Raw genomic sequence first — 72,089 nt, forward strand, 5'->3', positions numbered from 1 at the left:
GATGGATGAAGCCACTGCCCCAGCTTCTGAAAGCCCAACCCTCCCTAATTCATACCCTCATCGTTGCCCCAGGGTCTCCCCACCCAGGCAGAGCCAGCCAGCTTAGTTCGCCGCTCAAGTCCACCTGCGAATACACCCTCGCCACCTTCCCAGCTTTATATCTTACTGTTCCATATATCAATCATGCATACATCATAAGCTCCTGTCAAACTAGTTTCTTGCCTTCCCTGGAAGGAGGCATAGTACACAGTATTAGTCAGGGACAGCTGTCAGCCGTCTCCACCTGATGCGTGGGGATTCTCCACTTGGCAAGCCTTCCCCCCATTCCTACTTGGCAAAGTTCTGCACGTTCCATAGGGCTCAACACAAGGACTGCATTCTCTATCATTTTCCCCAACAGAAGGAAGTCTTTTCCATATTGGAAGTCCCATTAGACATGGTAACTCCCTCATCTCTTACATCCCTTCACTATGGTTTTTATTTATGTATCTTATATATCCTGTTTCCCCCATGTCTTATGCCATAGCACAGGTACAGCATAGCACACTCCATGAAAAAATGTTAAATAAATATTTCACTTCCCTTTAATCCATCTATTCATCCATCCATCCGATCATCTGATATTTATTACGTGCCTGGCTACTATGTGCCGGGCACACGTAGCTGGCAAAGTAAGTCTGAAGCTTCTATGTGGCTTTCAGCGATCTATGCCATTCTCTGGCCTCATGGGGAAAGATTTGTTCTTATCATGTGGGGGTATTTCTTCTTGTCAGTACCAACATTTTCATTATTTTCCATTATTATTATTTTTCAAGTTGCCCCTTCATTGAGAAATTTAGCAACACATCTCAAGATTGTGCATTTGTGCACTGAACACACTTCTAGCTTTGTCTTATCCTATTTCTGTCTTTATTTACCCAAGCTCCTCACTTATTTTTACATTATATGGATTTTAATAGCCACTTTGAAATCCTTGTGAAAGGAAGCAAAAGTACCGATAAATAGAATACAATTACAAAACAATCAAGTAATTGGCTCCACACCACTAATTCACACGATGAAACCTCCCTGGAGGAGCTCTTGCAGGAGAGAAGAATTCAATAAAATGTAGGTCTTCCTTGGACTCCATTCAAGAAGGCTACGTTTCTGCGGTAATTATAGGTGATCTTACTTTTAATGTGATTCCACCAATGCGGTCTTGAGGAAATTGCTAGGAAACACTAATATGATCATTCTAGTAAATGATGGTATTTGAGACTGCATTGTGAAATCTGGGACCATTTCCCAGAGGCTGGGACACGTGAACAACAACATGTCAATTTACCTTACAAGATCTTTTTCTATCATACTGATTTTTTTTTTTTTTAAACCAAGACTGCTACGGAGATGACTAACGACAGAGAAAGAAAGAGACCAAGATCATAAAAAGAAGGAGATAAGACTTGGGAGAAATGCCTCCAGTAAAAAAAGAGCCATTCATTGGGTCTTCACGAAACTAATACCAGCGGTGTTTACTATGTGTCCTCTCTCCCCATGCTCCAGAAATTTCATACATCTGCCACCAAACTATTGTTACCTTAATACTTAACCCTTGCTAATAAAAGGGGGTTCTTTCATCCACCTTAAGACTGTGTTAGTTTACATCCATATTTCTTTTTGACCATTTTTAATGCATATAGCCTCGCCCCATCTACCTGGATATCTCAGTCTTAACGCCTCATATTTAGTTTAGGCAGATTTGTTGAGTCTTGAAACTAGATCAAAACTTTGTATTCACAAAAAACTACTGATAATTAGTCTACAGTTCATCCCCAGGGATATATTTCACAGGCCAGGCACTGTATCCTTAGGGCTAAGTTTAGAGAGGAGAAAACACGGCTTTGCCATGCATCACGTTAAAATGACAAAATGGCCCCAGGAAACCAGAATTCTAAACAATTAATACAGAGGAATGAAAAAGAAGCTCTAGAAAATAGAAGTTCCTTGAATTTACTGGCATTCATTGGCCATGGGTGTGATACGCAATTTGCTTCAAAGCATGTTTAAAAAATATTAGCTTCAATTGACCTTTTATTTTACTCTATGTTAAAAGCCCAGTGCATCAACCAGGAGGACTTGTCAGTCTTGGTTGTTTTATACTCATTTGTCAGGCTCTAGTGCTTCCCATTCCCTGAACTGGGAGCCCCCGAGAGCAGAACGTTACACTTTTTTTCTATTTCCAGTGCTTAGCACTTGGTTCAATCTCAATCAGTGTTCACGGAGTGAAAAAAATGGACTTTTGTCTCTTTTCCATAATCCTAAAGGCTGCCAAGATGGCATGACCTCAACCTTTAAGAAAGAATACACTTCACAGTAGTTGATGTATTTTGGAAAACTTTTGGCATAATGCTAGGTCCGGGAGAGAGAGGGCAAGAAATTTGCTATTTTGCCCCCCTTTCAGGAAACTCCCACAAAGATTGTAGCTTGATTGAAACTGTGCCTGCTGGTTCACAGGGCACATCTCAGCGCAGCCCAGGAATCCCTGGGACCCAAGAGTAGAATTTATGGGCCATGTGTTTTTTTCCTGCTGTGCTTTCTCTCATCTAGGTCATTTCTGAGAAAATTCCTTTAAGAGCCCCTCTTCTGGCCCGATTGAGACCTTACCAGGTAGGTATTTCTTTGGGCTTTGGGAAATAACAGACAAAATGCAGGTCGAAGAGCAGAGCCAGCTACTCAAGGTTCAGAAGTGAAACGTGATCTCTTGGAATGCGATTACCTAAGTAGTTGAGCTTCAGCATTTTTGTTTTCTGAGGAGCCCCCACCAATCAGGGGCCGGCAAATCTCAAAAAAAAAAAAAAAAACTACACAATTTATAATTTTGGAAATTTAAAATAGAATTTGCAATGTGATCTCAGTGGCGGGGTCACTTCACCTTGTAAAGATTTTTATCCGATTATAAAACAAACGGCCTACTTCTTCAAGGCATATCAATGCCATGAAATCATGCTCCAACTTTGCCCCCTTTCATTATATCAGCAGGAGCTGAAAAGCTGGCAAAAGGAAAGGTGTGGCAGAGAGTTAAGTCCTGCCAATGCCCTTCTGGCCTTCACTGCAAGAGGTGAAGAATTAATTTTTTTTTTCTGGGCATTTAAGGAGCGCTTTGATGGTGCTTCTTACCATATCGTTTGGGTCCGCAAGACTGCTTTATGGTAAGTCCGAAACCTCTGGGGAAATGGTCTCAGCATCCCTAACTTTTGCTGGGTCCTAAAGCTAGAGTTTGGAGACTGTGACAGGCTTGGTGAATGGAAAGAAGCGTGTGTCTGCTCCATGAGTTCGTCTTTGTGAGGTTTCAGGACAAAGTGTTGCTTGCTGAGGAAGCGCCAAGGCCCACCTGCCCTCGACCTCTGGGAGCAGCTCCCAGCGGGGTGTGCCTGGAAGATCTTTGCCCTTGTCATCCTGGGGGCTGAGATGCGGCCTTGTGCCCACACCCACCTGCTTTGGCACATCTCCAGGAGGAGCTGTAGCCTCAGTGTGGCCCAAGAAGTTAGCCCCTTGCTTCTGGGGTCTCAGTAAGAAGCAAAAAGGTTCAACCAGCAAAGCAAAGGCCTGGGAAACATTTGCCGCTATCAGCTCTGATGGTTGCACCTAAGAGAGAATTTCTTTGTAGCCTCTTGTTTAGTTTTGTTTTTTGTTTTTTTTTTTTTTTAAATAAGGGGATCAGTGATGGAACCCAGGTTAAACCCTTCGACGGAACTATCCAGAAGGGCAAAAGTAGCAAATGACAGGCTATGGCCAGGGACTGACTCTGGGGGAAGGCTGGACTTTTGAAATGAGAGCCAAAAATGTTTTCACCCTCTAGCCCACAGGTTAAGTTACTGAAAAGAAACCACCACCGTTTCTACACGTTTCTTGTGTGGTTACTCCTACTCTGGAGAGTAATCTAACTCATCATTTGCAATCAGGGCCTCCGAGTTCTGTTTGTGTTTGCTTTTGCTCTTCGCTTTGCTACTCGTCCGGGTGTTTGCCTTAGCATCTGACATCTGTTGGTAATAGAAGCCTTTGTCTTCGGCCGGCCCGCCCCAGTTCTCCTGGCTCTCGCCTTCGGTGGCGTAGGAGAAACCCTCCTCCACCGAGAAGGGGTCATCCACGTCGTAGCGCTGGTACGTGCTCTGGTGCAGGGCCTCTTCGCGGGCGCTGATTTCCAGGGTGCTGTTCCAGATGCCATACCCAAAATAAATGAGCATACCTGCAGGGAGGGAAAGGCACGGGCGAGTGAGCTTTGGGATCCATGGGGCTAGTGGGGAGATACTCAGTGGTGCAAGCAGAGCTGGCCGTGGATGTGTTTTCTTTTGTCTAAAGAGTGTCTTGAAGAGACTCGAATTAGATGTCATTTAAGAATTGGGATACCTTGCATTAAGCAACCCATATCTACAGCCTCCCCTCCAGAAGCCGGGCGGTCTGACATCACTACTCCCACATTCCTACGTGACGGGTGTGGCTAGAGGTGAGCACTAGCTGCCTCCTTAGACAGATCGGGGGCTCTCTGGTCACCTCTGTCCTCACCCCCCTGTTCACTACTGTTGTGTAGGTGCCAACTGGGAATTTGCATTTTCCACCCTGGCTTAAGTTTTTGTGAGTCACCCATAGTAGGTTCCTACCCTTCTTACAGTATTTTATTTTTATTTTATTTTTTTTTCTTACAGTATTTTATTATCTCTCACCTCCAGTTAGGGACTCCATCTTTCGTTTCACCACTGAGCGGTGTGCGTATAATGCCCTATGGTTTACTTTGCCTTTTTTCATTCACCAAAGGAGTATCATATGTACTGCGGCCACTCAGAGCTGTTCACTTTCTTCTGTGGGCTCTTGGGGTGTCTGGTGCCTGCCACTAAGGCCCTTAGAACATCTGTGTGATTATCTGCACAAGGAGGTTCCATTTCATAGACTCTGCAGAAGACTGGCACTTAATGAATGCTTGTTGGGTGAATGAATGAGAACTCCTGAGGAGCATGACATTTCCAGTGCAACCTCCTTATTTGATGACATTGCAAGCAGGAGGAAGAAACTTGCTTGCCTAGTTAATATGTAGTATTAAATAAGGGCTAATGTTTCATTTCTATTATAATTTTTTTTGAAATTACATATAAGAATAACTTGAGGGGTGCTTGGGTGGTGCAGTCGGTTAAACATCTGACGCTTGGTTTCGGCTCAGGTGGTGATCTCAGGGTCCTGAGGTTGAGCCCTGCAATCAGGCTCTGTGCTCAATGAGGAGTCTGCTTGGGATTCTTTTTTTTTTTTTTTTTTTTTAGATTTTTAAAATTTTAATCATGAGATACACAGAGAGGGAGGCAGAGACACAGGCAGAGGGAGAAGCAGGCTCCATGCAGGGAGCCTGATGTGGGACTCGATCCCAGGACCCCAAGATCACAACCCGAGCTAAAGGCAAACGCTCAACTGCTGAGCCACCCAGGTGTTCCTGCTTGAATTCTCTCTGCCTCTGCCCCTCTTGCTCATGCTCCCTCTCTCTCTGAAAAATAAATACATAAATAAGTAAATCTTAAAAAATAGCTTGAGAAATCCCATTTTCTTTATTTTTAAGGTTTTATTTATTCATGGGAGAGAGGCAGAGACACAGGCAGAGGGAGAAGCAGGCTCCCTATGGGGAGCCTGATGTAGGACTCGATCCCAGGACCCTGGGATCACAACCTGAGCCGAAGGCAGACTCTGAACCACTGAGCCACCCAGGTGGCCCAAGAAACCCCATTTTCTATCTTGAAAAGCTCATGAAAGCTCAGGGCTTGGAATAGCTGGGAACCATAGCCTTGGGGGGTAATAGGACATGGTGATGAAGAGTGTGAGCCCTGGATTCAAATCTTGCCCCCATCACTGTTAGCTGGCTTACCCTGGACCAGTCACTTCACCTCTTTGTGTCTCCGTTTTCTCTTCGTGATAGAAAGACCGTACCTATAATCTGAGATTGCCATTAGGCTGAAATGAGATCAGAGTGGTTTTCAACCCTGGCTCCGCCAGAGGGTCACCTGGGGAGGTTTTGAAGTGCCCTCTCGCCCAAGCCCCAGCCCTGGAGATTCTGATTTAATCGGTCTGTAGTGTGATCAAAGCATAGGTATGTTTTAAAGCTTCGCAGGTGAGTCCAATGGTCAGCCAAGACTGGGAACCCCTTAGATCAAGACCATAAAGCTCCTGAGGCCTGTACTCCGTTGTGAACACCGGCCATATTAGGGCTCGGCCACTGGATGCCACTCGATTATGCAACCCCCTTCCAGACCCCAGGCACCCTCTTTGGAGTGGCACTAGTCCGTTTCACTTTGCTAACCCTGCAGGCATCTACAGCTGTTTGCTTAGAACCGCAAGGTCAAGTTCTGCTTTCCTCTTTGGTGCTTGAGAAACCTTGCTCCTTTTGAATTTGAAGTGTGTCTTTTTAAGCTTGGATTTCTCCCTCGTTGTCTCAAATGACTTTCTCCTCACCCCCTACCCCAACCCCCAGTGAAATCAACTTTCCAGGAGCCAAAGTAAGCAGAGATTTATAGTCCTAATTGGTAATAAATCCCAGAGTTAATCATTTGCAGATGGAGCTACTCTCAAATAGTGACTTCATTTTTCTGAAAACGGCTCTTTACTCCTTCTTGTTGGGGGGTGGGGAGTAGCCGTGGGGGATAGTTATTACCCTTGTGGAGGACAAGGCATCAAGTTAAGACCCCTTCTAAAAGGGCCAGTATGCTGCTTCTTGGAGAATGCCTCCATGGGAAGCATGCTTGAGACTTGAGAATAAATTTCAGGAGACCGATTGGAGTCAAACATACCTCTTTTTGCTCATTTTTGCCTTTTTGCTCTCTTTTTCTCTTAGACGTCAAAGCAGGTGTCAAATCTTGCCTCCTATTCCTGCTTGAAATCTATTATATCAATTCTTTCCATCTGATCCCCTTCTCCGACCCTCTCTAAGGAAGTCATTGCCCGACTGAACTTAATACCATTTCTTTTCCTTTTCCCTTTGCCCCTAAGTTCTCTGCTCTGACATCACACAGGTCATCATCATTCAAGTACCGGTTTGACATGTGTTCTGACGGACCTTTCCCTGCCCCAACCAGGTGGGGTGGGGTCAGCTAGACTGATTTATGGGAATTCTTGAAAAGCCTCATAGAATACTAGATATTTAGAGCTGGAAAGAGTCTATGGATCTGTTTGGGCACCTTTATTTTACAGAAAAAGGAAACAGGCTGGGAGACAGGCCAAGACAGCATTCCACATGGATAGAGAGAAGACTCTTGAATATCCGGACCTTCACACCTGCCCTCTGCAGGCTGGTTTATAGACCATTCTTATCACAGTATATACTAAGAGGTTATGTCTACATTTGTTCTTTGGGAATGGCTGTGTCTGAAGGAACCTGTGTGCACACGAATGCATTGACTATGATTACTTTGAGAAAGCAACTCATGGAAATCTGCCCTGTAAATGTTTATGGGCCTTTTGATGTTTGCTCCGAACCCCCTGTCATTTTGATGGTGTGTTATTTTGTCTTCAAAAATATATTTTGGGTTGCCTGGGTGGCACAGTCGGTTGAGTGTCTGACTCGTGGTTTCAGCTCAGGTTGTGATCTCAAGGTTGTGTGACGGGGCCCCATGCCAGGCTTGGGGCTCAGCAGAGTCTGCTTGAGAGTCTCTATCTCTTTCTCTTGATCTGCCCCTCCCTGCCATGCTCTTTCTCTTTCTCTCTCTCAAATAAATTAATAAAATATTTCAAATATGAGTGCTCTCAACCAACAAGTGACCATGGGCAGGCAGCCTGATAGAATGAATGGTCAGCCTGGACAAAGGTCTGGCCCTTGTTGCTGGCACTTGAGTAAGCTCAAGAAAAGTGGTCTAAGGCACCAGGGATTGGAGAAAAGGCAAAATAGAGGGGGACAAAGAAACAGAGGGGAACAAATGAAGTGAGGGAGGGAGGGTAGAAGGGAGGTAGAGAGAGAGAAGAGGAGCATGTACTACCATCTGTCACGCATAAACAAAGGCTTTGTGTCGGAGGAGTAAACAGAGCTGCTAAAAGCCTCCTGTGTAGAAGCAGGGTGTTTTGTTTCTGCTCCTTTTTTCAGTTGGCTTAGAAAACTAAGCATGAGGTAGTTTCTGAAAAGTCTGCTGGGATTCTGGGAATTCTGAATCATCTAAACTGAACTTCACACAACACTTCTGGGTGCTGAGGTCCTCATGATGCATTATTTATGTTGTACCTTTCTCCCAGGGGGTTCAAATGTTATACATATGTTATCTTGTTTAGATTCCTTCTAGTCTGTTTGGGAATGTCTGTGAGTGTGAGTGTGAGTGTGAGTGTGAGTGAGAGAGTGTATGTGGCTGGGGGGGGGCAGCGGGTGGTAGGGAATGGGAAGGTTATGATTATGTGCATCTCACAGACAGGATACTGGGGCATAGGACAAAATAAGAGATTTTCCACAGCAACACTGTTAGTGGTCAGACTGTGAATCCTTCAGGGGCTCTCCGTGTCCTGACCCAGAGTGCCTCTATCTGTTATTTCTCTTACCTACCAAGGGTTGGCCATGGGGAATAGACTGATTGAAACACTTTTTGCTTAGCTTTTTAGTTTGAAGAATTGCAAATATATACCAAAACAGAGAGAATAGTATAAAGAACCTCATGTACTTGGCACTGACACCCACCTCCTTGTGCCCTTCTCTTCAGATTATTTTGAGACAAATCCCTTCCTTCCTATGCTTCACCTGTAAATGATTAACTATGTGTCTTTAAAACAGACTTCTTGAAAAAACCTGGTATCATAATCAATCACATCTAAAAACTAATAATAATTCCTTAATATCATCTGATATTCAGAAGTATTAAAATCTCCCTGAGTTACTAAGCTGGTTGGGAAAAACTCTTCACCTTATGAGGCTAAAGACTCCGATGGTGCTATTACTGCTTGATATAGTTTTTGGGCACTGTTACTTGTCATTGGGACTGCTGTCCTATTCTTTGTAAATCTTTACAGATGGCAAAGTTTTATCTTTTGAGAGAGGATTTGCTTTCGGCATAAGCTGGAAGTCATTTGGAACCAAGCCTCAAGAATGAGATCTCATCTCATCAAGAATGAGATGGCTAATGGATGCTTGCGATTTAATCCTGCTATTCTTTAAAAACTTAGATCCATTGCTTTGTAGTTACACATTTTCTATTTTTAATAAATGAAAGGCAGGTGTGATGTTAAAACTCAGAAGGGAATTATCTTCTTTTGTTGCATCAGGGTCTTGGAGACCCTCCTGCTGGGCTGGAGTTATTTCTTTTCCATTGACAGATCTTTGAGAGGGGAGACACTTAGGGCAGCGGCTGGTGAGCAGCAGGCACAGAAGTGTATCAGTGTTTTAAAAACAGACATGGCTGTACCTGGGCACACGGGCTGGATGCCAGCCCTGCTCGAAGGTAATGGCAATGCGTCCTGCGAAAGGCCGTTTACAGCCAAGGGAAATATTTGAAAGGAGACACTGGCTCTTCTTCCAGACATAAATTTCCTGGTGGAGAATGTGCCCAAGAGAGGTTGAGGCTAGACAAGATGAAGAATTATGTCTTGGGCAATTTAATGGACCTTCTCTTTGTGGTAGGACACTTCGTGATCGTAAAACCCTTGTAAAAAAGTCCTTTCTCGTCCATCATCCCAGAGAGGTTAGGAGCTGTTTAATAAATCAGTGATTAAAATGGCCCTGGAAGAGTTCACGAAACTAAAAGACAACCTACAGAATGGGAGGAGATATTTGCAAATGACCTATCAGATAAAGGGCCGGTATCCAAGATCTATAAAGACCTTATTAAACTCAACACCCAAGAAACAAACAATCCAATCATGAAATGGGCAGAAGACATGAAGAGACATTTCTCCAATGAAGACCTACACATGGCCAACAAGCACATGAGAAAATGCTCCGCATCACTTGTCATCAGGGAAATACAAATCAAAACCACAGTGAGATCCCACCTCACACCAGTGAGAATGGGGAAAATTTACAAGACAGGAAATGACAAATGTTGGAGAGGATGTGGAGAAAGGGGAACCCTCCTGCACTGTTGGTGGGAATGTGAACTGGTGCAGCCACTCTGGAAAACTGTGTGGAGGTTCCTCAAAGAGGTAAAAATAGACCTGCCCTACGGCCCAGCAATTGCACTGCTGGGGATTTACCCCAAAGATTCAGATGCAGTGAAACGCCGGGACACCTGCACCCCGATGTTTATACCCACAATTTCCACAATAGCCAGACTGTGGAAAGAGCCATGAGTCTTTCGACAGAGGAATGGATAAAGAAGCTGTGGTCTATGTATACAATGGAATATCATTCAGCCATCAGAAAAGACAAATACCCACCATTTGGTTCTATGTGGATGGAACTGGAGGGTATTATGCTGAGTGAAATAAGTTAATCGGAGAAGGACAATCATCAAGTGGTTTCACTCATATGCGGAATATAAGAAATAATGAAAGGGATTATAGGGTAAAGGAGGGGAAGTGAGTGGGGAAAAATTAGAGAGGCAGACAGATCATGAGAGACTCCTAACTCTGGGAAACACACAAAGGGCTGAGGAAGGGGAGGGGGGTTGGGGGATGGGGTAATTTGGTGACAGGCATCCAACGGGATGAGCACTGGTGTTATACTATATGTTGGCAAATCGAACGTCAATAAAAATAAAACAAAACCGAAAAAGAAATGGCCCTGGAATTTATATCTATTGAGTCTAAACTGATGGCTGTTTCCATCCCACTCAGGCACCTCCTGGGGAGGTTGAGAAATGCCAGGCTTGCTTTCAGATGCTGGGACACCTGAGCATCAGTGGCCAAAACACCAATTTACTCTCCTTGTGTTGATCCATCTGTGCAAATTAAGTAAATGATCCCAAACCTACAGGTGAGAGAGGTGGCAGGAGGGGGCAGGGGTCTCTGGAGCATATGAGAGAAAAACCTCAAACAAAAACTCAACTCTGAGAAGAGCCTGGGTGACCTGGAGATGGTAACAGCAGATTTCTAACCCCACTAGCACGAACTCTGGCTAAGGGGCTGCTGCTGGATCTCTAGAGTCCCCTGGGAGCCTCCTGTCCTCTGTGGGCAGTACCAGGCTCAGGGCCAGAGGAGGTGGGCCACCTGACCTCAGGCTGGGTGGAGCTACCTCTTCCTGGGGCTCACTTTCCAGCAGGAAGCCCTGCCTGCCGCAGATAACTGAGGCACTTTGTTATGCCCAGAGGCTTTTTTATTTTTACTACCCTAGGATCAACTTTCCAAAACAGACATTTGCCAACGCAGAGAGGAAGGCTGGATGGTAATGAGAAAGTGTCCTCCCCACCCACTTCAATCCCTACCAACTCCCACTTTGCTGGTTAGTTTTTAAAATACCACCGAAAGCCCTGTTGATTATAACGACAATAAGGTTTGTTTAATATGGTGTGGCCAGGAAGAGCAGGGTCAGGTAGAGTGGGGCGGTTGGGCGGCTGGTGGAGATTCTCTCCCTGGCTCTGCAACTAATCAAACATAAAGTCACATTACCCTATACCTCAGTTTCCCATCTGCAAAATGGAACCGGGAGCCCTTATTTTATTTGAAGAGTATAATGGCCATGAGCCAGAAGGCAATCTTGTAAAGGAATATTTTTTTAAAAATGCAATAATCCAAGCCAGCAGTTCCACTTCTAACTCAACAGAAACCCCAGGGAAATGTGTCCATGTGTCCACCAAACAACATGTGCAGGAATGTTCATAGCAGCTCTATTTGTAATGGCTCCAGATTGGAAGCCATCAAATAGTCTGTGAGCACTAGAATGGATACAGGCCCGTGGGCACCAGGATGGGTACAGGCCCGTGGGCACCAGAATGGATACAGGCCTGTGGGCCCCAGGATGGATACTGGTCCATGGGAACTAGAGTGGATGCAGGCCCGTGGGCACCGGGATGGATACAGGCCCATGGGCACCGGAATGGATACTGGTCCATGGGCACCAGGATGGATACTGGTCCATGGGCACTAGAGTGGATGCAGGCCCGTGGGCACTGGGATGGATACAGGCCCATGGGCACCAGAATGGATACAGGCCAGTGGGCACCAGGATGGATACTGGTCCATGGGCACTAGAGTGGATACAGGCCCGTGGGCACCGGGAAGGATACAGGCCCATGGGCACCAGAATGGATACGGGCCTGTGGGCACCAGGATGGATACAGGTCCATGGGCACTAGGGTGGATGCAGGCCCGTGGGTACCAGAACCGCATATTATTATCACAGCGGAAGACTGGCTGGCCAAGGAAAATGAACAAACTAAAACCATGAGCAACAACACGGATGAATCTTACAAATGTAGTGTTGGGGGAAAGCCGCCCAGGGCTCACTGTGTTATGACCCTAAGTGGGTTCTAGGTGCACTGTGGGCACCTACTCCAGGGCCTTTCATCCCTGCCATGCCCCACCCCCCCACCATCCCTTCCTTCTGTGGTCTCAAAGGAGAGCCAACACTGCAGCTGCTGCCCGCGTAGACGTATAGACCGGGGGATCAATCCCAGGCCCTCTTCGCCACACATACCCCGTCCAGGACCGCCCCTCTGCCGGCAGGCAGCCTCGACTGTCAGCGGGATCCGCTCCACACTCCCTCCTTGGAATCGCACTGGCCCAGCTGCCATCCTCATCCTGGCCTTCATGATTTTTTTTTTTTGCCCATTTTAGCATGATTTAGTTCATGAAGTTACCAATTGTTTTCTCCTCTGTCTACAAGGAGAGTTTCAAGCTTGTTTATGGGCCGTATGCTCAGGAATTGATTTATCTTGATGCCCTCGCTGCCTCCAGTTCATGGCCCCCTTCCTCCTCTCCTCTCCCCTTCATGACAAGAGCTGCTTTGAGTCCATTCCCCAAAGGATTTTCAAATAATGGCTCAGGTAAAGACCATAGGTGTGTCTTCTCTTTGTAAGTTTTGTTTTAGTACAGGGTTTATGGAGTTTGTGGCCACATCACTGTCTGTTCTAAGTCTTTAGATAAGAATGTGTTTTCTCAGAGGGGCTGAAAAGATTCCAGGTGAGAACTTGGCAGTTCTTGGGGGGCGGGGGCCCACAAGCTGGTTGACCAGATGACTACCTTATAATGAAGTCCCACAACAGTCCTGAAGTCCACAACAGTAGACCTGGAGAGTGCCACCGAATAGCGTCATCCTGGTCACTGCTAGTTTCAGGCTCCCTGAGACTCTGTCCAACCCCCTGATGTGTTCTTTTACAAACTTACCTCATCTAAGAGAAAAGGGAAAAACCAAGGCTGCTCTGTGCTCATTTTGTTCGGATTATCAAACGTTTGCTATGTGTGTTATTTCTCTGAAGGAAAAGAAACAGGCGCTGAGTAATCTTGTTGGGACTTGTGCCTTATTTTACTCCATGAGTCGTGCTCATCTGAAGGTCAAAAGCTTAGCAAAAACATTGTTAGAAAAATGCTGTAATTAAGATTCATTTCGAGAAGCCTGGGTAAAAAGAAGTGCCTAAGAAGATTATCGAGTTATGACTCAGCCTAACCACGTAAATCTTCTTTTTAAAAAGTAGCTGATGTTTCATAAGAAGCTTCATTTAAAAATATCTCTACTGCTCTCCCCAGGAAAGTTATACTATGAATAGAGAAATTAAGAAGAAAAATCTGACATTTTGGAGACTCAGAAGGTTAGAGGTGGGATATTCTATTAGATCTTTGAAAATTTTATAGGCCAATTTGGGGTTGTGGGATAGATGTATTTTACACACGTAAAAATTTGTTTTTGAGAAACAGGGAGTTTTTGTAATTAAATTATCTGCCCTGCTTACTAATGATCTTCTTATTTTTCTCTCTAGGTCCGTGGTTCTCACATTTTAGCATGCATCAGAATAATCTGTAGGGTTTGCTAAAACCCAAATTGCTCTCAGAGATTCTGACTTGCAAGGTTTGGGGTAGAAAATCCCATTTCTAACTAGCTCCCATGTAATATTGATGCTGCCGGCCTGGGACCACTCTTTGAGAACCCCTGTTCTAGATCATTGTAAACCTGACCGCACATTAAAATTACCTGGAGAGGTCTAAAAAGATACCCAGTTTTTGGCCACACCAGGCCAACTTAATAAAGAAATCTCTGAGGAGGGGATCCTGGGCCTAGGATAGTTCAGTGGCAGTCGGGTGATTCTGCAGTCAAGGTTGAGAATCTTTGTTCTAGGCAAAGCCCCTCAGGTGCCAGGCTTCAAAGACCATGATGCTAGAGCAGTTAGTGGCTAGCAGCTGGGTGCTTGCTGAGCTGCAAGCTCCTGTGCTCTCTGTCTGGCCAGCCCCAGGCTGCAGGGTGACATCCTCCCATGTCGGGGAGTATCCGTTTCTGGAACGAGTTTGAAGTTTATGCTATCAGCAAGATTACAAAAGGCTCCCTGGGAGTTTTCTTCTGCTTGATAACTGGGAGGGCAGCCTGAGTCAGAACAGGTTCATGCTGTGCTATGCTTTGGCATGTGATAGCTAGTCTCGGGGCCAATGAATCATTTTTGATTTGAAAAAGAAAGCCAGGAAAGAAATAATTCATATTACTTTCCCCAATATTTTCTTTTAAAATTCTTACAGATTTCCTTATATTTTAGAGAGAAAGAGAAAGGGGAGGGGCAGAGAGAGAAGGGGAGAGGGGGGGATCCCAAGCAGGCTCCATGCTTAGCGCAGAGCCTGATGTGGGGCTCGACCTCACCACCCTGAGATCACGACCTGAGCCGAAATCGAGAGTCTGACGCTTAACAGGCTGAGCCACCCAGGTGCCCCTTTTCTTGTTTAAGCCCCAAACAGCACCAGATCAAGACTAGTAGAGTCATCTGCATTTTCACAGGCGAGTGGATTGAGACCCAAAGTTGCTAAGTGAACTGCTCAAGGTCCTAAGACACAGGAGTGACAGACCTGTGATTTGCACCTGGGCAGTTTGACCCCAAAGGCAAGGGTCCCTGCCACCTTCCCACTCTCGCAAAAATGCCTCTGGTGCTCCAGAAATCATAGACAAGATGCAGAGTGCTGATGTAATTTGTGGGCCCCGGTACAAAATGAAACCATAGGGCCTCTTGTTAAAAAGTTGTTAAGAAAAAAATGTTGTTAAGAATTCAAGGAAGCAGCAGCCGAGTATTGGACCCCTGCAGGGCCCTGTGTGACTGCAGAGCTTGTGCCCTGTGAACCCAGCCCCGATGGTAGGCGTTAATCTGCACAAACCACAGATCCAACATTTGGATCCAGTAGGAAGGATGCTCAGGGGTGCCCTGGTGGGGAGATGCGGGCTGCGGATCTGCGTGTGGAGAACGCTGGATTTTAATAGTAGCTCTGTGAGGAGCTTCCAGTTATTCCTGTTGACCTTGAGCATGTTATTTGACCTTTCAGAGGTTCAGGTTCATCATCTGTGAAGCTCACAGAGGGAGAAGTGGGGAGGGGTACAAGATGTTGGGGTTTCTCCAGCTTAAGTTATTTCTATACCGCATATTTACTGTGGTGGCTTCACAGGGTCATGACCCCTGGGCCCACACTACCTAATTTTAGTTCTACCAAACTCTAGCTGTGTGACTTCGGTGAAGTGCCTCAGTTTCCTCATCTGTAAGATGAAGGTCGTCGTGAGGATTACGTACGTCAGCGTGAGGAAAGCCCTCGCATGATGGCTGATATGTGGTAAGGGCAATATTAAGTGTTAATTATTACTATGAATCATGGCACCTGTCCTAGGACTCATGTTTTTTTCTTTAATTTGATTCACTTTTTAAATTTAAAAAATAACCATCAGATCCATGTGAGTCTATCTATCATCTATCTATCTATCTATCTATCTATCTATCTATTTTCTGGTGTATGTGAAAATATATATAATAACTATGTAATATTTTAAATTTTTTAAAAAGATTTTATTTATTTACTGGAGAGAGAGAGAGCAAGCACAGAGGGAGAGGGAGAAGCAGCATCCTTGCTGAGCAGGGAGCCCAACACGGAGCTTGATCCCAGGACTCTGAGATCATGACTTGAGTCAAAGGCAGATGCTTAACCGACTGAGCCACCCAGGCAGCCCACTATGTAAATTTTTTAAAAGCTCAAAAAATATTCATTCATATACTGTCTAAAATCAGCCCAAATATTACTGATGGAATGGTCACCACACTGTGGGTAACATTGTGCTAGATATTGAAGGTCACTTCCAGCTTTAAGACTATAGGATGGGGATGCCTGGGTGGCTCAGTGGTTGAGCGTCTGCCTTCAGCTCAGGGTGTGATCCCGGGGTCCTGGGATCGAGTCCCGCATCAGGCTCCCTGCATGGGGCCTGCTTCTCCCTGTGCCTGTGTCTCTGCCTCTCTCTCTGTGTCTCTCATGAATAAATAAATCTTAAAAAAAAGATTCTAAAAAAAAAAAAAGATTCTAGGAATGAATGAATAATTGCCTGTCTTCATGTCTATGTCTTCAATTATTTAGCAAATACATGACTGAAATATTTCTACCTTCTTCAGTCGCTTCTACCCACAGTAGAACCTTTCCATCGGTTAGCTATATGTTCCAGTGGAAAAATACTTAAATGGAGGAGAGGTTCTGAATAAATCATGTAAGTAGTAAAACCTTGATGAATTAGTGGGGTTCTCTCAAGAACTCCCCTGAACGTCTAACAAAGGGTGAGACTTAGAATTGTGAAAAATTGGGACAGGATGTTTACAGGAAGACCCAGGCTGGCCCTTTCGTGGGGAAGAATCTGCTGGAAGACTTAGGCACTTTCTTTTGAGCACTGTTTTTACTCCACTTTCCCCTATGTAAGTCTTATCTGATAGGCTTACGGTTTTTTGTTTTTATTTTTTAAGGTTTCATTTATTTATTTGGGAGAGAGTAAGAACGAGAGCGATAACAGAGGGAGAGGGTGAAGCAGGCTCCCCACTGAGCAGCGAGCCCAACTCGGGGCTCGATCCCAGGACCCTGAGATCATGAACTTAGTCAAAGGCAGATGCTTAACTGACTAAGCCGCCCAGGCGCCCCTAGGCTTACAGTTTAAATTCTACCTCCTGGAGTTCCTTTCCGGCTATTTCTTTTTTCTCATATGAACATTAGTCATAGAGAAGTATTTATTAAGCATAGAGAAGTATTTATTATTTATTAAGTAATAATCAAGTATTATTAAGTATTTATTAAGTATTATTAATAAATTTATTATAAATTTATTAATTCATAAATTAAGAAGTATTTATTAAGTATTTATTAAGTATTTATGTTCCAGGCACCGAGGACACAGTGCTAAACACCCATATTCCTGACCTCAGGGCTACTGATTTGTCAAGATAGTGTCTAAGGAACTTTAAAATTCGTTTTCATTTAAACACCCCTCTCACGTTATCCTGAGCACTAATCCCTAGCCATCTCATGAACATCAGCGCTTATTGGGTATGAGAAACATGTAGTGTGAATATAATATAAATTGATCACAAAGGGAAATTAAAAATCTTGGGAAAGGTGCAGGACTCTTCAAAAGTGATAAAAGTGGATTTAGAAAGAGCATCTTCTGATTTACACCTGCAACTGTGAACAGTTGGGAAGCTGGCAGAGTCATATCAGTTATCAATAGAGGAAGAGAAAATCGGTAAGATGGATGGCATGATGGGTGCTTCGCAAGAGAATGATTGGAGTATCGAAGGATGAATCTTGGGAAAAAAGGAAAAGGTCTTGAATATTTTATAAAAGTCAATATGAAGTGGGGATGTTAAATGGTATAATTTATTTAGTAAGAAAAATTATGCCAAAAAATCCACACTTAATTCACACTTTGCTCATTTAAAAAATTAGGGCATGATTGGTATTTTAATTTTATTTTGTCAAATGTAAGAAAAATTGTGTTTTTTTCCCATAACTTTTAGTTTCTAAGCCAGAATTCCAGTGAAAGTTTTCTACTCTCACTTTTACTGTGCTATTTTCATCCCTTTATTATGTGGATTCATTTTAAGTGGACTTTTTATGGAATTCATTATCCATAAAAAGAATGTCCAGTAATAATATTCAATGAAGTGATGGATTGATCGGCATCATTCTTCAGAACCAGTGACCAAGACTGTAACAGGCAGAAACTGGCTTTCTTGACTCTAATGCACAAAGCAAAGGTCCATAGACCCAGCCAGATTTCTCTTGCAATGGAGATGCCTAGTCCAGCTAGGAGGCAATTTTGGGATAAGCCGGTTCAAGGCCTTGAGAGGGAACTCTCAAGGCTCCAAAGGAAGTTGCTTACCCACAAAGCACCAGACTGCAAACCGGATCCATGTGATGGTGGAGAGCTTTAGCATGAGATAGATGTTCACCAGCATGGCAAAGGCAGGCACGAAGGGGAGGCAGGGGGCCATATAGGGCAGCTTTTTGGGGTTCTCTGGCTGCTGCAGGATCACAAACACCAGGGCGCTGATCAGCAGCACCATCAGAACAACCAGGAGGATGGCCCACCAGCTCTGCTCTGAGATGTAGTCGGAACCAAAGATGATGAAGGAGCAGAAGATGAACATGAGGATGAAGAGCAGGAGCACGCAGATGGTCACCGTGTGCCCCGTAGCTGCCGTGGGCCGGTCCATTTTGCCTGGAAGGCCCAGCCGGATCCTCATGGTATAGTAACGGGGCCCAATCAGCTTCTTTAACTTGATGAGATAAATGTTCTCAGATTCATCAGCTTCTATGCCTGTGGTCATGTCCACGGTGCCGTAGTTGGGATGGTTCACGTTGTAGGTTGACTTGTCTGATTTGCCTATGAGCATCTCGTTGTCTCCCAGAGATGGTAGGTTTTTGGCTCCACATGTGTTGGTGGCTGGGCCAGAAAACTCTTCTCCTTCACTCACAGGAGAACAAACTTCCTTCTCACAGTCAGCCAGGACGCCCTCCTTCTTCTTTGTGTGCTCCTGGGACAAGAACTTAACAAAACCATCAATGTCACTCTCCGGTTGGTATCGAAGGAGCAAGACACAGACAGAAACCAAGGTGTAGGCAAGAAGTGTGCCGATGGACATCATCTCTATCAGGTCTCTCAGGCTGACTAGTAGAGAGAGCAGAGCTGCCAGGAACCCTGACACAATGCAGGCCACCACCGGCGTCTCCGTGTAGGAGCTCACGTGGGCCAGGAACCTGGAAGGAGGGGCAAGCAGAGGGTTAGCAGGGAGCTACAGATGGTGATGGATTCTCCCCTGGCTGAACTCCTCCTGGTCCTGCTCCTCCAATTTACTTCTGGGTTCCCTGCTTTCACTACTGTGGCTATTCCTACTGCAGGATTTGGTTCCTGGAATATAATTTTAAAAGAATTTACTTTAATGCCTTAGTTTTGAGGCAAACTTCTTTATTAAAGTTCCTACTTCATTATGTGATGTGAAGGGTTGATTGAATCTAGGAAGGATGTCAGAAACCTGAGTTGAAGTGCAAGCTTTGCGAGGAAGAAGTGATAGGTGGAGAATTCATATACCTGCTTGGGGTTCCCTAGACCCGTGTTACCCAAAGTGTGGTCAATCTATGGATCAGCAGCATCAGTATCACCTAGGAGCTTATTAGAAATATGTATTTTCAGGTTTCACCAGAGACCTATTATATCAGAATCTCTGGGCATGGGGCCTAGCCAATTATGCTTTAGAAAACCTCCAGTGGATTTTGATTTATGCCAAGCTTGAGGAACACTGCTCTACAACGAAAGTGCAGGGGTTTTGGTTGGCAAAATAGCACAATAATTCAGAACACGTGCTCATAGATTCAGGCTAAATCCAGCCTGAATCCAATTACCCACTGGAGAAGACCAACAGAGGTGAATGAATGGCAGATGCTTCTTAGCAGTTCCTGTGGGCCTTAAGTCAGTTCCTGCTTTCCTCCTCACTCTCCTCCTATCCTCTCTTCCATTTCTCTCTTCTCTTCTTTTCTTTTCCTTTCCTTTTTTTTTTTTAAAGAGAGAGAAAGAGGGAGCATGTGTGGGGGTGGGAGGAGGGGCACAGGGAGAGAGAGAATCTTAAGCAGACTCCATTCCTAGCGTGGGGCCTAATGTGAGGCTTGATCCCACAACCCTGAGATCATGATCTGAGCTGGAATTGAGAGTCAGCCACTTAACCAACTGAGCCACCCAGGTCTCCTTTCCTTATTTTCATGTTTTACACATGCTTGGGACCCCAGCATCTTTCTTCTTAGTTTTCTTTGACAGTGGAAAAACCTGTTGGATGTGTGAAGTTGTCACATCTCCATGATAATCAGCTCTTCTTGATCTGTCCAGCTCCCCAAATATGGCAGCTCTGACCTGGTGATGACTTCGAGGGTATGCAGGGGAAATGAAGCAGAAGATGACAGCCGATGGCAGACAGTCCCTGACAGGATCCCCCCATACCCCTGAGAGCTCCTTGGCCTCTATGCTTTATGACTAGTTTTGCACACCTGAACAATGCCTTTGCTGCAGGGCCCTCATACGGTAAGCACTGGGAACCAAGAGGTGGGCCGCATTCCCTTTGTGTTCACGGGCAGATTGACCACTTCATGGCCAATGTAGGGGCTAGAAGCCCCTATATTGGTGTGGGTAAAAATCTGGTCTTTAGAGTCAGACAGTCATGAGTTTAAATACTGCCCTCTACTCAGCAGCTGGGGGATTGGGGCAAGTTTTTTTTTTTTAATTTTTTTTTTACCTCTCTGAGTATTCTCATCTACTCTATTCATCTGCAAAACAGAGTCATTGTGACAACTAACTAGGATACTATATACAAAGCACCTAGGACAGTGCTCACTTCGGCAGCACATATACAAAGCGCCCAGGATCACAAATGTTCAATAAATGGCAGCCATTTTTGCTACGTTATTAGGCTCTGTTCAGATGGTCTTATCCTCCCTGCGACAGTAGCTTTGAACGTTTTCAGCTTCAGAGGGGCAGTGGAGAGATAGGCAGTACCAGTCCTCAATGTGAGGGGCAGGGCTAAGATGTTCCTGGGATGGGTCCTTCCTTCTGGAAGCCAGCCGGTGTGACAGTTGGACACCCACAATCTTCACAAGGGAACACACAATGCCAAACAGGAGGGGAGAGGCCGTTAGGGGAACATTTCAGTTTGTGCTAGATTGAGGGACCCAGACTCAAACTGAGGGACTCTTTCAGGGCTTATATTCTCTTCACTCAAACTCTTTGTCAGGATATATGACAAATTCCATAGTCTCTGTGACATATACTCACATCAAGATTATAGTCAGGCTGACAGTGGGTGACATTCTCCCTGGACAGGCATGCCGGAATAGAATAAATTTCATGGAGCGTAGCCCTTACCTGAAGAGGAGCCCATCACCAGCCATGGCATAAATGACCCTTGGCATTGGGAAGAGGGAGCCCAGCAAGCTGACCGTCAGTCCTGCAACTGACCCAATGGCCACTACAAATTTTGCAGCATAGAACCCATGAGCCACAAACATCTCCATGAGGGGAGATTCCGTGTCGATGGCATTGTATGGCACCATCAAGGTTAAGATCATGCTCACCTGTTAAAACAAGAGAAAACATGGTTGGAGGTAGAGAGGACTATCAGCATGGACAGATGTCCCATAGGAGACAAAGAGACCAAGACTGTGGATTTGCCACTTCACAGCATGTGCCCTTATTTAGACCAGTCGTTTGGCCTCCAGAGCTCTTGGTCTCAGTATTTTCTCCTCATGTTAGAATGTAGTGGACTTGAGTAGATGACACCCAACGCCTCCTCCTCTGGCCCTTTCACATCTGAGGAATAAGTATGTGGGTATTTAAGCCTCACAACAACAGAACTACATGGACAGTTCAATGAAGGGCAGATAGTACCAGGTGGAGGAAACTACAGCCAAAGGCACTGGCGCCAGGGCCTAGCAGTGACCATGAGCACCCTGCCCACATGGGCGAGACTCTCATTTCTTTTATACTTTCAGGGTCCTATACAGTCTTAACTGTATGCTCCCTTTCACCTTGAAGCCCAGAGATAGAAGATAAGTGGTCAGAGGTCCATAGCCAGTTAACAGATGGGACCCAGATAAAACTCCTATTTCCATTTCCTCTCTGTAGCTCAGTGTCAGGAGCCAGGCAGACCAACAAACAAATTATGGCATTAGGATGGAACCCAGTTCTGCTCTGGGGTTGTAAGAGTGGCTCTGCTTAGCCAGGAATCACTTGCCTTCCAGGACTACCTTCCTTCATATGTCATAAATCTGCCATAACATCCCTTCCTCTTGTCTCTGGGCAATGAAGCTACTGGTCAAAGGCCAGGCTTCCCCTGGCCAGCAGAGGCCAATGCTGGCATCCAGAAGGGAATTCAAAGCCTGAAAAGGAGAAGGTGGTGCATTTCCAGACCACTTCTTTCCATATTCCTCAGGAGCTAAAATTCTCCAGCGAAGCCATGGGCTGCTAGTGAGGACAGCCAGAGGGACCATATGTCAGCAGTTTGGCTCTTCTCCTGGCGATGGAATGGCAGCCTGCTAACCAGTACAACACCAAACAGCCCCTGAGGCATGGGCAAGGGCCAGGTGTTCTCGAAGAGAATGTTTCCCAGCAACCTCATCACTTACAACATCCCCTTTGGGAGTGGGCTGGAGGAGAGTGGGATTGATTCCTACAGCAATTTGCTTTGAGCCTGCTGCTCACGTTAGATCAGGATGGGCAAAACGTGGACAGATACATAGAAGTACTCGGTAGTCTACAAAGCACTATTCTAAGAAAGGAATTGTGATTATTAACCTTATTTTCTGTGCCGCAGGGGTTGGCCCCTGGGAGAGGGGGGAGTATGTGAGGGAGCAATAAGAGGGGAAATGCAGAGCAGATGGTCTCTGCTGCTCCCCTCACACCACCCCCACTCCCTACTCCCTGAACACTCTCTGCAGGGATAACCAGGGTATGGATAAGATGAAGCCACTTGCCTATGTGTGCGTAGGGGGAGGTGATAATTGACCCACTCATGAAACAATGGTGAGAGGCAGCTGAATTCCTGTAAACAACATCCAAGGCTGCTCTTGTGTTTTCCTTTGCTGTCCAGGACAATCTTATTTTGCAGCTTGCCTCACTGATCAAGCCAGCCACTGCTCTGGCTTTCCTAGTTGCTAAAGACGTTTCTGTTTTGTTTTAGTTTTTGGGAAGGAGGTGCTTTTCCTATGCTATGCAGCAGGGATAGCAGAGCTGATGGGGCACATCCCCAGCTGCTGGCTCTTTCCTATTTGTGGTAACTGAAGTGAGTGGGACCCTCAGGGATTGGGGCATTTGTGTAACCACATACCTATTGGCTTGTCAGCTGGTTCTCTCCATTGCCAAGGGCAGAGGGGGGATATTGGCTGTGGCGAACTATTTCCGTGATAGAAACTCTGGGGTGGGAGCTGAGGAATGACACATCCTGAGTGTGAAGAGCATCTCAGGGAGGTGATCCTGAGAAGACAAGGCTGAAGGCTTCCTTGGCAGGGAAACCTTAAAGAGAAGCTTGGAGCGGTATAAAAAGAGGGAGCAGCAGTAGAGAGAAATTGCATTTCCCCTGAGATTTAAGGGGAAGAGTGTCTCTAGAGGATGATGTACTCTCTCTCCCCACTCTGGGAGAGCCTTGCCTCTCGCTGCCGGGAAGCTCCCAGAAGACAGAAGAGCATTGAGGAGGGTGCACAGAGGTCCACAATGCCTCTGCTTGCACACCCACCCGTTACTGCCAGCCTATGATCTGAGCTCCTTGGACAGCAGCCCACTCCCTGTACACTATCCCCTGGCAGCAGCCGACACCCAGAGCCTGTGTGTGGGGAGGAGTGGGATGGAGACTTGGAGGCCAGGGCTGAAGTGAGGGCCCGGGGCTGCTGCTCTCCAGTTTGGAGACCTGATTTTCTTCTTGTCATTGGTGGGTGGGGGTAGAGGGTGTGTGGACACATGCGTACAGACACTACGATAGCACGATGAAGGGGTCGCTTCCTGACACTTCCTGCAACCCAGTCCTGGAGCTACATGTTAAGGCTAAACATGACAAGACCATCAGGATGGTCCCAAAAGGATGTAGTACTTACAGATACATATGCTGTCAGGCAGATGACCAGGGAGGCGGTGATGGCATATGGGATGGACGTGTTTGGATTCTTGGCTTCCTCTCCGGTGGTGGCGATGATGTCAAAGCCAATGAAAGCATAGAAACACGTGGCTGCTCCTTGCAGCACCTGGTGGGACAATGGCATTTCTCAGACTCAGAGTGTCAGGGCAGCACCAGGGCCTAGCATGTGGTATGACAACTGCCCAGTGTCTGGGGATGTTACTGAGCAGCATGGGAGTAACGTGGCGGAGCTCCTGCTCACTGTTTGAGTTCTGATCTCCTGTACTTTCTAGCTGTGTGACCCTGGGCAGTTCCCTCATGTGTAAAACAGAGATGAGGAGAGTTTTGGCCAAATAAGAACTGGGTTGTTCAATACATTCAAATCATTTTTGGAAATAAATGGGGTTGTAAGCGAATTAATGAATTGGCTATCCTTGTGCCTTGGGGGAACTCATTAACCTCTCTGTGCTTTATTTTCATTCAATGGTGCTCATCCACAATCAGAGGGTGTGTGACTTCCTTTAGTAGATGTTTGGAAATGTGAGGAGCCACTTGTGCTGGTCATGGAGACATGGGGCATGTGCTTTCAGCATTTAGTGTACAGGGTTCAAAAAACTGTCCCTGCCCAAATTACCACTAGTGCCCCTGATGGATCATCTCTGTGGTAACTTCTAGATCTGAAATGGTATAAAAGATGGTCAGATCTTCAGATATCCTATTGTCTTTCATGGGAAGACGGGTAGCGACAATTGGATTTTTCTACTCCTTTGGGTGCTTGAGTGACCCAGTTGGGCTCTAAGGCAGGAAAAGATATGTGGTAAGAGGCAGCGCAGGGCTGTGGAGGTGGTATCCAGTGACATCTGCTGGATGTCTGTTGGACAGGAGGCTGCATGGCTCCAAGGGTTGTTGATAAGTCAAGACATCAGTGAGAGTCTTCCCGTGAGGGGTATGTTACTTTCTTCCAAAGAGTCAACTAAAGTTTAAGCAAAGTTCCCCACCTTAGCATTCTCAGTGTCAGCAGAGAGTAAAAAGTGTGCCTCTTCCAATGCTTGGGGAATGTCCCTTTAGGGGAGGGTGAGCGAGCTTTTTCTAGATCTGTATACATAGGGTGAGGGGCCTCGGCAGTATGTAAGCTCTAGCCAGGGGTTCAGGAGTGAGATTTGTTGTCGGATGGACCATTTTTCCCCCTTTTCTCCACATACAGCTTATAAATGATGAAATTCAAAACATGTGCCAAGAAGATAAATTGTGCCCAAATGTTCACTCTTAACCTTTCCCACTGGTTTCTCCATAATTAACGACAAAATACTAAGTGCTGGAACCTACCAAGTACATTACAAGCTGAAGATCTTCTCAAACCTCAAAAGCAAGCTTTGCTCACTTGTAAAATGACTTGGTCATTTCTATGGTCTCTCCCATTAGGATTCTAAAGTTTCGATTCCCTAATTGGAGGCTCTTCTCCTGGGGTCCATTCAACTCAGGGGGCCTGTGAGTTTTGCTGGGAAGAGATTACATCTTTATCTTTACTAACCTCTGATTGAACATTAGCATTTCTTTTAATTACAACTGTAGGTGACAAACAGTACCTGCGACTTTGTCGCCAATAGCAATCAGATATATTTCCATAATAGATTGTTGCAGAGATGTTGAAATATTGCTGGTGCTTTTTGTTGCTTCCAAATTATGATATTTATTAGACGTAGATATCAATATTTGAAACAGTATTAGAGCATAGGACCTTGTGATTATATTCCAGTTTAAAAATATTTAAAATTATATTTTTATATTTGATTACTTTTGAATTCATATGTAATTAGGTTATCCATTTATAAACATGATTCCTAGAAGGAATTCAGAGTCTTCACCAAACTGCTAAGGAGAACGTGGTACAAAACAGTCTAAGAACTCCTGGTCTATTGTAATAACTCAGGTAGAAAGAACTTCTCAAACAAGCAGTTGTTCTCGGAGGGCTACTTTCTGGTAGGAGAGTTAAAACTTCTAATTTCACTTCAGTTAAGCCCTTCATTTCAGGGAACTGAAAGTGTTTGGGCCTCCAGACAAGGAGAACAAACAGACCTCACTTCATTGTGCATGGAGGTTCACAGGTTTGGAAATGTGCTTGTTTTCACTTGTCTAGAAAATGTTTTTGGTCTTTAGGGAAGAACAGATGCTGGGATTGCAGACTCCCTAAATCGCCCCCATCAAGGAAAACCTTGCTTTAAGATAGCTTCCAGAAAGTAGGTTCTGCTTTCTCTTCCTTTAACATCCTTCATCCCTTATACATACATGCACATGCACACAACTGTAAATCATACAGATCTGTTATGACAATCGGTCTCATGATGTATCAGCTCCCAGTTAGGATGCCCCAGGGCTACAGGGCTACGCTATTTGATGTAGTCAGTGCTAGATTGAAAGTTCCTAGAGGTTGCCAGCCCTCACTACTAAGGAAAGGGGGGTGGAAGTATCTTAAATTAGAACTCTGGGGTAAATCTACCTAGAACAAGATGAGAGGTTTATAAGCCACACCATGTGAGGAATCACTGGGGACCTAGGGATGTCTAAGTGGAAGAAAAGAAGACTCAGCGGAAGATATGGAGGATACCTTCCAATTTTGAAGTACTGACCATGCAGCAGTTGGAGAAGTATACTAAGGGCTTCAGAGGGAACCCCAAAGCCATATAGGGTTGGGGGTGAGGGGGCAGGCATTGGATTTGGTTAGGAGAGCCAATTTCGTAGACTGTCAGACATAGGGTGCTTCTGTCACGTATAAGCCTGGTGACCTGGAACAAGTTCCTAACCACTTGGAACCTCATTTTCTTAGATGGAGATGAAAATAGGATTTAGTTCGTAGGGTTGTTACAAGGATTCAATGAGATAATATAGTTCACTATACAGTCATAGACTACAGTAGGTACTTAATAAATATTAGCTCTTACCAGTGGTGTTTTTAAATTACTATCATAAGTTTTTTAGTACAAATGGAGCCCCAAGGCATAAACAAATTTCTCCTCCTCCTTGTTTCTTTTTATTGGAACTAGACATATATTTTATTAACTGTTCCCAAGTGCCAGGAAGTGTGCTTTGTGATAGGGCTACAGTCATGAGCAAAAGTACTCTGAGCTTAACCCCCTGGGGCTTCACTGCCAGACCCAAAATGCAACCTTGACTGTGATAATAAACTGAACAAGATTAATAGGTGTCTATATTACCTGTTAAACATGAATGCTGCTATTTTGCAAACAACTGAAATAATAGATGGTAATTACTGATAATTATGAGATACCGGAATACCGACTATGGTCAAGTTGGGAATAGAGAGAGAAAGTTTGCAAAGAGAATGTCTGTTAGCCTGAATTCCCTATGCAGACCTAGAAAGCCATATGGTTGAAGGATGACTGGGCAGATCAAAGGTGGACATTTAGACGTTCTACTGCATGAGGCAGGAAAGAGAATTTAACTCTGATGGTTTAAATGAAATGATTTCAGTGAAGGCCCTATTGGCTAAGTTGAACAGGGAGCAACCATCGAGAGGCTTTCTGAAGCATAGAGAAGAATAGAAGGATGGATAATGGATCTAGGGAGGGGCGGTGGGGGGGGGATAGAAAAAACCCCAGCATACCTGCCAAGATCAAACAGACCCTGATCTAACAAGATATAGATTAAATAAACAGATTATTGAAGAGAAGATAATACAATTAGCAAATAAGATCACCTTTTGACTTAAGTTAGTTTGAATGAGTTTTTTTTCCTGGCAAGCAAATGACCCCTAATTGATGAATACAAAAGAGCCAGGAAGTGGAACTATGTATGAGTGTGTCTCTACCCTCCTGACCACTAAAACTACCTTCCACTTTGCTCTCTCCAGACCTTAGATCTGGCCACTGGGATTTATGATTAGGATTTCCTTCCATGCATGGAAGAATGTGTGTGTGTGTGCTTAGGAGTGAGAATCTATGAACAAAACCGGTGGGTGAAATGTGTGTAAATGTGTGTTTCTCGGTCCATTGGTACTTTATGCTAAGTTTTAGGAAACGTTTTACACAAATAACAAATAGTATTGACTTTTGAATTCGATGACATAAGCAGAGATAGTTTTCCAAAGTCAAGCTGGTGTAGCTGCTCAGCCGGCTGATCCAGATCAGCTCATCCCTCTACAGAGCTTTTGTGGGGAAGCAGCACGTGCCTCAGTCGCTGGAGCTTACTTAGTTGTCAAAAGCAATGTCACCAGTGGCGTGCTATTCAGCATGTGGAGTCCCTGAAAACTGGCCCCCTACGTCTCACTGAAATTCCAGAGGCATAGGAATGAGGCAGCTCTCCATATTCCGCGTTGGCCAATCTGCCAGATGCCTAGGAGCTAATTAGGCACCTTTATATAATTCACTCCCAAGGTAACAAGACAAAACTCGGACTTTAATAGCATTTTCTACCACCCTCATGCTCCAGATCTATTAGCAGCCTGTCCACAGTGACAGTGGAATGTGCTAATAGGTTCCAGCAAATGAATTAAAATGTGGAGAACATGAAAAACCAACTTTTCCTTTGTTTGGAGGCGGCCAGCATTCCCCACAAATACTTGCCAAGGACCATTTTCCTGGGAGCTGTTTGTGTGGTTAGAGTGTCTTATTTGGTTAAAGGAAAACCATAAGATAGCATCGAGAACAAATAACACACAGGGAATACACATCCAACAATGTTCAGGGGCTGAGGAACTGCAGATGGAAGCAGGGGTTCAGCTGAGGGCCAGCCGTTACTTGATCTAGAGAAAAATGTTTGTTGTTCTTTGGCTCTTCAAGACCAAAGAAGCATTTGACCCAGAACCTGTAAGTGAGTAAACGATTCCTTAAGCTATTTTCTTTGGAAGGATGTGGTTGGAGCAGGGAAACAGTAAGCTTATGAGGGGTCCATGGCCAGAGGACAGATTGTTCATTATTAACCCTTTCAAAGCACTTGAGAAGTGTGTTTCGAGTTCTGTAATGGTATCTTTATAAATAACCTCCTACACGATGATCTTCTCCATCCCATTCTACTTGAAGTGGTTGAAGAATAAAGTGGATTAGAACTCTGAACTAGGCCCCTTGTCAGGGGTAGGGGTCAGGTTTTCCCTAAAGAGAAGTCCATGTAGCTGCCAAGTAGGCGACTCACTTCTGTTGACAATTGTTAGGTAACAGAATAGGGAGCGTGTTTATTGACTTGGTGGATGACATGTTCATTAGAGGGTGTCAGACCTTAAAAATTAGGATCCAAATTCAAAGTGACCTTGCTAGGGGTGCCTGGGTGGCTCAGTCGGTAGGTAGAGCATGAAACTCTTGATCTTGGGGTCATGAGTTCAAGCCCCATGTTGGGTGTAGAGCTTACTTAAAAAAACAAAAACAAAAATAAAAACAAAGTGGCCTTGCTGGACTGGAAAAGTAACCAGAAAATAAAGTTAAGAAAGAACAGGTCCAGGCTAGTTTGCTAGGGAGGAAATGTACTATGCAGAAATCCAAGGCCAGGCAGATAGGAAAGAGGATGAGTCAGCACCATCCTCACACTGGGCTGTCCTTTGTGCTCAGCTGATACTTTTAGTCACAGCCACTAGAACACATATTTGAATTTCCTGCAGGGTTAATATATTTGCAGTGAAAAATACAAAATCCCAGCCATACTTTTTTTGGTGACCAGTGACAAACCTACTCAAGAAGGGTTGGGTTGGAGTGAGGTTCGTGAGCCAAAGGTGCAAAAAATGACAATTGGTCCCATGTGTCCAAACCCAGGTTGAAGGGTAGTGGAGTAAATAAGGACTCAACCAGGACTGGGATTGAATATCAGCTCTATTATGATGCAGATAGGTAACCCTCACTTTTCTCAACTTAAGATATTTTGATGTAAAAGTAGAGATCAGGGCTGTTGTGAAGCTTACATGAAAAGTGTATATGAAAGTGTGTGTCACAAAGAAAATGGTAAGTTAAGAATGGCATCCTTTCATTTTTTAATGCTTGGCTTCTGATCCTTTCCTGCTATAAAAGCTAGTGAGAACCTGGGTGTATAAATGGGAGCCCCTAAGGCTGGTTTGATTAGTTCCTTCCTCCGTGAGGTGGATTGCTAACTATCCTGAAGAGGGATATGGGGTCCTGGAGTGGGAAGAGGAGACCCCCAAAGAGAATAAAGACCCCAGAACAAAGTCCAGAGGACAGGTTAAAAGACTGGTTCATCTTCATCCTGGGCAAAAGGCATTTGCACAGAAGAGATTACTGGCTTCCAGTCTTTACATGGGGCCTAGAACTGCAATGTGTGCAGGTGACCTCTTAGGAGAATTTTGAAAATTAGACATGAACTAAGTAATTACAAAAAATTTTCAAATTGCTTTTCTATTATGTCTTAGTAAACAATGCACTTTGGCCGGGGCTGGTTTATACTCCCACCTGAAGGTGAGAAAAGAGGCTAGACCAATGTCCTAGTGCTCCTCCTCACTCTAAGACTCTACGACTTTGCAAATTCTTAAAGGAGATGAAAAACATAATGTGTTGGATTAATTATCGTATTACATTTTTTTAGAAGGCTCAGAAACAAAGGGTGATCATGCACAAGGTAGACCATGCAGTAGAAAGTGCTTTGGAGTCACATAGACCTGATCAGGAATTTCAGTCCTGGCACTGATTAGCAGCTAAGTGACTTCGGGTAAGTTCCCCAGCCTCTCTGAACCTTGGATTCTCCATCTATTAAGTTAGGCACAGCAGCACCTGCTTTAAAGTTTTGTTGTAAGAGAGCACAATGCCGGGCACCAAACAGGTAGTTGGTAAACTCTAAGCCCTCCCTCCTATAATTATCACCATCGCTACCCATACCATGTGTACCAAAAAAAATCATCTAAGTTGTTATACTTTTTGGCAAACATTTGGTGCAATTAGTTTTTCCCTCTGATGAGTGAGAAAACCTCAAAGCACAGAAGTTTGCTGTTGGCCAAAGTCTTAACAGTAAATCCATGACCCCAAAATTTCTCAGACTGGGAAAAAAAATGGTGAGAACATTATCATGTGCAAGGATGAAAATGCAGTTGAGTTCTGGAAAAACACTTTTTTTCTTTGCCATGCTTGTAATTTATTGTTTCTTTTATTTGATAGGAAAGGAACGGTTTGTATTGTAAGAAAATATAGACTCGCGGATCCAGAATGGGGTCAACAGTGTTTCTTTGTCTCTTCTGGTTTTAACCAGTTTCAGGATTTATTCATTTCAAGGAGGAGGAGGGATGAACTTTGTGGTACCGTGGAATTCTTACAGATAAGCAGAAGACTAGAGATCTTGGCTTAAATTGCTCTTTTGCTTATTTCTCTTCATTGAATAGTGTGGCATGGTTCAGAATAGAGAGGAGTTATTCTGAGTGTTTTCCAAGAGAGATTTCTGGTCACTAGACATCTTGGAGGAAAACCAGTCTAAGCAAAGGATTTTTACAAAAGCGAATCTGGTGGAGTCCCGGACTTGCTCTCTGCCAGTGGTAAGCAGGTGTTTCTCCCTTGGTCTCAGTTTCCTTATCTGCTAGGTGAGGGGTAGAAGCAGGTGGTTTCTAAGATCTTCCCCAGCTCAAAGTGTTCTACTATGTTAAAAAATATTTTATTTAAATTCTGAGTTCTACTATTTTTAAAAAAGGAATAGGTAGTTGAATTTTACCAATGAATTCATAAAGTAAGCGTTTTTAGTCATACTAGAAAAAGGATCCAAGCACAATTTGGAACTACTTGTCAGTATAAAGACTTTGCCACTCTGACGTTCCCATGTTTCTTTAATGTAAGCCTCACCACCCAGATCATGAGGATGAGATCTGATAATGCCTTTTTGGTCCAGCCCACTCTCTGGCCAACTGCAAGACCATGCTAGGTGGACTGGGAGTGGACTTCTCTGCCATGAACCATGTCACTAGAATGGGACTTATGACCAGCCCTCACTGTGCCCTCTCAGCAGCACCTAGACCTTAATGGGGCTGTCTACATTGGGTCAAATATTGGGATTACATCTAAAAACTGTTCTTGACCTTGTTCTATACCTAGGCAACACTCATCCCTTTACTGCTCTTCTGACTCCATTACTGCTCTTCTGACTCCATTACTGCCTTGTCTATTTGGCGCAGTCTGTCTCTCCAAAAATACTCCAGAGGGATTCTTTTAGACCAAGCTAAAGATATAACCAAGCTCATATACAGGCTTTACAGTCGGAGAGTCCGGGCTTTGGATCTTAACTCTGTCACTTATATTGTGCACTTAATAGTGAGTCCCCTGACCTCTCTGAGTGTGAGTTTTTCGTCTGTAAGGCCAGAAGGTAAATATCTTCCTTGCAAGATTATTAAGACACTTAAACATTACATGCAGAACACCTAGCGTAGGACTAGGCATATTTCACGCGGCCAAAATATCAAATCTGTTATGGTCATTTGCATAAAATAAGATCTCAATGAATGTTTGTGAAATAAGTAAAAAAAATGATATAGGAATCATTTTTTCAGAGCACGCCAATTAAGTTCAGATAAAAAGGGATGAAAACGGTGCTATGAAGATTATGGGACAGAGCAGCATTTTTTGATAATATGTCTCAGACTAGCTACAGGGTGGAAGGCTGAATGTGCAATAGCCATACAAGGCTTTAGAAATGAACTCACCCCTGACCAGCCATGGGGCAAGAACTGGCCCTCAGCCCAGTATTTCCCATTGATGAAGAAGAGGCCTGTAATCATGATGAACACCCACACTGCCAGGTTCAGCACGTTGAGGACGTTGTTGAAGCCCACAGAATTCTTCACCCCCAGCGCAACAATAATGGTGACGATGACTGCAATCACTAGAGCCAGAAGGTCAGGGTATGATTCTTCACCTTTCCCTAGAGGCCAAAGACATGAGTTAATATTGTCCAGGGGAAAAAAGGGGCATGCAAACTCCCGGCACCCCCTCAGAGCACTTGCACTCAGCTCTGGCAGGGGTGATCAATGTATCACAGAGGGAGGAGAAGTGTGTGTGTACAGGCATGTGTGTCCACATATGTGCTTGTGTGCAAGTGTGTGGATGTGTGAGTCACGTGTGCCTACACTGTGGTCCATAAGTGTCTATTTACAAATGGGAAGGTCTTGGTATATAGGTCAGAGGACCCGACATCCCTGGACCCAAAGTTGGGACACACGAAATGACAATGACAAGATAGCCCATGGAACCATGGCATAGAATATTTGAGGTCAGAACTGCCCTGAGACACTCATGGTGTATATATGGGTTTAACATGTTATTTGAAAACTGGCTTATCTTCACTGTTGTTCGCTCCATAGTCCATAAATTTTCCATTCCATTCCTGCAATCTTTCATTTGTAGAAAGTTTTAAAATGTGTATCTTTGAAAACTATTGGGAGAAGAATGTTCTTTGCATTTATGTGTATGCGGTTGCAGAGAAAATAAGCAGTGAATACACCCCACCCGGTTGGTGTGGTCTGTTGGCCAGTGGACTCCTGCCCTCTATAGAGTGGAGAAGGCACTGCCTCAGCCGTCAGGCTTCTGAATTCCAGCTGCACTTCTGCCCATGACCAGCTGTGTGGCCTTGGGCGGATGCCTCAGTTCCCTGGACCTCATCTGTAAAAGTGAAGGGTTTGCACTACTTGGTCTAGGAGGGCCTTTTCAGACCTAAAAATTCTGTGAAATAAGTATACTGTGCAGATGTGGTCTTCATACTATTTATCTTCTCACAGTATCTGATGCTCAGCATGTTTATCAATTCTTCAGAGATAGGGACACCAGAGTCACATGACTAGCACACAGCCACAGAAGCTGTACTTGCAAGTTCTGGGGCAAGACCCCCAAGCTTCCTCAACTATTGTTTGGCTTCCCATGGATATGAGAGGGTAAAATCAGATATCTGGATGAAACGGGGCAAGTGATGGACGGAGCTCCTGGTATTTGTTATGTAAAGTTCTGATTATTTAGTATTCACCCAGTTATATTATCCCTCCTTGACCTCTGCTAGACTGGAATCCATTTTGTCCCTTTTAAAAGTATATTTTGTCATTTAAAAATTAATACATGCTTCTTTATGAAAATTAAAAAAAATCCGATGAAACCACTACAGTTCATTACAGTTATTTTTCCTGCTTTGGTTTTATTTTTATATAGTTATCAGCATGATGCATATACAATTTATTTCCTTTGTCACATGACATTACATCAAAGACATATTCCATGTCATTACAACAGTCTTCCCCATCATCCTTTTAATTGCTACATAATATGCTTCTACAATTTACTTAGTCATTTGCTCCATTATGGACTACTTAGGCTGTTCTTAATTTTTAAATTATAAATGAGGCTGTGATGAATATCTTTTCATATAAAGGTTTTATGGAAATTAGAATGATTTCCTTAGAACAGATTCACAGGAGAACTACTTTGCCAAAAAAAAAAAAAAAAGAGAGAGAGGGAGAGACATATTTAAGGCTCTTGATATATTTTGCCACATTGAATCCTAAAAGGGGAACCTATTTGTTTGTTGGGGTAATTTTACGTGTTGGGGTAAGAGGATATGGCAGTCTCACCCAGGCCGTTGAGAGTTCCCACGCTGTCCACCATCCAGCGGCTAATGGTGTGGTTTGCTAAGGAGTCAAACATGCTACTCAGAGCACTGGCACCAGCTGCAGTGCCAATCAGGTACTCCAGGATCAGGTTCCAGCCAATGAAAAATGCCACAAATTCCCCGACAGTGACGTAGCTGTAGGTGTAGGCTGATCCTGTGGTCTTGGGGACTCGGACTCCAAACTCTGCGTAGCAGACACCTGCATGGGACAAGCACACATGGGTGGCGGACTTCAGGAGATGAGCTAACCTCTTGGTGGTTCATCTTTGGTGCAAAATACTGGGGATCTCTGGGATCTTAAACCAAATACATGAAATTTTATATATATGAATAAATTTAAGGCCAATTCTAATGTCTTTCAATGTTAGTTCTGAAAAACTTTTAACCTGAATGCTTGGGAAGGCAATCAGAATTGATTCTAATGAGCTACTGGAGACCGATCTTTATTTAGAAAAATTCCTATTTGTTGTATGTGTCGCTGTCATATTCCTTAGGGGTCAGATATCCTGAGTGAACATGGGCCTAGTTCATTATGATCTCCGCACTTGATGGCACCAGGGTTACATTATGTTAACATTCTTCTCTTTCATTTTTCACATATTATGGAAGTGCTCCTCATTTGCGAATGATGGTTCAAGTGATCTGTGGAGATTTTGTACTATATATGGGAGTGAGGTTGATTAAAAAATGCAAATGTAAGTAAGTAACTAGTTTTTAACAAGGGAGTTTAGCACATGCAAAGGACAATTGAATGAACTTAAGGAGTGCCCACCATGTGTTTGGCAGGGTGCTAAGTGCTGAGACTAAAAAGGCAAGTGAGACATGGCCTTGACCTCAAGGGGAGATATATAAAAAAAATCAGTGTCCATTACAAGCTGTATAAACTCAATAATGCAGAGATATACAGGAACAGAGAAAGAAGAGAGAAGAGACATGTGTATCAGGTGGTTTTGAAGCATATGGGGAAATTAATTGGGCAAAGAGGATGGAGCATGAAGCAAAGACATGGTGGATAGGCAGTCTGAAGTTTTTGGGTGAAGGGGAGTGTGCATGAAGGGACTGGGGGCAGACGAGCCTGGAGACGTAAGTAGAAGCCATGTGTTTTCCAAAGTGGGTCAAGACCCACTTCCACTAGAATCATCTCTGAAATCATAATTTCAGGATTGGGGCCCAGGAATCTACATTTTCACAAGCTCTCCACTTATAATTGAAAAATACTAGTATATTCCCTCCTTCTTTGATGGAATTATAGATCAAATTAGAAAGAGACTGGGAATATGCCAAACTTCTGCAAGTTGGGAGAGTTTCCTAAGACGTGCTGGGAACTCTGGGTGTGAGGCCAGTGGGTGGGGTGCCATGCTGGATGACAAACATAGGACAGTTTGGAGGAAACATGCCAGGAATGGGATGTAGGAGGGATGTCAGAGTAAACTATACCTTCAATCTCAATTTTAAGGGCCAACCCTGAGGTTCTCTCATCACAAATCAGGGAGTAAAATCAGTGCAAGGAAGCAAAGCCAGAGGTGTCAGAAGCCATGACACAAATGCATGATTAAAGGTGATGCAATATCGCTTTTCCTACCCTTAGTGCTGTCAGCTCTCAGGGCATCTGTGTGGGAGAGCACTGAGCCAGAGGTTGTGCTCTTGTCTCAACCCTGCATTGACCTTGTTCCTTCCTTTATACTCATTTTCTTCTTTGTAAAATAAAGGAATCAGACAGGGATACTCTCTTAAGGGTCTTCCTCTTCGGACACTCTAGTATCCTGTTTCATTGAATTTTATGGATTTTGCCGCTAAATATATTGAGCATAATTTACTTTTCTTTTACATCAATTACTCTATTGTTCTGTATCTGGAGACATGCTCGGGCTGGTGAAGCCATCCATCTCTGCCCTGAATAACCTAAGCCGCCATTTATTTTGAGTTCCTCTGTTGGCCTCTCACCCCTTTGTTTTCCACCCCCTTCCTGGAGGTCAGACTGTCAGTTGTTTCATTCTGTGGCTGTCACAGGGATTACCTTGAGCATGAAGACCACATCCTTTTCTAAATTGCTGCTTCCAACACCTGATGTTTAAATTGTTAGAGTGAGTCTAAAATTAAGAGGAAGTGGTCTCTGAGGGGAGAGCTGGAGAACTTTTCCGTGAGGAAAGTATAGAGCGTATAAGCACTGAGTATGAGGCCCTGACATTGTTTTCTTGGGTGCGTGGAGGACTTTGTGCTCTCATCTCCTGAAGAGATTTGAGTTTGCAGACACACATTAGATTGCTCTTTCAGTGCAGTGTGAGGACAGGATTAGAGATAATCTAATTCTGCGCTTCAGTGTGTGATCTGCAGCTTTACTCAATAATTCTTTTATACTATGAGCTTTTTCTCTTTACCCTCCTTACCCCCTGATCATACACAAGGCTTATAAATCGAAATTTCTCAACCAATGCTTTTGAAACTGGCATTGATTTGATTGTTAATTTAATTCGGAGAGCCAGTATGGTGAAGTTTGGGCAATCAATGGTTCTCTTCTTAACATTTGGCCTGCCAAATCAGTCGTAAAAATACCCAATCCGTTATCAGAACCCACTAGCCAAGGGTAACTGGCAAATAGCCAAGTCTTCCTTAGGGTTTGTGAAGGAACCAGTGCATTGCTTCCTGAGGCAGAGGCAGAGGCCCTGAGCTGTGCATGGTGCAGGAGCATATGAAGTCAGTCATTTAGTCCCCAAGGTCCTGCTTGGATTCTGATAGCTGGAGTTTGGGAAGAATAGTGGGAAAATCAATTAGACACTAACCAAGTAAGACAATTTCTGCTCCTAGAGACCATTCTTTTGGACACTTTGTAAAGGATTTTATTTTTGCATCTTTCTGATTTGTTTGTATGCAAGAATCCAGGCTTTTAATGGGCACTAAAGCGTATCCAGCCTGGCACTGAAGCTCAGTGGTGAGGAGTAAGTGATTTCAATCCCAAATGTTCTGAAAAAAAAACCAGAAAATGTTGTCAATCACTCAACTTTTTTCAAATATCTGGTGTAGAAGAGAGACATATTCAAAGATATCTTTTTAATTTCAATATGAAATAAAAATCAAAGAAAGGGAAACCAAAGAAAGTGAGGGGGCCAGATAGATAACCTGTAGGGTCCCTTCTAGTGCTATCATTCTTTGGTTTTACAATTAGAATCAACTTTCATTTGAGTCTGTGGAGGCAGCCCTAGAGAAAATACTGTAAACCAGTAGATCTCAGCAAAAGTGGACTGCTGCCTAGGGGGAATTTTGGAAATCTGTGGGGGTGTCCATCATTCTCATGATGGTTGTGGACACTTGAAGTATTAAATGGGTAGGAGCCTGTGCTGTTAGACATCCTGCAGTGTAGGGCTGTTCCACAGAATGAGGCATTGTCCTGTGTCTTACATAACTTCTGAGGGTCCCAATGGACCTGTTTATAAAAACAGGTTTATAAATTATAAAAACCTATTTATAACTTCTGAGCCTGAATCTGTCTCCATTTCACATATTAACGCAAAGCATTTTTTCATGATTTTATATGCATTGAGTTTCCCAGGGCTGCAACAGCTGGGTAAATTGAGGGATGGTTGCAGTTTGTTTTGTCTGGAATTTACCAAGAATTGGCCATTATTTTGGAAAGCCACATCATCAAGAGCAACATGACTCATGGTCTCTGAGCATCAAATAGCACACCTGTGTGAGTTTGCATTTATAGTGGTTCTGTAAATGACAGCATATATCTGACAACTTCATTATGTCTCCTGTTGTATATGCCCCGGCTTCTACACACTGAAATATTACTTTTCCTAGAAGTGACTTTTCTTTTATTTACCTTCCATACTCAGGGCATATTGATTTTTTAAAAAATTAAGTTTGTAGCTCTGGAAGATAGTAGAGAGTTCCTTAAAAAGGTAAAAATAGAACGACCCTATGATCCAGCAATTGCACTACAAGCTATTTACCCAAAGAATACAAAAATATTAATTCAAAGGGATACATGCACCATGATATTTATAGCAGATTTACCTACAATAGCCACTTATGGAAATAGTCCAAGTGTCCATCGACTGATGAATGGGTAAAGAAGAATATTATTCAGTCATAAAAGAGAATGAAATCTTACTATTTGCAATGACACGGATGGAGCTAGCGAGTACGATGCTAAACAAACTAAGTCAGTCAGAGAAAGACAAATACCATATGATTTCACTCAAACGTGGAATTCAAGAAACAAAACAAATGAGGAAAGAAAAGAAAAAAAAAGACAGGCAAACCAAGAAACAGACTCTTACCTATGGAGAACAAACTGAGGGTTACTGGAGAGGAGGTGGGTGGGGTTCTTTTCTTTTCTTTTTTTTTTTTTTTTTTGCCTTAGTTTTCTCTTTAAAGGCCCTATTTCCAAATGCAATCAGATTCTGAAGTACTGGGTATAAGAGTTCAACATATGAATTTTTTGGGACACAAATCAGCACTCGTAACAGGTCAAATAGGTGATGGGGATTAAGGAGGGCACTTGTTTTTTTTTTTTGTGTGTGTTTTTTTTAAAGATTTATTTATTTAATCATGAGAGAGAGAGAGAGGCAGAGACACAGGCAGAGAGAGAAGCAGGCTCCATGCAGGGAGCCCGACACAGGATTCGATCCTGGGTCTCCAGAATCACGTCCTGGGCTGAAGGCAGCACTAAACTGCTGAGCCACCTGGGCTGCCCAAGGAGGGCACTTGTGATGAGCGTAGGGTGTTGTGTGGGTGTTGAATTACTATATCGTACACCTGAAACTAATATTACACTGTATGTAAGCTAACTGGAATTTAAATAAACACTTAGTAAAATGTAATTTTAATGACTATAAAAAATTAAGTATGTAGGAAGGTAGCATTATCTCTTGTTTGCATTTTAGGGTAGCAAAGGAAGAATTTCAAATTTATTACTTAAAGTTGATTTGGTGTACTAGGGTGGAGAATCAGTATTCTAAATGAGAGAGAAATTTATAAATATTCTCTACTAATTTAGTAATGCATTAAAGAAATTCTTGCCTTGGGCTTATCTTCCCAGTCATATTTGCCTTGTGCTATTATCAAAAATGATTCTGCATTCCTTGGCTAACCATCAAGTGATTGACAGGGGGACACATACTGATTCCCAAAGTATAACTGCATAGCTGGAGAAAATCAATGTGAAGTACAACGTCAGGGTAGAGATGGCCGTCACGAGCGTCTGCCTGGTGCAGACCATTGGGTGGAAATTTCCCAATGGAGTTGTTCAGAGATGGCACATCCAGATCTTTGAGAAGTATGAAGGACTCATATGAGCAGAACAAGAGGGAACAGAGTGATTTCTCATAGTCTGCAACTCAGATATCCTTTTTAAATTACTCCCTCTTTGAGTATATTGTAAAACACCCCCTTCTTTCCATTTTGTCATATCCCTAGTGTTTTGTTTTATTTCTATACCCAGAACTATTTTTTGTTAAATTGAAAAACTGCCAGCCTAAAGAGCAGTCAAACTTAGGACTTACATGTTGAAAAGAGAGTTGGGGACAAGATACCAAGGGGATTCCATATTTGAGATATTCTCTATCGATCTCCTCTTGTGTACCCTGAATGCTGTATGATTCGGAGTTCAGAGAAATTTGGTCCTTTTCAGCGTGAATTTCTTTCCAACTCAGAGAGTCTATGGTTCTGTCACATATAGGTATACAGCCAGCCTGACATTAAATACTCCCAGGGAGCCCACATATGATGTTCGCCTTTCCAAACTGTGCCTAATAAGTGCCTCTACAGTCAAGATAAATCACTGTATGTGCCTCCTACCACTCAGAGTCTGCTCTGGCTCTCTTGTACTCTCTTAGAATCACCTCCTCCATCCTAAAAGGGTGTAAAAAAGAAAGATCCACCTGGACTAGGTCAAAGATAGAGAAGGATTTCTCCACTCAAGAAACACATTTCCTTTGACATTCCACTAAAGAAAGCCATTAGATACATAAGTACTTTTTAAAAGTGTACTTTTACCTGGGAAGATTAAATCAAGAAGTCAGGCACACTTGAATGTCAATTTCTCTAGTTAAAAAGAGTTTTTTTTTCCATTAACATGTAGTTTAACTTATCGACTAATTCCTTAACCTATCTATCAACTAATTTACCAATTTCCTACAATAACTTCTGACTTCCTAATTTATTTTAAGTGACACACATTGTTTTTTTAAAAAAACATTTTTTATTATTATTATTTCTTAAACATTTTCTTCATTTAGAGAGAGAGAGAGCACAAGCAGAGGGAGTGACAGTCAGAGGGAGAGGCTTTTTTACTTTCCTTTTCCTTTTTTCCCTTCCCTCCCCTCCCCTCCCCCCCTCTCCCCTCCTCTCCCCTCCCCTTCCCTCCCCTTCCCTTCCCTTCCCTTCCCTTCCCTTCCCTTCCCTTCCCTTCCCTTCCCTTTTCATTTCCTTTCTTGAGAGAGAGAGAGAGAGCACACAAGCGTGGTGAGGGGCAGAGGGAGAGGGAGAGAGAATCTCAAGCAGATTTCACACTGAGCGCAGAGCCTGATGCAGGGCTCGATCCCTGAGATGCACCCTGAGATCATCACCTGAGCCCAAATCAAGAGTCAGATGCTTAACCAACAGAGCCACTCAGACACTCAGACACTCCTAAGTGACACACATTGTTAAGTGCCTACTATGTCAGGCACTGAAGTGAATAGCAGAGACACTGAACTCTTGACCTTGAAACATCTATATTCCAATCAGGAAAGAGTCTAATAAACAGATGATCCCACATAGCCAGTATTTAATAGTATAGAGTACTTACGAGGTGCTCTGAGAGCCTAGTGGAATCAGTGGTGCTTAGAAAGCACACATTTAGTTTCAGGAAGTAGGGATGAAGGGGAAGGTTTCTGAGTTGCATCCTGAAGGGTGAGCTGGGCTCTTCTAGGCAAAGCAAAATGGGAAAGGGTGATTTCAGACAGATAGAAGGGGGTAGCTGGAATGACATATGTGGGCTGCTTTGAGGATTGAGGAGGATGAGTCTGCAGAGGTGAACTGGGATCGAGTGATTGAGGGAGTGGGACCTTTTTTAATAGACTGGGGGAATCTAGCTGAAAAAACCATCCACTTCATCTAGTTCTACAGTTTTAAAGCTTTGTCTTGGTTGTCTTTGCACACATAGTGTTATTTGAGAGTCTCACACGTAAATAAGTAAAAGCAAGATGGCTCTGTTTGAGGAGGGGGTGTGAGGCCTGAGGCTGGTCTGCTCAGGATTCCCCTCACCCCATATCTCCCCAAAGCTCCAGCCCTCCTCTGTGGACTCATGGGGCTGCACTGAGCATGATGTGGGGATGGGTGTCAACTGCTCATTGGGGTTGTTCTCTTGATCGTTGATGCAACTGAGCCCCAGACTTGAAGCTGCACCTTTGATTAATGGCAGAGATTAATGGCTAGAGTCAAAGCCCTCTGATATGCAGTTCTAGGAAAGTTCCTAGAACTGCATTCGTTCATCCAAAAACACTTATGAGGTTCCTTCTCTATGCATCTCTGTTAGCTTTCAGAGATTTAAAGGTGAATAGGAAGAACATAGTTCCTTTGTTGTGGGTCTTACAGTCTAGTGGAGAAGACAGACAAGAAAACCAACAACTACAATAAAATAAGAAAGGAGATATTAGCACGAGTTTCCTTAAAGAGCTGCAAAGTTGAGTTCTGAGTTGGGCAGCCAGAAGGACTGTCCCTAGGGCAAGAGGGCATCAGGAGATACGAGAAGGAGTGGAGAGGGGTCTCCAAGAAAACAACGTGCCAATGCTGCAGCTTCATTCAGGCCTCTGGGATCAGTAACATCGGGCGCGTTGCTCAGAGGGTCACTCGGGCTCTCTTGGGTGACCAGCCATAGGCTACAGATAGCAGGCCTGGGCAGTTATTTTGAAAATATGGTTCTCTCAGTGACACTTAGTCATGAAATCAGTTACCTCTGAGTGCCAATTACCTGCCATCTCCCAGACATGGGATGGAATCAGCCATTGGCCCCAACTAGTACACCTCACCGGTTCAGGCCCAAACATGCCTTGAAGAAAGTCTTCACCAAACAGCATTTTGCTGAGATGGTTGTTACTCATTTCCTTCTCATTTTGTTAGTTTTTTTTTTTAACATATTTGTTCTGTTTATAAAGTCACAGTGGGGCTAAGACATGTTGTCTGTACTGCTGTAGTTGATAGCGTGGATTAAATGTGGATTGGGAGTGGGCTATTAGAAATCACAGGACTGGGGTGCCTGGGGGAGCTCAGTGGTTGAGCATCTGCCTTTGGCTCAGGTCATGGTCCTGGGGTCCTGGGATTGAATACTGCATGAGGCTCCCCACAGGGAGCCTACTTCTCCCTCTCCTGTGTCTCTGCCTCTCTCTCTCTGTGTCTCATGAATAAATAAATAAAATCTCAAAAAAAAAAAAAAAGAAAAGAAAAGAAAGAAATCACAGGACCTCAGGGAGAAATAGAGTGTGAATTCTCTTGGAAACATTGGTTTTGTGTGTGACACCGAATTCCAGATGGTGAGTAATGAAGTATCCCCATCACTGCTGTCCCCTTTGAGAAGCAGGTTGCTAGATTCTCAGAAACATCTATTCAGCCCCCTGGCATGTGAGAGCCCACGATCTTGCCCCCATGTCTTCTTCCCTCTTGATAAGCCGAGAAAATTGTGCATTTCTTCTCCCAGGAGGAATTCATCGGGCTCTCTGCCTCTCCCTTCCCTGCTCCTGTCTCATCTACCTGAGTAACCTTGGTCACTCTATCACCTGTCAGTGAAGCCCAGGCAATTTTAACAAATGTGTCTGGAAGAAAAGCAATTTGTCTGGCAACGCCTGTTTCTTTGCGTCTAAGAAGAGACTTATAATTTTTCTGCCAAAACAGGCCTCAGGCGGACAGTAAGAGCCTGTGGTTAGGGGATGGGCAGCGTCTTCAATCAGGGTGTGTGTGATGCTACTCGTTACTGAACCTGACAGGGGCTCCCATTACAGTTGGGTAAGGAACAGAGGGCTCCCAAGGTCCCCAAACGAGAGCACCAGTGTATCAACACATACACGGGAAGCACAGAAGCTGCTCTCATAGTTGGAGGAGTGACCCCTGAGACGGGGCAAGGAAGTTTAATAATTTGCTGATTAAATATGACCAGATGACCTGTTTACTTTCTTCTCTAGATCTCCTTCTGTGAAAATATTTTAGAGGTATCGGAGGTGCGCTTTGCACAGCATGATGAATTAGAGTATTATGTTGTTCGGTCTTGCTATTGTTCATATCATCATTAGTGTATTTTATTGCTTTATCAAATGATGATGAAGATGGTGATAACATTAATGCTCATGAGGTTGCTTTCAACTAAATGACCCACAGGGTTAGCTGTTTCCAGACCCCTTCTGACCCAGATTGGTTCCTCCTCATTGCTGTGGTGTCCGGTGGGCTGGGGCTGCCCTTTTCTCTGCTTCTCACATTTTTATGTAGGTGGCATCAGGTTAACGTCAAAGGCAGTCTTGGAGGGAAAGAGATGTCACAAAAGAGAAAAGCACCTGTTATTTGGCATCTGCCCTGTGCTAGGCCCGTTGTACACAGTTTCTCATCTGCTGCTCAGGTCAGCTGTACTCGGATGCTGAGGCCACTGTCAGCAGCCCAGTCTCTGCTTTAGGAGAAGCAGGGAGTGTCATAGGAGCCACCCAGCCTCTGGAGAGAGGTCTAGAGAGGGGTCGTGACAACCACATGAGATTGCACACAGATCACATTCCCAGTGCCTGGCACACGGCAAGTGTTTAATAAGTGACAACTATAATTATTACTAACTGTGGGCTCGAGTAAGGCACCTGATTCACTGAGCATTGGTTTCCCCATCTGGCAAGTGGCGATGAGATCCCTCGTGGGGGGTTGCTGTGGGTCCTTAAGGGAGCACATGCACGGTTCTGGCGGGTGGCGGGCACTCTTCCAGTGGGAGCGATGGCAGTTGTTACAGAGGAAAGAGAATTGCACAGGCTTTCTCAGCAGTAGCCTCCCGAGGGTTTATGCAGGAGCCTTTGCCTTGGGGGGTGGGATCAAAGAGGTTGGAAGCAAGAATTGTTGGCTGATGGTTTTAGAGACTCAGCCCCCACAGGATATCAGAAATCATCTGGAGTCTAGACCAAGCCCTATGCGTGCCCAATTTCCTTCTAAATCAGAACCTGGAAAAGTTCCTTCTTGGGTTTTAAATCTTTAATCTGGAAACATATGTTCCCTCCTGCAGGTCCAGTTAGACATTCTGAGCGTAGAGAGAAATTTCCCATTTTCTTGTTCAACCTTTCTTCATGAGGCCTCCAGCCCCTCACTTAGGTGACTCTGATAACTGGGGCTAGAAAGTCTTTGTGTGGAAGGGACAGCACGGGAGGAAAGTGACAGCCAGGAAAATTCTCGTGCACCCAGATGTTTTTCAGCTCGCCACTCTCCGGGAGTAGGTAGTGCCCCGATTTCTAAAGCAGATGGAAGTCATGCCAACAAGGATGAGATCCAAGAAGCTTTTGGGAGGGGGCCAAGTCATCACTCCCTGCCCTGAGGATTTAGCGGCTGGGGTCGAGGGTGAGTGCTAAGAGAGCATGCGCCGGCCCTTGTGTGTCTCCTCAGCCCATCTGACGACAAGTGGGTCCGGATTCCGCCGGGATGGGCTGCATTCCAGCACATTCTCGGGAGTATGAGACACAGCAAATCTCTCAGGGGCCTGGATCTGTTCTCTGTAGGACCTTCCGAGAGACATGAGACACCCCACCTAGAAGAGAGATGCCATCTCCACTTTCCCCCAAAAGGGGCTAATGGAGGGCCGAGCAGGGCCAGAGACCTAGGATTTAGGAGGCCTAGCAATGTGAGGAGGGGCACTGAGTGTTCAGAGCGGATGCCTGGGGTGGGTAAGGCCCCTGAGCTGTCGTGCACAAAGTCGGCTTCCTACCAGGCGTCTGAGGGTGAGGGCCGGTGCTTTGTGTAACTCCTCTTCATGGGCTTTTATCTCGTGGTGGTTATGCCTTACTCACTTTGAGCAACCTTTTCAGCGCCCAGAATTGAGTCTGCTTACACGTCACTGGTTCGGAAAGAGTACTTTGCCATGGCATCCTGTTTAATTTCCTACAACACTTACCACCACTTGTAGTTACATGTTTTATTTGTTTTCCGAGGCATAACTTCTTGGACGTTTTGAAGCACAGTCTTTTTGAAGGGGGCTATCCTGGTAGAGATGAGACTTCCTTCTGGGAAAAATACCTTCAGATCCAAAAGAATGCTCTTTGTGCAAGGTTCATCTGGTGAAAGGGTGAACGGGAGGCAGGCCTGCTGGGTCTTTGGCTAGGGACACACCCGGGGGGTTTCAGAATCTGCCACATGGGTGCTTGTTGGCATTAAGGACAAATTCTAGCCTCTTCAGGTGGGAGACCTGGCCAATAGTATTGGCAGTGGTGATGGTAACATGAGCAAACGGTACCTGGCATTTACCAGGTGCACGGCCATCCTGAGTACTTTACACACACCATCTTCATGAGGTGGTTATGAGGCAAAACAGTTATTGTTTCCATTGACAGATGATGAATCCAAGGTTGAGGCAGGCTATTAGGACCTCCCAATCCTTCCCACCGGACAGGGCACACCTAGAGAACAGTAGCACTTGTGTGGCCAGGAGGAGGAGGTCAATATACACAGGGGTGACGCTGCTCACAGCTGGTGGTGGTATCCTGGGGCCTCTGCCACCGTCCAGCCCTGCCAAGGGCTGAGGGATCAACACACCCAAGCACCCAGCTTGGGAAGGTCTAGGTTAAGTACGTTTCCCAAGTCACATGAGTTGTAAACGGCAGAGCAGGGCTTGAAGTGAGGTGCATCAGTTCCGGGGGGCTGGCTGCATCTGGTGCCCGGATGCTACCTGGGGTTGGAAAGTGTGTGTGTGGAAGGTTGAGACATTGGACCTTTCTGTACAAATCTTTCCCCTCCCTGGGTTCTTTTTATTTATTTTTTTAACCCTCATACAGGCAATCGAATCTGAACTATTCATTTTGCAGAGAAGGAAACTGAAGTCAAGAGGTGAGCAATTTGCCTAAGTGTCCTGAGCTGCGGAGGAACAGAGCTGGGACGAGGGTTTGGGTGTCCCGACTTCTGTCTCAGGCCCTGTGGTCTCTTGCAGTGCTCAAGATGATTTCACATGTGCCTGTCTTGTTTTTTTTTTTTTTTTTTTTTTTTGCATGGACATCTAGCTCTTTTTCTCAGAGTTCTTTCCTGTGTTCTGCAGCATTTCTGTGGCCAGTCCCCCCCACGCCTCGCTAGCTGCTCTCGGTATGCACTGTCCACTCTACCAGATGCTGCAGAGGCTGTGAAAGAAGCCCAGGTTGTCTTAGTTTGCTGGAGGAAGCTTATGTCAGAATCAGTAATTTGAGAGACTTGTAAATTTTTATAAAAATGGGCTCACCTTCTCTGAACTGGTAAGTGACATCCTTCCTACAGGGCTGTCAATCCAGCTCTATATACAAGAGTTCCATGAACTTCGCAACACCCTTCTCACTGCTGACAGGTGACAGGAAGGCGCTGAGCTTAGAAAGTATTTTCATGACCTGGGTTACAAAAGTTATGATCCAGAAAAGTGCTCAACTAATGAGTAGAGTAGGGTGAGCCACAGGTCCTTTTGAAACCCTAATAAGAGTGAAGGTTTTTTTTGATTCATTTGGTTCTCTTAGTGAGTTCTTAGAGGCATGTGTGTGCATAAAGCAGCTGGGGGTTAATAGCCCCTGGAGCCAGGCAGATTCAAATGTAGGTTCAACCTTTGCCACTGACTGCCTTAAGGGCCTGGATAAGTCACCTCACCTCTCTGAGCCTCATATTTGTCATCTGCAAAATTGATATACAACGGCACTTATTTTGTAGGATTTGTTGGGAGGATTACGTAGCTGTGTGTAGCTAGTGCCAGATGATATGTCGGAAGTCCCCAGTGGTTTAGCTGTTGTGACTGATAAAATGTGGACACGAATGGTCACCCAGGAGGGAAGTTGAGAGCATTAAATGCACAGTGCTTGGGGCACAGTATTGGATTAATAATAATAAAAACAACAACAGCAATAATAATAATGACTAACTTTAACCAAGTCTATGTCTTAGAGACTTTACAACATTGAGGGTAGCTGCTATCCTTATGAAGATGTCGACACAGAGCTGTGCGTTTGGACGCTATCTTGGAGAACTAGTTTTCCAGAAGCTTGAAGACTGGCATGCATCTGTTTATCTTTGCATTTCCTTTCAGTGTTTCCAGTGTTCTGGGCAAACAAAGGGATGTGAGCTTGTAGAATGAATGAGTGATCCTAGATCACTGAGAGCCATCAGTGATGCAGAAGGGCCAGCCCTCCTGTGTTCACCTCTCTAGTCTGGCTTCAGTTGGAGGAGGGGAAAATGATCTGTTCTGAAAGACAAAACAAGGGAACTCAGCAGACTATCTAAATAGACTCGGAGTCTCTAGAAATCTTCCTCGGTCATGAAAATCCAACCTGAGATGAGCAGCGCAATTCAGAGATCCTGCTTAGGCTTTGTGGAGGTCCAGCCCCGGGAGGAGGTTGGGGAGCCTCGCCTGTGGGAAAGGCATCTGCTTGACAGGGCGCTACTCGCCTTGCCACCTCCCAGGGACTCGGTGGCCCTGGTCTCGCCTGATGATGGATCAGAGGATGCCAAAAAGCAAATGAGGATGGCAGGAAATTCAAATTATAAGCCCTAGGGCTAAACCATAAACTAAGAATGCCAAGAAAAATGCTACTCAGCCCGATGGGCCTCATTGCCTTTTGGATGTGTGGCTCCAAGGGTCTCAGCAGCACTTGCTGATGGAGGAGCACGAGCTCTGGAGCCCTGCATTCTGGGGGTGGGCTTCTGGTCCTGCCACTAAGTACCTGCCAGCATCTCTGGGAGTTACTTTAACCACTGACTGTCTGGCTCTTCAGCTGAGGGAAGAAATGAAGTCACCCTTCCCTCCTCTGTGTTGGTGAGGATGGGAAGGAGGTGCTAGGTGGGAGCCCCACCTTGGTGTTCTGCACACACGGATTTATTTGCTTATTGTCCTCGGTGGTGTTCAGTGGCGGTGGGTCCCTTTTCCTTGGGTTTTCTGCTTCTACTTTCACTTTCTGTCACCAGAACTGTGTTGTAAATCCGTTATTCTCATGACATTATTTCAAATACACTTTCATTTGCTGCGCCTTTCCTTAGCGGAGAGAACATGGGCCCCTCTGCCACACTCTTCCTCGCCCACCCACGCTCACATTGTCCACATCCCAAGCTTCCTTCCCATCTCCACTCTTAACCCCTTGCCTGTTCTGTACAATACGTGCATAACCAGTGTCGCCACCCCTACTCTCTCCCCACCGTGTTACTACAATATGGATCTGCTCGTGTTGCTGAACTTCTTTACTGACCGAATGATCTCTTGGCCTGTCCCCTTGGACAGACCTTCCAGCTTGGCCCCCAAGCCCCTCCTCTAAGAACCCACTTTGTTTCATGAATGATCCTGACGGACCATTTTAGTTAGGGGACAATATTCTTTGAAGAATGGCTGGGATTAGATTGTAGAGAGATAGAGACTCCGTGGGAGCAGATTCAGGGTTGACATAATCAGTCTTGAGGTAAGCCTCACGACTCCCTACTGAGTTATTGAGGGGACTCTAGATTTTCCAATCGTACATTTACTGAGAATAAGAACCAATTTTACTTAAACATTTCAGAACAACTTGACCTCAGCAAGCTAGAGGGCCTGGGGGTTGTGCATCCACTATAGGTGTGGCAGTGACAGCCAGCTTTCCTCTTCTTTCCTGTCAACAGAGCTCCTGGAATACTGGGGTTGACAATACAGCCAGTCAGAAGACCACCCTTCATAGCCTCACTTCCTAGGACCAATTGTTTCAACCAATGTAAGTTGTAGAGAAGGACTTATGAAAAAGTTTCTTAAAAAGGGGACAGAAATATTGGAAATGACCTGCCTCAACTTTCTGTTCTCCTTCCTGCCTTCTGGAACTTGGATGCACTGACTGCAGCTCCAGCAGCCATCTTGGATCCTGAAGTCACCCTAAGGATGGAAGCCAAGCACCCTCCGTGGTAGAGCGCAAAGATGGGCCTGAGTCCCCACGACTGCAGAGCCACAATAGCAGCCTCCCTCCAGATTCTTTCTGCACAAGAAAGAGGTGAAATTGTCTCTCATTTTTGGTTTTCTGTTGTGTGCGATTGAATCTGACCCTCATCTGCTAATATGGTAGCAGATGAGCAGTGATTAAAATGTGGGCTTTGGAGTCAGACTGCTTTCACTCTATTCCCTGCTCTGTCACTTCTTAATCAGGTGCCTAAAGCGAGTTCCCAGACTTTTTACAAGCCGCTGTTTTCTCATCTGTAATGTAAGGATAATGACACCATTTATCACATAGAGTCGATGTGAGGATTAAGTAACATAACATGTTAAGCACTTAGAACTCTTTTGGTATGCAGGAAGTACTCAATAAATGGTAGCTGCTGCTGCTATTACTACTATTATTACTACTATTATTGCCATACTTACCCATCCCATTGGGTGTTCGCCTCTACCAATAAGCAATGGGTCCTTTAGAGTAGAAACAATTTCTTACTTGTTTTTGGTACTGCCCTAGGACTGGTAGATGGTGGGTACGCAATACATCTTTACTGAATCACATCTTATTAGATTTTTGTCTAATAGTTTCTTATGAGTAGATGATAAAACTTACTGGTATTGTGCATCAGCCTGGGGACCGATGCCATGTAAACACACTGTCACTTAATCCCTATTTGAGATATGGGCCTAAAGGGTCATTGTAGGACGTGCATGAGCTCAGGAGTCATTCAGGCCTACATTCTGTTTGGGGTTCAAATGTGATAATATTAAAAGAGAACTGGAAATAAACTTAGGAGAAAAAGTCAAAGCAGGAGTCCTCACTCAAGTTCATAGGATGCTCTTAGGGCTTTGAGTTGGCGGCCAGATGTCACTGGCATGGTGGCTTTGCTTTGTGTTTCACCCCGAGTCAACTGAATTAGAGAACCTCTGGAAGCCATCCTGCTTCCGTCCCTCAGTCTCTCAATATGGTTGTAGGTGGGAACCAGGAAGAAAAACTATTTCCCCTATCTCGTTTACTAGTCTGGTGTATTCAAAGAGTTTTCTAGGTTTGGTACGGGCCTGGGTTCTGGTTGTGGCCTGTTGAACTATTAAAGGGTAGATAAGACCTTATGGGCAGAGGGTAAAGGTTACAGCATAAGCTGCTTCCTCTGATAAGTTTCCCTCTACCTGTGATAAGGCTGTGGGCATTACCGGGCTGGGGCATGACTGGTAGGAGGAGCTTGGGGTCACTGTAACTTTGACTCTGGTCATATTGTAGAGGAAGTCGCTCTCTCTTAGTCAGATTTGCTTCATGTTATGAGCTGGTTTGCATGGCACAGAGGATGATGCCACAGAGCCCAGTAAATTTCTTAAGAATCTGCTGGCCAAATAATTTATATCCTAACATATGTTTTCTCTTTTTGTAGGTCATAGCTGAAGCAGGAGTTAAATTTTGGTCCTTGTGAAAGAGTAGTTCTTAACCTTGGCAGCACATTCGACTTCTCTGAGGGTTTAAAAAAAAAAAAAATTCCCTGAGCTTTACTCCAGTCTGACTGAATTAGAATCTCTCGAATTAGAATTAGAAGGAAATAAATAGGAATTCTAAGAAAACTAAAAGACAAGCCACAAACTGGGAGAAAATATTTGCAAAATCACATATCTAATAAAGGAATTGTATCCAGAATGTGTAAGAAAAACTTAAAAGTTAATAATAAGGAAATGAAGAATCCAATTAAAGAAAGGACAAAAGATTTGAACACTTCATCAAAGAAGATGGATGGCAAATAAACACATAAAAAGATGCTTTAAATATTAGCAATTAGGGAAATGCAAATGAAAACCACATTGAAATATTTCTATATGCCTTTTAAAATGGCAAACAAACAAAGCAACAACAAAAAGCAGCAGCTGACAATTCTGAGAGCTGGCAAGGAACAGAGCAACTGGAATTCTCAGGGATGGCTGGTGGGAATGAAAAATAATACAGTCACTTTGGAAAAGAGTCTAGCAGTTTATTATAAAGTTAAACCTCCACTTACCACACAATCTGATAATTCCACTCCTAGGTATTTACTCAAGGGAGCTGACAACTTGTGTTCACACAGAAACCTGTACATAAATATTTGTAATGGCTTTATTTGTAATGATCCCAGACTGGAAGCGACTCAATTCAACATTCAACTAGTAAATGGATAAATAAACTGTAGTATATCCATACAATGGGGTACTAATAAAAAAATGGAACTACCCACTGATATATACAATATGAATGAATATTAAATGCTTCATACCAAGTGAAAGAAACCAAACTCAAGAGGTTATGTACTGAATGATTCCACGTATATGACATCTTGGAAAAGGCAAAACTATAGGGACAGAAAACAGATTAGTGGTTGCCAGGGGTTGAGGGTGGAGGAGAGGAGATTTGCAAAGAAGTAACATGAAGGAATTATTTGGGGATGATAGAACTCTTCTGTATCTTAATTCTGGTGGAGGTTACATAATTATAGGTGTTAGTCAAGTTCATAGAGTTGTATATCTAAAGGGCTACATTTTACTGTATGTAATTATAACTCAATAAAATTGACTTCTCTCCCTCAAACCATTCTTTAGAAAAAAAAAGTTTCCCCAAGTAATTTAAATTTATAGTCAACATTGAAAGATGTTGTTGGTATAACAAATTTGAATCTAAGTTCTGGTATTTAAATTTCAATTTTCTCACATGTAAAACTGGAGAGAATAAAACCTATCTTGAAGAGATATCATTATTTTTTTAAAGATTTATTTACTTGAGAGAGAGAGAGAGAGAGAGAGAGAGAGAGAGGACCTGTGGGAAGAGGGAGAGGGAGTGGGGGGAGAATCTCAAGCAGACTCCCTACTGAACGAGGAGCCCAGTGTCATGTGATGCGGAGCATGATCTCATGACCCTGAGAACATGACCTGAGCTGAAACAAGGAGTCTTATGCTCAACCAACTAAGCCACCTATGCATGGCACCAAGATGTTACGAGTCTTAAATGTGATGTTGTATGGCAAGCTCTGAATACAGAGTTTGGTACACAATAATAATAACTGCTTATTTAGTGCTATGTGCTAGACATTGCAGCAGGCACTTCCAGGCATCTCTCATTTTCACAGTGATTCTGAAGGTGCTATTGTTCTGACCATTTTCAAAGTGGAGAAACTGAGGCTCAGAAAAGTTATGGAACTTGCTCAAGGTCTCACAGTTATCAGGGGCAGACCCAGGTTCTAAAGTACCTGATTGTGGGAGAGGCAGGGGTTTTCTCTTGGTGCTTGGTGCAGTGGTGAAGACACCAGTGACAGGGCAGTTCCAGGGCCTTCAGTAGAGCTGGGCCAGTGGTGTGTTGGTAAATGCTTAGCAACTGACTCTCTGAAAATAACCAACCAACCGACTGACCAACCAACCAATCAAACTCTATTTGGAGCATTTGCTGATTTTTGTGGTACAAATGCTCCCACTATGGCCAATTTCAAGTTAACAACATGACCCTGTTGAATGCAAAGTTAGGGAGAGGTGTGTACAATTAGGACTCTTACAGCAGGTGGAAGCTGGTCCCAACAGAGCACTGACTGGGTCAGCCTTGGGTCCTCCATATGAGAAGCAGAAAAGTCTGGGTTATATAATGCTATGGGCACCTTGACTGGGCGACAGCCTTCCAGAATGCAACCGAGCCTGGATCTGGTTTCTAAATGTAATGTAGTGCTGTGAAGGATGCGGTGTGGGTGATTTGTTTGCAGGATTCACTGTAGTTTGGAGGACGGGACCATAACAGAATGGACCTAGAGGAGAGTGGTCAGTCTGCATTAACTGGATAGGACTCTTAGTCCTCTGCTCTGTGCTTTTGGTGGGACCCCTGGTTATATGTCTGTCTCTTATCCTACTTTGCTATTTTTGTCCTCTAGATCTATAAATTTATAGTGAATAGGAATCTGGCAACTTCCTCCAAATAGTTTCTTTGGCAATAAGCTTAGAAATGATTGCAATTGGGTTAAAGGCATTTGAAGTATCCACAGAATTCACCCATGTGAATAATTTATTTTCATTTATAAGAAAAGAGTCCTCTTTTCTGAAGGAACCTCAATTATTAGGCTATCGATACATCTTAGAGATGACTTCAGGAAAAGGGATCGTTATATAACCAACAGAAGTAAGCCATGATGAGAGAGAAATAGAATCAGTCTAGAATTATTTCCCTCATTAAGTTAAAAAGATGTCAAATATAAACCGGTGCACTTTCTGGTTGTGTGTTCCTGGCCTGTGCATTCCCCACGGACGAAGGCTAGTCTGGACATACAGTATCTATGTAGAACTTTTCTTGTGATGATGGCATGCATTAGTACGTGGGAATCCGGAAGCACGCGAGCATTCTTGCTTCCGAAGCAGTGAAAGAGGCCATGAGGTTTCCTGCCAGGACATGACTTGACCCACATGATTTGCCACCAAAAACCCAGCAAAACTTCATGCAATATAATGCTCGAGAAGCAGGATATGTTCTTTTCTCCTTCTTTTCCAAGTTATTATCTATTGACCTATTCCTGGAAAGAGGATACTGTGGATCACAGCTCAAGAGAGAAGGAGGGAGAAGGAAAAGGAAAATAGGAGAGCCATTTCACAAATTATCAATATATAAGTCCTGGTACCTTATTGACAAAATGAGTTTGATGATTCTTTCTCAAGGGGAGCGATGGCACTGGTTGAACTACTTCTGTAGGATACAATCTGTTGAAGCGCTTGTGGCAGATGGTGCTTTGTGATTCTCATGATGGTTCTATATTTCCTAGCTTGGTTTCCTCCTGCTTGGGGGTCACAATGCCAGTTTTTGGCTCATCAAATCCCAATCATATCAGATTAATGACTTGTCATTTTGCTCCTCTGCTTACCCCTTATGTATTATTTATAATCCTCGCTATATCCACTTCCCCACAAAGGGATTGACCTATCTTCCATTGAAAGGGAGAGTTATGATAAAAATGGAGCTATTAGGACATGACAGGGAATGAGAAGTTGGGAGGAAGCCGGGCACCAGATTAATAATTTGTATCAAAAAACAAGCAAAGGGGCGCCTGGGTGGCTCAGTAGTTGAGCATCTTTCTTCGGCTCAGGGGATGAGCCCGGGGTCCTGGGATCGAATCCCACATCGGGCTCCCCACAGGGAGCCTGCTTCTCCTTCTGCCTCTCTCTGTGTATCTCTCATGAATAAATAAATAAAATTAAAAAAAAAAAGAAAAAGGAAGCTACTACAGTTGAGTCTTGAACTCCCTGGCAGTCAAGGCCGAAAAGGAGCCCAACGACCCCTTTGCTGACACTTCATACATCTCACTAATGAACATTCTTGAAGTGCAGGATGAGCAGTGACAGACTGGCAAGCACACTTTCCACAGGCCTTCCACTGTACTGAGACACTCACCTGATAATATGGATGCCACGGCTGCAATGATGAAGGACACAATGACACCAGGTCCTGCCATTTCCTTGGCTACCAGACCAGACACCACGTACATCCCAGTGCCCACACAGCTGCCAACGCCAAGTGAGATGAGGTCCATGGTGGTGAGCACCTGGGCTAGTTTGGTGCCATGGGCTGTGGTAGCCCCAGTTCCCTCAAGCATAGACTCCACTGGTTTGGTGCGCAGGATCCTGGAGTGCATGGCATACCAGGCGGCCCCCCACTGAACCCGCCGGGGGTCCAGGGAGGCAAGGAAGCCACTCATCCTGGGTGATAGGGGTTGCGGTGAAGGTCGACTGATGGAAGAGGGCTATGGGAGCCTTAGTGGATGCTTCTGGAACTCATCTAGTGAGCAAGGATCTCCTTTTTAGGAAAGGTCCGGAGGGACCCAAAGCAGCCTTCTTCTGGGCATGAATGCCTGTGGAAAAACACAAGAAGGGAGATGATGAGACCGAGCAGGAACAGGCTTTCACTTGGAGGTGTGGTTGGAGGTCAATATACTGAATTGGTTGAGTGGGTCTGTCTTGTGTACTCATAATGCAGGAGGGTTGCCTTTCCCCTTTTGTGTGGCCTCCAGTCCAAAACAACAATCTGTCGTTTGCACTGTGTCCCCAAGTTGTTCTGAAGAAGAAGGTCTGAGTCAGAGCTCTGCTACTTACTGCTGTGGGACCTTGGGTAAGTTACTCCACTTCTCTGTGCTTCAGTTTCAACTGTATAATGGGGATAATAAAGCCTCCTGCCTAGTGTTGATGTGAAGATTAGATTAGTGTCTATAGAGAGCTTAAGACAATGCCTGGCACACGGAAAAAACTCACCTGTTCTGGGTCTGCCAAGACTTGGTCTGTAATTTGGGGGCATATTCTCTGGGGACACAACATCCTCGTTTTTCCAAATACAAAGACTTGTGACTTTCAAGAGGGACGATCTCACCCCATCGAGTTGTTTTGGAACTTTGCTCTCAAATAAAATGAAAAACCGTTTTGAGCATTGTTTGCTCTCCGGGATTGAGGAAGAGGAAATGTTTCTGGCATGTGGTGGGTGAGCCCCAGAGGTGCTAACCTGATTGGTGTCATCCAATTTTCAATAATCTCACAGACATTTTTGTAGATGAAAATTCTGGTTATGATGATCCAAATGTAAAACCTAATTGTTTCATGTATAAACACATGGGGTTTTTCAGGAATGGTTTTAATACACAAGTGCTTTGACTTTTCCAGGAAAGCAACTATAGAGTAAATGAAAGGATGATTGTAAATTCTTTGGTCTGGAACCGAAAAGGAATTCTTCATTGCTTCAGAAACTCAAGGCCCCCCCTTACAACGCCACCCATGGTACAGCACCTCCCATGCAGCACACCTGTGACAGCCTGCCGTTTGGAACTGGCACGCGGATGGTGATCCCTTATATAGTAAAAGCATCTGACAGCTCCCTGTGTGCTGGCCTGTGTTTACACACTGAGATATGTTATAATACACGTAGCTTATTCATGCATTTTGCTTCAGGATATTAAAGAGAAGTATAACCAAGCCTTTATTACAGAAAAGAGGTGCTGGGCCTGATAGAGCTGAGAACTATTATGTTAGATGATTTCCAAAGTTCTGACAAGTTAGAGAGTGCAAAGACGAGATGAAGCTACCTTCTTTGCAAGGCGGAAGCGTTACACAATTCTACAAAGAGCTCCTAAGGTACCGCATAACACTGATTCCAACTACTGTGCTGACAAGCCTAGGACATTTACATTTATAAGCAGTACCAGCCCCTGTAATCTACCAATATTATTAATTAATACTACTTAGCACTTAATGTCACACTTGTCTGCTTCTAGAGGCTTTGCAAACACAACCTAATTAGAAGAATCAGGTGAAATGAGGTCGTTTGGTTCACAGAGGTTGAGGGATGGACCTACTGGCTTAGTTTCCTCCTAGATTTGACAGTGTTGCTTCATACTGTGTTTTAATTCTTGACAACACCTTCAATATCACCACAGGTGCATAGTGCCATTGTATACAGCAGTCATTTCAAAGCCTAGCGTGTCAGCAGTCTTTTCCCTTCCCCCCCCCCCTTTTTTTTTAAGATTTCCAGATTTATGAGAAAATGTGTCACATATATACCAGGGATGCTGCAAGAACAATTGCTTCAACTGAGCTCTTGTGAGAAATTAATGTATATATCTATTTAATTTCAAGTTAGCCAGTACATACCGAGCATCTGTTATGTGCCAGGCATGGTGTTAGGCTTGGGGGCGGGGGCGGTGCAAAGACATGGTTTCTGCTCTCATGGAGCTGTAAGTCTAGAATGGGAGGTGATGAGCACCTCAATCACAATGCAAGGAGTAAGGTTTGTTTTTGCTTTTTTCCTGGAAAGCTTGTCTTTCATTATTTTTCTTATTATAGTCTGTCTATTGCAGAAAAATGAGACCACATAAACAGTGATGCTCAGTGAAGAAAGAATATAACACATTACACAGGATGACAGATAAAACCGGATCATTCCAGGGAGGGAGGAGGGATGTGTTAGATGTTGAGTCCCATCCCCCTTGGATTCCTATGCTGGAGCCTTCTCAAACCCTAGCAGTCACAATGCCCCCTTATTTGGAGATAGTGGTTACAGATGTAATTAGTTCAATGAAGTCATCTGGAATAGGGTGGGCACTAATCTCCTATGACTGATGTCCTTGTAAAAAGAGGACATTTGGGCACAGACAGAATGAGGTGTATCTTCACAGAAAGCAGAGGCCAGGGGGATGCATCTAAAAGCGAAGGAAGACCGAGGATTGCCGGCAAACCACTAGAAGCTGGGAGGGAGCCATGGAGTGTGCATCTTCCTCACAGAAGGGGCCAACCCTGCTGCACCCTCATCGAAGACTTTCAGCCTTCGGAACTGGGAGATGATACGTTTTTGTTTTTAAGACACGTAGTTTGTGGTGCTTTGTTAAAGCAGCCCTAGCAAACTAACACTGGTCGTGAAGGATACAAAACAGGGGGCTGAAGGGGTGAGCGAGGGTCTGTGCGGCCATGGCATTGGCATTGGCCCCCGAGTGATGGAGACACCCTCTGGGATACTTGTCTGATCAGCCTTCATCAGAAACTGTCACAAGGACACGGAGAAATGAAGCAAGCTTTGTTAGGGAGGTGACGGCTTTTATCTGACAGATAATCAGAAACGTGATGTAGACATAGAGAACCAACTGGAACGAAGGTTGAGGGTGGTGAGTGTTCCTAGCTCTGTTCCCTCTGTAATTCCTCTGAGTGTTTGCTTTATTGATGCAAACAGGGACTTGGGGCATTTTCTTTCTTGGTTGGAAATGTACTGGAGAGAACAAAATGTACGAGAAAACATGTTTCCAAGTGACTATTGACAATATCCATATTCATTACCCTCAGATTATGTTAATCGAAGATAGTTTTGGAAGCTCTTTGCTGTTGTCTTTCCAAGATGAGCAACAAATGTGTGTTGTGCTTTCTCTACCACTTTAATTCAAGTTTCTCAAAATACTTCACAGCTATAACTAAGAACGGCTTACAGGGCCCCTGGGAGGAGAGAGTCATCATTGTGGTGGTTGCCGGCGTGCTTGAGGGTTCAGCAGACTCCATGTGTGATGATGGTAAAAGCAGGTTTGTGTCAGGATGAAAATAATCACGGCCTGGGAGTTCACTGAATAGGTAGGATTATCGAATTAGGTTGGAGCCTGCCTTTGGAGGTGAGGAGAGGAAGGAAATGAAGCCTAACAAAACAGTAAACAGCCCCACATCACTCCAGCTTGATTTTGCAAACACACCAGGGGATTACAAAAAAATTCGTCCTGTGACATCCCCTGGTTGTAGCTGCCCAGCCTTTGGCGGAACATCTGGAGCAGCAGGGAACATGGGCTGTTAGAAGCAGCCCCTTTGCGGAGTCTGTCGGTTAGGATTGCTGCGAGGTTCTTCTCATCGATGTCCCCTGGCAACACCAGGCCGCAGTTGGCCCTGAAGGTGCCTGGTTTGATGAGGCACAGGCCTGAGCTCCCCCGACCTACTCCCGTATCCTGGAGTCTGGTGCTAACCCTCCTCCCCACTGACCTGCTACTTCTCTTCCTCTGGGGCTGAGTTTCTGGTTCCAGAACATAATTCAGGACTCGAGTTCTCTGGGTCCAAATTCTGGCTCTGCCCTTACTAGCTAAGTGACCTTGGCTGGATCTTTTTTTGTGCTTCAGTTTTGCAATCCATAAAAAAATAATGGTACTAGCTCACGGGGTTGCAGTGAGGAGCACACGCCTTAGCATGAGTGAAGCTTCTAGCACAGCGCCCGGCACAGGGTGAGGGCCACGGGAGTGCTAGCCAGCATCTCCTTGCTCCTCAACCCCCGACTGCTGAGAGCCCCTTTCTACTGCTTCCAGTTCCCCAGGCAGTTTTCAGAGCACCTTTGGCCTGCTGCCCAGGCCTCACCCAGAGCTTTTCTCTGCTGGAGCTCCCTTGGGTGTCTTCTGGCTGCAGACTCTATGCCCTGGTTCCTTCCTTACAAGGATGTGTGTTCCCCTTTCTGGTGCTGGTGGAGAGCGGCCTTCTCCTTTCCTGTGTCTCATGATCTAAACGGGCTTCTTAGCAGATTTGCTTGGGCCCTTGGGTGTTAACACCACTTCTCATTCTTTCATGCCTTTGAATTTTCTCGGCAAGAGGCGCACGCACGGGGAGGTGGCTAGGACAAGGGGGTTCACCTACAGTCATCGCCCCATCCCTGAAAACATGCTCCCCTTTGGACCTTGACGCCTGCCACTTACTGCAGCTCGCTCAGCCGGAGTCCTTGACGTTGGGATTTCTGCTGACGCCCTTGCTTCTGTTGCTCTTCTAGTCCTTCCAGGCCTTCCAGATTCGGCTCTGTGTCTGCGCTCGGACTGGATGACGCTTGCCTGTCAGCGGCTTTACCTGTTTGCTGGGTGGCCTGGGACGGGTGTGTCCCCATCCCAGAGTCTGCTCCACCCAACAGAACATCCCAGTACGTGGAATCGAGAGCTGCGTCCTGGTGGCTTTCCCCTATCATCCCTGGTTTTGCTCTCCGTTATCCATACAGATTAGGAGGAAAGGGCTTCATGTTGTCGAAGGCAACGGACGTAACTCTTGGGAGTTTTATCTTCCCCAGACGAAACATCTTCAATTTCTTCAGTGATCAGCCGGGTCTCAAATGGTACAGCTTCCAGATCAATCCCGTTTTGACTTCTACTTCTCGGGTAGGCTGCAGTTTATCACTGTTGACATTTTGGGACCATGACAAAGCAGTTAAGGAAGATGTTTTTGATCAGTCTAGCCCTGTGTGTGTGTGTGTGTGTGTGTGTGTGTGTGTGCGCGCGCGTGTGTGCATTTGTGTCCTAAATCATACAGTGCTGGTGCCTGACAAATTGACTCAGAGATATTGCTGACTTCAAAAGGAGGGTTCCTGACTTTCAATAGTGCTAATAATCTTCCCAGGTGGTCTTTGTGAAACGTTTGATTCATCGAACCCACTTCAAGTATTTTGTGATCACCTTCCACATTCCTTAACCGTGCGCCACCCATTTATACTGTACGCGGAATCTGAGGCCCAGCTGGCTTTGTTTTGCTTGGAAAGTTTCTAAAGGGGAGTTTGGATCTATGACCATTGAGGGGCTAAGAGCCAAAAAGGTTGCTCCCATTCAGCTTCCTTTTCTTTTCCTTTTTTTTTAAATTTCTTATTTATTTATTTATTTATTTTTAATTTTTTTATGATAGTCACACAGAATGAGAGAGAGAGGCAGAGACACAGGCAGAGGGAGAAGCAGGCTCCATGCACTGGGAGCATCCCACCGACGTGGGATTCGATTCCGGGTCTCCAGGATCGCGCCCTGGGCCAAAGGCAGGCGCCAAACCGCTGCGCCACCCAGGGATCCCCAAGCTTCCTTTTCAAACCTTGTTTCTTTTTTCTGTTTCTAAAATGCTCCGAGTGCATCGATCAGCTTTGGCCGCAGTAACCAACGACATCAAATTTCAACGTTACAACAATGACATTTGTCTCTTGCTATGACTCTACCCCAGGCTGTAGATTGGCTTCAGGGTTTCTCCACACTGTGGACTGTGAGTCTCCGCGTGTCTTCTCAGACATGAGATTCAGGCTAAAGGAGCAATGCCTACCTGCCGCACGCTGTTCTCTTGTGGCATAGGCAAGAACAAGGGACTGGTGGGAATGTAGGAGGCCTCTTCTGCTTCTGGTTGGAACTGGAATTCCATGGATTTTCTTCTGGTTAAGGTGAGGCAAATGACCACGCTCAAAGTCAGTGGGGTGGGATGTATATTCCTTTCATTGGAGACAGCGAAGTTACATGGCAAGGGGTGAAGTTGCATAACTTTCCTTATAAAAGATAATATAACTTCTTTCACTATGTGCTGCTATGTACCAGGCAAAGTAATTCTACTGCAATTTTTTTGAGGCTGGTTTTTCTGCAATGGGCAGAAGTCTGTGCTTCTGATATGTAAACTTAGAGACTCTGATATGCTCATTCCTGTACTTCCACAATAAATTCTGTAAAAGTGTGAATAGTGATTTCCTTTAACGACAGGTATTAAATCCAAAATTCATCTGCTTTTGACACCAAGCATAACAAAATGAGAAATCATTTTAACCTTACTTGCCAGAAATAAACAATGAAGATAATTGGTTTTTACCTGGGCTGGGACGAAATTTCTGTTTAGAAAAGTTTCCCATTCTGCTTCTCTGTTTGTCAACGCAGGTATTAGGATGTGGGCATCCTTGGAGGAGTTATTCTTCAGCCCACATACCTTTTTCATACTCTTTAGACCTATCTCTTCCTAGTTCTACACTATGGCACACTTCTATCTCTCTTTTTTTTTTTTTCTGAAAATACGTGGCTCAGCCTTTCTCTATACTCTCCTCTCTCCAAAGTTCCATCCCTAATTACTAATAAAAACTTAACCCAAACTACATTTGCCCAGTGTTCCTCAAGAATACCCTTGGTAGAGTAATTCACTCAGTTACTTTGAGGTGAGTGGCTCTGCGGCCGGAGCACTGAAGTGACATATCCAAGGCCACACTCCAGGCAATGTGGTAATGTGGGTCTCCCTTACTCTACCCCTATACTACCATAGCAGTATATCCTGCTGCTCCATATTTATGTAACTAAAAATATACTATATTTCAATTAATTGAATTGAAATAAAATTTAAAAAATTTTTAAAAAGCCAACTGGAGCTATCTACATTTTCTTTGTATGATCTTAGGATGATCCCCAAAGGAAATTTAGGCATTTGCCCAATTTTCTAGGTGGTAATGTTCCTTTAAAATATATTTTTCTTTCCTAGGAGCTAAGGGAATGGGCAGGGGTGTTTAATGTACCTCAGAACCCTTCCTGGTGGCTTGGCCTCAGTGGGCATTTCCTCATCCCAGTTTGGAGGAGCATGGCTCTTGTAGAAGTCTTCCAAATGCTCTTATGCACATGATTAACCATCTGGCTTCCCCAGCGTTGCTCTGGAAAATCCTTCAGTAGGTACATCCCTGCAGTTACTCTCCCCGGAGAGGCTAAACACAAAGCAATAACTGGGTAACTGACTTTGTGCCTTTGGGTGTGGAGCTCATATTTGAAACTGTTTTGTTTTCTCTATTCACTGTGTCTTTTGTACTGTGGATTCAGTTATTCTGGAGGCCCATCACCTGTGTCTTTGGGATTCTCTCCACTGTGCCCAAAGGAAATTTCTACTCTTCTAAAGAGTCTGCATTTTGAGTCAGATAATTCCAAGTGGACACTTCAAGTTTTGATAATGACCATTTTTATGTGATATCGCAATAAACAGACAAGTGGACAAAATCTTAATTTTAATTGATGTAGGTCATCTTACAGGCTCCATGAACTTCCAGCTCTTAACAAAGCCTGACTCCGCACACCCAGCCCCACTCTACTCTTCGTTTGTACTGTTCTCAATACACACCATCTGCTTTAATGGGATTCGGAGCATGTAGTAAATGTCTGGCACCACGTGTGCAAGATGCAGGGACAGAAGGAGGAAGAAGATGGCCCATTCCTCCAGGAGCTCCTGGATGGCCAGGAAGGTAGGCCTGCCAATCAAGTGACCATCTAGTGTGACACAGTATGTCTCCCTACTGATTACAAGGATTTTACTTCTTAGTTTTTCTTTTTATTATTTTTCTCACCTTTCCCCCACAGCCATCCACATTTTCATGTTCTTTTGGAACCCAGCTCATATTCCATCTGCCATTAAATGTGTTGTGTTAACTACTTGGGCCTCCTCTTCTCTGGATTTCCTATGGAGCCCCCAAGTCAGCATGTGTTTTTCAATTGCCTTGCACAGATTGTTATACACTTGAGGGCCAGGGTCTCTTTAAAAGACTCCATTTTTTTTTTTTTTTTTTTTTTTGGAAAGAAAAAGAAATCCAAACTCCTTGCAATGGCCTAGAGGGCCCTACACAGTCTGGTGTCTACTTCACCCCTGAATTCATCTCGGCCAGCCTTCTCCTTGGTGCAGCCATGCTGTCCTCCTTTCCATTCTTGAAACACAGCAAACTGCCCATTATTTCAAGGGTTGCTCTTCCTCTACCTGAGATCTCTTGCCCCAAGTCTTTGCCTGGCTTTGTCCTTCTCATGATTCCAATCTCAGCTGGAATGTCGCCCTACAGGGAGAGGGCCTCCCAAACTAACTGAGCTAAAAGTAGCCTTCTCCTTCGTACTCTTACCCTCCTGTTCTTTTTTCTATATAGCCATTCATCTATCCATTTATCTACCTATTTAGTTTTGAGTAATTTATCCCCATTTGATATTTATTTGTTTTTATTTTCATCATCTGTATTCTCCCTCTAGGCTGTGAACTCCTTGAAAGTAGGGATTTTGTTCTCTTTGCAGAATCCCTAGTGACCACAGCAGGAACTGGCATATAGCAGGTAATTAATAAATATTTGTAGAATAAAGATCCCTCCACAGTGCTTAAAAGACTGTTGGGCACAAAGTATTCCTTTATAAGAAACAAAATTTATAATAGCTATTTGTAATAATCCTTGTGATCTTGAGATACCGATTGCAGTGTAAGATGACTTTCTTTGTTAATTACTATTTGTATTTGTGCATAAAATCACAGAACAGAAAATCTGAGAAATCAACTGGCCCAAACTTTCAGATTTTATAAATGAGAAAATTCTCTTTTTGTTGAATGCCTTCACAAATTCCTTTGAAATTAAATTATCTGTAAGTATGTCTAAATATAAATAAATCATCTCTACATTTTTGATTCTTTTTTTTTACATTTTTGATTCTTTTATGTTCGTTAAGTCAAGAGAAGACTGAGTGAAAAATACACAATATTAAAATATTAAAATCCAGTTAAGGTTAGAATTGTACTTTTTGATATAGATGTCACATGCTGCAACTGGTAGACCTGTCTTTTACCCAACCAGAGGAGCAAAAACCTCCTAAATTATAGAATATATACCATAGAAGAGAAGGTACATTTTTAAATTTGCTTCATTGCTTTTTTTTTTTTTCTATTTTGGAGGAAAGTAGTTGAGACTTTTGATAGCCTGAGTATTTAACGTGTTTTTTAAAAAATGGAGATGTGCTTTGCCCTTTGGGTGCACTATTCATTTCTAATTTCTGAGCCTCTTTTGAGAATGGTGCCTGCACAGGGTTGGTTAGTCTGCAGGCCCCTCAGGGTATATTGTGGATCCACAGCCCAGAGAATTCTTCTTTGGGGGCAGATTCCTTTTCTGACTGTTATCAGCTGTTTCCTTAGGAAATCTGAAAGTTGGGAGTGCGTCTTCCAATGCCAACAGCCCTAGTTCACCGAAAAATGCCAGGTTTCATTAGGGACTTTGAAATGAATTTCTGACCTACAGGCTACTCAACTGAAAAGTGGTTGCTTCCACGCTGTTGAGTTCAAATTTTTCCAGACTGCAAGTTCTTGAGTTTGAATGTGTTCCTCATAGAGTACAGTAAAGAGCAACTGTTAATGTAAATACAAATGTTCAATAATATGAGACAATATGTCCATTATCGTAAGTATTCAAAGAAATGCCAAAAAGGGAGACATTTTCACTTATTAGCCTGGAAAAGTTTAAAAAAAAGGCACTCATTGCTGATGGTGGGGATACTTCCACACACTGATGATGGGAGTGTAAATTGTCATAAATGGTTCTAGAAAGTAAATTTATCATGTGGAAATAATCAGGTGCAAATTTTTTCTTCAAGGAAATCTAATGCAATATTATTTATAGTAGTAAAAACTGTAGACAATCTAAATGCCCAAAACTAAGGATGGAGTTAAATCAATTATGGGCTATTCAAAGAATAAAATACTAAGCAAACACTAAAATATTATTCTAAAATAATATTTAATGACACAAAATTATTCTGGACATGTTAAATTAAACTACTATAAATAAAGGATATAGAACTGAATATTGAGTGAGATCCAATTTCATTCTCTCCTTCTGAAGGCAGTGTGCCAAAAATGTTAAAAATATGGACTTCTGTGTGGTGGTAGAGATGGATTTCTATAGGAATGATTTCTATTTCTTTTTTTTTTTTGTGGGCAGCATGTATTCCTTTAAAATCAGAAAAGAAAATTTTAATTAAAACCCAAAACATAACACAGAAGATCCCACAACAATGAGCATACTCCTATTTCTGGCCATGAAGAGATATCCTTGATTTTTGTAGTTATGTGTCTTTGCATCTTTGTTATGGAAAACTGTTTTAGGATCTGTTCCCCCATAAAATTAGATTAGCCATTATCATTGCCATTCTTTTCACTTTGGAGATAGAATTTTCAGAGCTTGGACTTGGTTACAGAATCAGCGTCATACAGTGGGTTCGAATCACCAGAAATTTGGAGGTGGGATTCTTTCAGTTGCTACACAAAGCTCAGGCCAACCTCCCTGCTGGAAAAATAGAAAATCTGCCCCTAATGCAAATACCTTAGTCCTATGACTGCTTTCTAAGAGATTGGTTTTCTTTCTTTCTATGTTGATCATCCCTCAAAGGCAACTAATTTTGACAATTTCATGGACTATTGTAAGAATTCAAATTATTTCCAGTACGTTCATCTTACAAAACAAACAAGTAAAAACACTTCTCTTCCCCCAAACACCATCCCCTCCTTAGCTATTGCCACACTTCAGCTACTGTCCTAGGGGCTATCTCTCCTTCTTTCTATTTTGCTAGTCATTGAGCCTCTGTATTCTGCTTTCCACATCTTGCTTGCCACCAAAACTGCATTTGCTGAGGTCATCAGTGGCTTCCATGGTGCTAAATACAATGAACATATTTTAGCCCTCATCTTTCTCACCTGAGCTGTTAGAGGCATGCAACACAATTGTTTAAGTCCCCCTTCTCAAAACACTTTTATTTCAGCACTAATAGATTTGGATTTCATCTTATAGCTGTGAGAGCCATGAGTTGTGTGTGCGTATGTGTGTATGTCACGTGCAAGCTGGACAGTGACCTACTATCGTTATTTTGGGAGTGACTTCTTGTGGTTTTTTTTCTTCTTCAGTGTAATGGGATTTTTTAAAAGGAAGGACACATCCCCCAGAAGACCCTTACTGCTGGTATGCTTTTAGTTCTCAAATACAGTGGCTACTATTACATGGAATCACAGAATGATATTCTGGTGTGACCATGTATTGGTCAGTGTGAGTCAATATCAAGAAACCATTGTGCCTTGATGCCTGGAATGTCTCTGCTGAAAGAGGGTTCCCAAAGGGGAAAGATATATGAAAAGGAAATATGAGAATTTGCTTGACAAATATGAACAAGAATACAAATACTCCTTGAGGTAGAGTAGCAGATGGTTTATAGACTTCCAGGTCCAGGACTGTTTGGCCCTCTCTGCACCTTGACCCATGCTTGGAGCTGACCTGCCTGAGGTTGTTGCTATCTCTGAGGCTGAAGTTCAGGTTGAAAGTGTAAAGTCTCCTTGCCAAGCTAGGCTGGTGGACCTGCTGCTCTGGTGGACCTGCTGGTGTCTTTGACCTCTTTCCTTCCCCCGGGAGACACCTGCTCAGATCTGACCTATTCTTTTATGCCTTCTCTACAAGAGAAGCCCATGATGCCTGCTGTTTAGAATCAGCCCAAGAAGAGCCCATGGCACTATGTTCTGCATCAATGAGGTCCACGAGCCCATGGTCCTCTATCCATAAGAAGCACAATCCCTCTAGAACTAAGAGGTGTGGGAAAAGAGATGTACTGAATTGTGTTTTATATTTTGACAACCGAAGAGTACCCCAACAAATGAGCCTCTGCATTCAGAGCCTGGTATCGAGAATCCTTAATTGGTTCCACCCGCTATAGGCAAGGGCTGAGCACCTGCTATAGGCAAGGGCTGAGCATGTAAGTCCTTCCTGCCTATGGTTTGGGTCTGGTCAAAACCCCCATTCCATTGAGTTAGTGAGGAATCTCCAAGTGGAAAGGGGTGACCTACTCTCGGGCATATCAAAGGTTTGAAGCAGCTCCCCTTATAATTTTGGATTCCGAGTTTCATTCTGTTTCTAATAGATGAAGGGTAAAATAGACAAAGAGTTTCTTATTGTGATGCTAAAAACTGGGAGGTTAAATGGTCATATATCTAAGATGCAAATCATAGTACTTAGATAAGAGTGTCTTCCTCTCTGCCCTCTATATTTTATGCACATCTAAGGTAGAAATATTTGCTCATCCGCTCCTATGTATCCAATATTGCCCATGCCTTATCTTAGGTAACCCTCGCCTAAATAATAGCATCACTTATAGGATGTTTACTGTGTACCAGGCATGATTTTAACTGATACACACACACACACACACACACACACACACACACACACTTAAGATTTATTTATTTATTTTAGAGAGAGAGAGAGTGAGTGGGGTAAGGGCAGAGGGAGAAGAGAGAATCTTGAGCAGGCTCCATCCCAGCATGGAGACCAACTTGAAGCTTGATCCCACAGACCCTAAGATCATGACCTGATCCTAAATCAGGTCAAGAATCAGACTCTTAACTGACTGAAGTTCTATATTACTTTTATGACAACACTAATCTCACTAATATTTTTAGCCACCTCCAAATTGAAGATGGGGAAACTGAGGCACAGAACCATGAATGCAGCCACTAAGTGGCAGAGCTGAGCTTTGAATGCAGGCAGTGAAGCTCCAGAGCAGTGGACTACCTAGAGCAGGCCTGTTCAGTAGATAATGAAAATGGTCTTTGTGCTGTCTGCTATGCATGCTATCTGGTAGCCACTAACTATTGGGTCTGTCAGGCACTTGAAATGTGGTTAGTGCAATGTGCAACTAAAGGAATAAATTTTAAATTGTATTTAGTTTTAATTAATTTAAATTTAAATGGTCACATGTGGCTAGAGACTATATAGTCTGCACTTCATAACTTCAAAATAAGAAGGGTGGTGGTGGTATCCTTTACAGAAGAGGACACTGAGTGTCAGAAAAGTTAGGGGATTTATCTAAGGTTTTGAAGCTAGAATGTGGAAAAGTCAGGATGCCAGCCTCTAATGCCACATGCTCTGGTCACCAGAGATGCACACCTTGCCCTCTGGCTCTGCATCTCTTTCCAAATAGGATCTGAAAGCGTATCTTTCTTCCTTCACCCTTATCAAAGTTTCTTTTTCCCTTCCTCTATTATGAATGCAGTAACAGTGGAACAGTAGCACGTGCCAGGAGGACACCAGGCAACACGTGTGGGGGAGGATGCATGGCCCCATGGAGTCTAACTGGCCAAACTAGAATAACTTAACTCGGTAGTAAGAAGTGTACTCATTCTTAACATTCTTGAAGGCTTATCCCAAACTACTCTTTTGTTGCCTTCTTCTGTTATTTTTCTCTCCACCCCCGCCCCCCGCAATTCTTCCATCATTGGTAACAAAATATATGCTGCAGAATCAAACAGCCTTTGGTTAAAAGTACTAAAGTTTTATCTACTTCAAGCTTTGCTATTTACTCCCCTACTCCCCAAAGTTCTTCCAGTTAGGTTCATGTTGGCTAATGTTATCATTAAAGAAAAAAAATACAATCATTTATGGCTTAGAAGACTGTCAATTTCTCTTAAGCGTGGTTCTGAATAAACCAACCTTATGCTAACCCATGGTGAGCCAAGCATAGTCTTATACCCGATAACATCGCAACAACTATTAGCATTTCATTGCTTTGCCTTTTTCTACTTTCCAATAGTGACTTAGGAATCATCTAATTAGGAAACGTCACTTTAACCATTGGGGATGGACAGAGGAAACAGAAAAAACCAAATTCAAATACTGGCGCACCCAAGCTTAAAGCACCCAGGCAATCCTTTTTGGCATCAGAAGAGAAGAAATGCTGACACTTGTCAGATAGCAGCCTGCCCATCTGATCACAAGATGTGATCACTGTCTTATCTGGAGACAAAGACTCACCCAAGTCCCAGACAGAAGGACGCAGAATCTAATGTTTCCTAGTGGAGAGGAGTGCACCATTATTTCCAATGACCTGGAAAGTAGGAGTCCATTGGAAAGCAGCTTGAGAAGAGACAGAGGAGGATTCTTTTAGGACATTATAAAAATGGGGAGAAAGGGCTTCTGTGCTTGGGTCCCCTTGATGCTTCTAATTCCCCTGTGACATACACTGGACTTGGTGGATCCCAAAGGAGGATTGAGCTATGCCAGGACAGCCAACCTGATGGTACTTAGAAAACCCGAACATTACCATAAATTAGTGTTCTCATTTCCACAGACTCATTTAGAGGGAACGAGTTCACATGATAGTATGACAGAAGAGAAAAATAAGAAAGCATTTTACAAATTCCCAGGGTATGACACTCAGCACTGTAGCTTTACAGAGGCTCTTTCTACTCCCAGTCAGACCTGCAAGCCACTTCTTTGAGCAATCCCATAGTCAAACTGTGCTGTTGTTCCCTTGTGCATCCACCTAGAAAGCAAACAGAGGGGAGGCCCCTCACACAGATGGACAGCTGATTCTAGAAGGTGGTTTGGGTCAGTTTTTCACTAGTCCAATCGTTATTTTTTTCACCCTAAAGGCTGGAATTGAAGTAATATTGTTGGCAAGAGCCACCGGCACCATGAGTAATATCACATGCAGGTGGATGACGCACCTGTCTCCTTGGTCTTTCAAGCTAGACTTCCAAGGGTTCTCAATTCTTTAGAATCATCTAGAAGCATTTGAGTCACCTGGGGAGCTTCTAAAAATAACAACATCCAGTCTCACTTCCAAGAGATTTACATTTAATTGGTCTGAGATGGGAACCTGGCATTGGGTGATGTTGGAGAGCTCCCCAGGTGATCCCAGGGCACAGCCAGAGCTGAGACCGCCAGATGGGGCAACCAGCAGCTTCAGGTTGTCAGGAGCCCCCTCCCTTCCACTCTCCCTCCTTGTTGCCTCCTGCAGTGACTCAATGAGCCAAATAGAGTAGTTTCTACTTTTTGAAATGAGGGTTTTGTTTTCTTTTATGAACATGAAAATATTTTCCATTCTTTATAAGCAAAACAATCTATACCTATTGTAAATGATTTCAGGCCATTTGGAGAGGTCTAAAAAAGAAAATCAAAACCACTCATTACATTCCACTAGGGATAAGACCTGTATCATGGTATATGACTTTCTAGAATGTTTTCTAGATGTATTTTTCTTTTTAATCTACACACACACATACACACACGGACAAAATTGAGACTATTTTGTGATCTTGAGTGTATCAGAGGTATCATTCTAGAACAGTAAATGTAGATAAACTCAACTTTAAAGAGCTGTAAGAATTGCTCATTTTATATATATTCAGTAATTAGTGTAGTCTTTTTAAAATGGAAATTGAAACTCTTCTCATTATGTTGTTCTTATAAACAATGCCTTGGTGGACATATATTTTGCAGATGTTTTTATATAATCTCTTACTTTAAGTTCCTGGAAATAGAGTTACCAAGTTAATAGGTATGCATTTTTGATGTCCTGGTGCCTTTGCCAAATTGTTTCCTCAAGAGATTGCTCCAGTTTACATGCTCCTGAGGATAATTTGCCTGTGTCCATTTCTCATCAGTCTTAACAGTCTCTGAAATGGGTAGATCTCATAAAATAAAAATTTGCATCTGTAAGACTTGATGTAAGCTGCATTTACAGAGTGCCTACCATGTGCTGGGTGCTTAGAATACCAAGACATATAAGCCAGAGTTCTTGCCTTCTAATTTGTGCTTCTGGGTACTTTAATGTCTATAAATATCACTCAAGTATCTTGTTAAAATGCTGTTTCTGCCTCTATAAGTCTGAGATGGGGCCTGTGATTCTGCTTTCCTTTCCTTTCCTTTTCTTTTCTTTCTTTTCTTTTCTTCTTTTCTTTTCTTTTCTTTTTTTAGGATTTATTTATTTGAGAGAGAGGTGAGGGAGGTGCAGAGGCATAGAATTCCCAAGCAGACTCTCCACTGAACAGGAAGCCTGATGGAGGGTTCTGTCCCACAACCCATGAGATCATGACCTGAGCTAAAACTAAGGGTTGGATGCTTAACTGATTGAGCCACCCAGGAGCCCTGTGATTCTGCATTTCTAAGAAGCTTTCAGAAGACGCCTGTGCCTGTACAGTTGATCTGCATCTAGCAGCAAGCCTCCATCCTACCTCTGGGCCTTTGCAATAGATGTTCCTTTGCCTCTTTTGCTCTTCCCCTCCTTTGTCCTAGTCGTTCCCATGTCTGATTGCATGTGATAATCATGCGGGACTCTTAAAAAAGCAAAAACAGAAACAGAGCTCCTCAACCTTTTCTATGGAACTACTGAATCCATATCTCTGGGAATAGAGTCCAAGAATCAGTATCTTAAACTGGGTGGGTTGTTCCTACTGATCCCCAGTCTCATGTTGTGTGTCACTGTTGATCTATTAGTGAGTTTGTACTGTATCCCCTCACTATAAACGTTTGTGGCACTCTACAGTTTTCCTTTGGAGCGAGCACTCCATGTAATGCAAGAATTATGTCCTTATTCATTAGAATCTGTGTCCCT

The 72,089-nt window shown here is 43.9% G+C and overlaps 1 protein-coding gene across 1 annotated transcript; it reads right to left on the minus strand.

Annotated features, from left to right (window-relative positions):
- Positions 1 to 3,902: 3,902 nt before the first annotated feature.
- On the minus strand, positions 3,903 to 55,379 carry SLC7A14 (solute carrier family 7 member 14). Its single transcript, XM_055308453.1, has 7 exons — positions 55,076 to 55,379; positions 34,534 to 34,770; positions 32,623 to 32,840; positions 23,974 to 24,120; positions 21,254 to 21,462; positions 18,227 to 19,104; positions 3,903 to 4,225 (listed from the first exon to the last, which is right to left on the minus strand). The coding sequence occupies exons 1-7, from the start codon at positions 55,377 to 55,379 to the stop codon at positions 3,903 to 3,905; spliced, it is 2,316 nt and encodes a 771-aa protein (XP_055164428.1).
- Positions 55,380 to 72,089: the final 16,710 nt, after the last annotated feature.

This window comes from Nyctereutes procyonoides, unplaced genomic scaffold (assembly GCF_905146905.1).
Source record: "Nyctereutes procyonoides isolate TBG_1078 unplaced genomic scaffold, NYPRO_anot_genome, whole genome shotgun sequence".
Lineage (NCBI taxonomy): Eukaryota > Metazoa > Chordata > Mammalia > Carnivora > Canidae > Nyctereutes > Nyctereutes procyonoides.

What these genes read in the sequence shown, in the direction of transcription:
- SLC7A14 (XM_055308453.1), bottom strand. Translation starts at nt 55,379, where the DNA reads ATGAGTGGCTTCCTTGCCTCCCTGGACCCCCGGCGGGTTCAGTGGGGG. An exon ending in CGTGGCATCCATATTATCAG is followed by an intron (nt 34,771 to 55,075) that starts GTGAGTGTCTCA and finishes TGTCCCATGCAG; the next exon opens with GTGTCTGCTACGCAGAGTTT. An exon ending in GCCTGACAGCATATGTATCT is followed by an intron (nt 21,463 to 23,973) that starts GTAAGTACTACA and finishes TTGTTTTAACAG; the next exon opens with GTGAGCATGATCTTAACCTT.